Raw genomic sequence first — 72,089 nt, 5'->3', positions numbered from 1 at the left:
ATCTACACTGATTGAAGTGGATTTAACAAGTGACATAAGGGATCATAGCTTTCACCTGGATTTACCCTACACATGTATAGTATAGTATTTCTGCTTACACTGGTAATGGTGAGGAGAAATGTATTCACTGATTATTTTGAAAGTAGTATTGTTTGTGTGGAGCAGTTTAATGGCTTATCACTGTGCAGTACCCCCCCCACTCCCTGAAATGTCACAGAATAACTGTTGCTTTGCTTTGCCTCATGGGTAGCGTTTGTGTTTTTTAATCTAAAACTAATAATATTGTTGGAGGGATGCCCTTGGAGGCTGGTTGTCCTCCCCTTTTTCCTTTTTTCTACAGATCACCATATGTTTTATTCTCTGCACATAAATGCATATTATAGGAACAGCACAGGGAGCCAGCTGTAATTTTGAAATTGATGGCAAATGTAATGTAATGTATTGTAGTCTCTATGTGTGTCAGAATGTATGCTATAAAATAAAACAATTATAAATAAATTGTGGCCAGTGCTTGTAGTTCCTGGCACTGACAGATACACACACACACACACACACACACACACACATACACACACACACACACACACATATATATATATATATATATACACACACATACACACACACACACACACACACACACACACACACACATATATATATATACACACACACACAAACACGGGTTTTGGCCCTCAGGGGGTAGTCTAGTTTTTTCTTTTCTATGTTGGCCTGGTATGGTTCCCAATCAGAGGCAGCTGTCTATTGTTGTCTTTGATTGGGGATCAAATTTAGGCAGCCTTTTCCCACCTGTTGTGGGAAAAAATGATTAACCTACCCCATGCTGCATCTTGGTCCGACCATCCTTCCAACAACGATCGTTATAAGCATTGCTCTCTGTCCACACAGTAACGTGTGTATTTATCGTAATAATTCTTAGGGTTAACGTTAGTATATTGGTATATGGCTCTTCATATACTGTATGGCCACTGGGCCCTCTTACAGGAAATACTCTGAGAATAGAATAGAAGTAGCAATTTTTCATTGTTACAGACATTGATTTTCAATGCATAGTGCACCTACGGGAGAGGTTAAAGTCCAGTTGATATTGTGTTATTGCCACGGCCACTGCAGTCAGCAAAATATCATATGGTGAGAAGTGTGTGAAACGAGAGAATGAATGACAGGTGAAGAAAAGCTGTGGAGGAGACGAGAATAGGATTTGTCCTCACTAGCAAATTCTTACAGATTAGTTAAATAAATAGGCTTCCTTTTCACTATTAAACCTCTATAGATCTCGATCAGGCGTTTCAATATTTTCACTGAATTCCCTATGAAGTGCACTACCCCATAGGGAATAGGGTGCCATTTAGGACTCAAGAATTGTAAAATGTGTAGTGTATTTGAAGTTTAAAAAGGCTACTGAAGTTGGTAATTTCCACATACAAAAAAATGTATTCACCTACATAAATGTCCATTAATTATAATCCACATAATAATTCACATTTTCTGTTGCTGCAGGACTATCTTCCTGCTTTAGAAAACTTGCTCACAATTTAGATCCTACATCTGTATGTGGCACCAAAAGTAATGGGGCCATCTTATAGTATCCCTCAGGAGTCCAGAGCAGAAACACTATATGACTCATTCTTCAGATGGGTACCATAGCCCATAGCCTACCACGCTGCTGTACAAGACTGTGTCATTACTCTTTTATATTGTCATTTAGTTCATTAAAGCCTTATTATTTAAGGCATTAATAACCCTTGATAGTGATCAGAGTTAAATATGATTGATAGTGAGAGTGGAGAATACAGTATGTGTCACTGGTGTTTCTTCTCCAGTCCACTCTGTTGTGTTGAAGTAATGTCACACTGTCAGTATATAGGCTCCAGTAATACCTTACAATAAAATGTTATTTGTCACATGCTTCATAAACAACGCACGTGTGTTTGTGTGTGTGATGTGTCCAAGCGTGTGTTGGTAGAAGCAAGATTGTGTGTCTGTGTGTGTGGGTGTGTGTGTGTGTGTGTGTGTGTGTGTGTGTGTGTGTGTGTGTGTGTGTGTGTGTGTGTGTGTGTGTGTGTGTGTGTGTGTGTGTGTGTGTGTGGTGTGTGTGTGTGTGTGTGTGTGTGTGAGTGAAAGTGGTCCATTGGTGTGTGTGTCTTCATTTAAGCTCCTGCAGCTCTGTGACAGTGAGCCATGGTGAGTCTGTAGGGAGACAGAGGAGAGAGCTTTGGAAAGAGCAGAGCAGTGAGCAGCTCGTCTGTCTTCTTTGTGATAGAGACTGAGACAGACCACAGGGCCATGGCAGATCACTACTAGGAAAAACAATGGAGAGGACAACAACAGAATGCCTCTGACTTACAGTAGCAACCGTTATCCCAAACACTCAGCTTTCTATCTCTTTATTGCTCTCTCACTCTCTGTTAAGTTCTCTCTGTCTCTGTCTGTTGCTTCTTCTGCTGCTGTTCTCACCTTCTCTCACCTTCTTCTTCTCTCACCTTCTTAGCTCACCTTCTTCTTCTCTCTCTATCTTTCTGTTTATCATAAGAATGTAATCAGATTTTTTTTAAAGAAATGTTCTCTGTCGAGCTGTTAAGTTAATGGATCTATGTGCTTTCAGAGAACATAGCTTACCTAATACCACATTAGATACAGTTAGGTGCCACACGACTACTGCTTTAAATAGACAGCAGAATCTGAATCATTTGGAGTGTATGACTGCCTGGCGAGAGAGAAAACATTTAGTTCAATTTAATGGAATGTGGACCTGCTGTATATATGGTTACTCAACATTGAGATGATATGAAACTAGCATGTTTCATTGCTACATTGAATCAGAGTATTTGAATCTCTTCCAGCCTCAGAGGCAGTAGTTTCAGTTTCCAAAACATACTCCTCTTATTATTATTTCACTACATTCAGCAGACACTCTTATCCAGAGCCCCTTACAGTCAGTGCATTCATCTTAAGATAGCTAGGTGGGACAACCACATACAAGGGTGCTGTGGGATTTCTTAAGATACTATTTGAAGAGGTAGGGTTTCAGATGTCTTCAGAAGATGTGCAGGGACTCTGCTGTCCTAGCTTCAGGGGGAGGTTGGTTCCACCATTTGGGTGCCAGAACAGAGAAGAGCTTTGACTGGGCTGGGCATAGGAGTGGGAGGGCCAAGAGACCAGAGGTGGCAGAGCAGAGTACTCGGGTTGGGGTGTAGGGTTTGAACATTGCCTGAAGGTGTGGAGGGGCAGTTCCTCTTGCTGCTCCGTAGGCAAGTACAATGGTCTCCTCCATCTCTACCCCTCTGAAAAGGGAAGAAAAAGGGGGAAATCGAACAACACAACTTACAGGGTTTCTGGAAGAATTACACCTTCAATATTGGAAGCTTCTCGGCCAGTGAGCTGTGAATCGATTGTGATAGGTTCGACTCTCGATTCAGTGATCAAGTAAATGGTCTGTCAGGAGGATGTTGCTCACAACAGACTCAGCAGGAAGTAAGTTTGCTCATAAAGTCTGGCTAAATTAATGTCACACATTGGCATATTTAATCTTGATTTACTGCAAGTGGGAAGGTAGAGAAGGAAGTCTAGCTAAAGACAAGACCATGTTAAATACTTTAGGAAAACTGTACTCTCATAGCAACAGCACCAAATATCATATTACCCCAAATTGGCATAGATCCCAGCAGATATTTGGGGCATAGAATTATTATTATTATTATTATTATGTCGTCACAATTTATAGCACATGAAATCTCACCAGGCACAAGCTGTATACCCTACCATACATACAGCTGGCATAGCCAACACACAGTTTCCCTGGTTCCGAACCAGGAAATTAAGGCCAATTGAGTGGAATTGGAGTGCTGTCAGTTGTTGATGTGAAAACTGTGCACACGTCTCTGTGTCTCGGGGTGTGTGATGGTGTTGTGTTTGTGGCGTCCTCTGTCTCTCTTTCTCCCAGACAATCTGCTTGGTCAATTCCCCTCTCTCGTCTTTATGGATAACAAGACATGCGTTAGGGTTACTAATACAACCGGCTGCATATGCCTGTCAGTGTGGGTTGCTACTGATTGCAGGGTTATTCTTGGAGGCTGTGGTAAGTGTGAGGCATTGAGTTAATGAGTCCCTATGATGGTGTGTGAACTGTATACAACACATTCAACATATCAGCCTTGACCTGTTGTGATCTTTTATAACATACTGTAGGCAGTGAGTTAAAGGGTCTCTGTGATGGTGCCTGTACTGTATATAACACGGTAACAAACAGCTATGTCAGGATGATCTGTCGTTTTCTTGTATAACGTGTTGTTTCTCTCTCTCTCTCGTTTAACACTACTTTGCATTGTAATACTTTCTGTCTCTCAGCAACAACAGCAGTAGGTCAATGTTCTTTTGATTCAATTTGCTTTGAACTTTACCTTGAAGTGTTTGTTCTGGAAGTGTATTTGGGTGACTGCAGTCTGGCCCCTCTGACATTTCCCCCAATAACGGCTAATCCATCGGCTTTCCTGGAAAAGCCTGCAAGCATTTAATGATCTGAAGACAGCAACTCTGTTCCCGCTCCTCACCTCTTTAGATGAAAGTGGAGAATAGAGAAGAAAGGGAGCTGTAGTGGTGCTGGTGGTGATGGTTTAGGGGTTTGGGGGGGGTATGGTGAAGGGGAATGAAGGATAGAGTTGAGGGTTCTGGGAAGGACTCCCTTGGGATGAGAGTTATGGTGAGATCTGAAATTGTCTGGTCTGGGAGACAGCCTGTCCAAGTCCACATGTTGAATGCTTTGAAAAGGTAGCACACAAATGGCTTAAATGTTTGTACATGTTTGCGTGTGTACCTGCGTGTGTGTGTGTATTGTGGGGAGATAGCTAGCTAAAATCACTAAATATTTCAAAGGACCACGAGTGGGAAAAAAAGGAAATATTTGGAATCTGGAGCACCACTCCCGGAGGACTCAGAGAAAGAGGCCCCTTCTTCCCGGAACAACAGAAATAAACCATTTGATCTCCACCACACTCCTTTTCAACAATTTCCTGCTTTGTCCCCCACCCCCTTTGTTTATCACTAGGCTGAGTCTGGTGCTGGGGAGCGTTGCAGCCAGGCAACAGCTAGTACCACATGGAGGTAAACAGCTAGAGTAAACATATTTATTCTGCAAACCCACAAAATGGTGGATCTCTTTCCACAGGAGACCACACTTTGTAGCTGTTTTCTCTCACACCTTCCCACTGTAATTAGCTGTATCATAGCAGAAAACAGAAAACAGCCCCTCTGCGTATTTAAACACCTGATAGCTGTTCATTTAAAACTATTTGTAATCATCATTAAAACCACACCAGACTATGATTGTGCTGTTACAATGGGCATCTAAAGTCCCTCTGGAGAAAAGTGCCATGGGGAGAGTTGATATTTCTCTTACTATGTCAATGGCCCCCTATAACCGCTGGATGGGTACCTCAATAGAGGACGCAGGGCATGACAGAGCTGAGAGAGCCACAGCTGGATTTAAATCTACATCTATCCAACACAAGGCTGTTTTATCGCAATAACACTAGGGCCTGGAAGTTAACCAGATCTGCCCACATGGCCTATGGCTCACAAGGTAAAAGCAGATCAAACACTTGAGCTTCGCTTGATTGATCCAGGCGCTGAAAGTATTTGATTGATCCAGGCACTCAAAGTATTTGATTGATCCAGGCGCTCAAAGTGTATGATTGATCCAGGTGCTCAAAGTATTTGATTGATCCAGGCGCTCACAGTATTTGATTGATCCAGGCACTCAAAGTATTTGATTGATCCAGGCGCTCAAAGTATTTGATTGATCCAGGCACTCAAAGTATTTGATTGATCCAGGCGCTCAAAGTATTTGATTGATCCAGGCACTCAAAGTATTTGATTGATCCACTCAAAGTATTTGATTGATCCAGGCGCTCAAAGTATTTGATTGATCCAGGCACTCAAAGTATTTGATTGATCCAGGCGCTCAAAGTATTTGATTGATCCAGGCGCTCAAAGTATTTGATTGATCCAGGCGCTCAAAGTATTTGATTGATCCAGGCACTCAAAGTATTTGATTGATCCAGGCGCTCAAAGTATTTGATTGATCCAGGCGCTCAAAGTATTTGATTGATCCAGACGCTCAAAGTATTTGATTGATCCAGGCGCTCAAAGTATTTGATTGATCCAGGCACTCAAAGTATTTGATTGATCCAGGCGCTCAAAGTATTTGATTGATCAGGACACCTACACCACCCGATGTCACAGGAAGGCCATAAAGATCATCAAGGACAACAACCACCTGAGCCACTGCCTGTTCACCCCGCTATCATCCAGAAGGCGAGGTCAGTACAGGTGCATCAAAGCTGGGACCGAGAGACTGAGAAACAGCTTCTATCTCAAGGCCATCAGACTGTTAAACAGCCAACACTAACATTGAGTGGCTGCTGCCAACACACTGACTCAACTCCAGCCACTTTAATAATGGGAATTGATGGGAAATTATGTAAAATATATCACTTGCCACTTTAAACAATGCTACCTAATATAATGTTTACATACCCTACATTATTCATCTCATATGTATATGTATATACTGTACTCTATATCATCTACTGCATCATTATGTAATACATGTATCACTAGCCACTTTAACTATGCCACTTTGTTTACATACTCATCTCATATGTATATACTGCACTCAATACCATCTACTGTATCTTGCCTATGCTGCTCTGTACCATCACTCATTCAGATATCTTTATGTACATATTCTTTATCCCCTTACACTTGTGTCTATAAGGTAGTAGTTTTGGAATTGTTAGCTAGATTACTTGTTGGTTATTACTGCATTGTCGGAACTAGAAGCACAAGCATTTCGCTACACTCGCATTAACATCTGCTAACCATGTGTATGTGACAAATAAAATTGGATTTGATTTGATTGATCCAGGCACTCAAAGTATTTGATTGATCCAGGCGCTCAAAGTATTTGATTGATCCAGGCACTCAAAGTATTTGATTGATCCAGGCGCTCAAAGTATTTGATTGATCCAGGCACTCAAAGTATTTGATTGATCCGGGCGCTCAAAGTATTTGATTGATCCAGGCACTCAAAGTATTTGATTGATCCAGGCGCTCAAAGTATTTGATTGATCCAGGCGCTCAAATAATTTGATTGATCCAGGCGCTCAAAGTAATTGATTGATCCAGGCGCTCAAAGAATTTGATTGATCCAGGAGCTCAAAGTATTTGATTGATTCAGGAGCTCAAAGTATTTGATTGATCCAGGAGCTCAAAGTATTTGATTGATCCAGGAGCTCAAATTATTTGAAAGAAAACAAATACAGGTATACCTGTATTAGACCTCAGCTCTGTTGCTTATTGAGTGTTTAGGAACTTCTGTGCATGATAAGGAAGTAGGGAGGACATCTTTAGTGAACATTTTGTCATCAGTCCACTGCTGCTAGGTTCATAATCAATAGCCAAATCTTTAATTGTGACCAGGGCTCAACGGGTCACGTTGTCCATTCTCCTTTCTGGCTACTCGCCTTATCAGTAACTGAGATGGAGTCTCACACACACACACACACACACACACACACACACACACACACACACACACACACACACACACACACACACACACACACACACACACACACACACACACACACACACACACTACACACACACCTCGGCACCTTGCGTTCTCTGAGGGTTGTTTCCTTGTCACCAAGCAGCATGAACAGTCGCAATCATTAGCATTGATTTCCCTTTGAATAACCATTAAAAAAAGCTCCCTCGTCTCTCCCTGCCCTCTTCTCTCTCTCTCTTTCCACTCTATGGGTCGTTCCATGAAAATATTTGCATTTTGCATACCTTTGATATTTTATATAGACATTTTTTTAAAGGCTGTTATATTAAAGGAAGTGGCATTTAATATAGACCACATGAAAAAAATTATATAAATCAGATTTCTTTATATGAATAAAGACTTGCTATAGTGCCAAACCTCAGCATTTTGACATGTCCCTGTGTACACTCTGTGACATCTAGGAAGATTTTATTCCACTTAACTCCTAAATTTAAAGCCCTAGTTATCCGGTTGTTTCAACAAAGTCATTTCTAAAGATGAGTATTTATTTCATGTGATTAGTGTTTCATTTTAAGGAAGAAAAAGGTCAACCCTGTTACGTAAACTGAACTCCCATAATAATATGGTGAAACTATTCCTTTTAAAATATTTCCAAAAGAAAGACTGAACATCTAATAGTCAGGTCATAGTGTAAAAACAGGTAAGCTGGTTAAACTCTTTTTGGCAAATTTCTGGTGTTTTGTGGTGGAAAACTGAGCAGCACCTCCCTGGTCACGCATAACACTTTAACCCTGTTACCCATAGATAGACGCGTTAGATTTTCTTTTACAATTAAATGTTTTGGGTGAAGTGTGCATTCAAGTGCCCCTCTCTGTTGCACACAACAAACTTCCATTCCCCCTGTCACGAGGTGATTTATGGCTGGTTGAGGATGAAATTGTCAACCTTGTTACGGTCAATCCTGTTACTTTATTTAGCACTCAATTGGCACTTACTGTAGTACTTTTGTTTATTTACCACTTGATATGGGCAAACATGCTTTTTATGAAGTTGTGCTCTTCATGACAAAATATAAAAATTTGATGAAATCAAACAGTTTTTTTTCACCAAGTTACACCACCCAAAGGGACTAATTTTGTGGAATGACCGCTCTATTGATCTATCTTCTCAATCTATATTTTTCTCTCCCCTCTCACTCTCCCTCCGTCTCTCCTTTTTATCCCCTCTCTATCTCCTTTATCTCCCCTTCTCTCCCCCATCCTTCTCTCCCTCCTCTCTCTGGTTCTTCATTCTGAGCGGTAGGTGTGCTTGTTTAATTGCTCACAGCGATAGAAGACTCCATCCCAAATGGCACCCTATTCCCTATATAGTGCACTACTTTTGAACAGGGACCATACGGCTCTGGTCAGAATTAGTGCCTTATAAGGGAATAGGGTGCCATTTGGGATAGAGAGGTAGAGGTTATCAGCTCCCTGGCAGAGAGAGGCTGCATAATAAACCACCAGCACAGGGGCCACTTAGGGGACAATTAAAACAGGAAACGGGGCTCGTGTTTGTTTGGGAAGAGGTGGGAGAGGAGGACAAAGAGAGACCGAGGGGAGGAGAGCAGAGAGAGATAAGAAGAGGTGGTCAACGTGTGTTTGGGTGAATGAGGTGAGTCATTGGGTGAGACGTGGGGTGATGAAAGGTAATAGGTAATAGGTTGTTGATCACGTAGAGAGAGGTTTGGCCCCGGGTAAGCCTGAGGCCCCTGGCTTTAATGAAACTCATTTACATCATCTCACTCTCTGACGCATCTAGAGGGGGCACACACATACACATATGTGCGCAAACACACACACAGACTCACACACACATTAGCAGCAGCAACACATGCACCTGCACACACACACACACACACAGATAGACATACACACCACAGTCATGAATATGGCTCAAAGTTGGATTTGAAGGGGACAGTAAGTCAATGAGTGGATTGATTTTCTTTCTGTTCATGACTTTGCTGCAAGGTGTTGTTTTTTTGCCTTGGATAATTTTTAGTGTGCGTCCTGAACCGGACTGACTGACAGATAAAATCTCCATCATCAGTGTGTGTGTGTGTGTGTGTGTGTGTGTGTGTGTGTGTGTGTGTGTGTGTGTGTGTGTGTGTGTGTGTGTGTGTGTGTGTGTGTGTGTGTGTGTGTGTGTGTGTGTGTGTGTGTGTGTGTGTGTGTGTGTGTGTGTGTGTGTGTGTGTGTGTGTGTGTGTGTGTGTGTGTGTGTGTGTGTGTGTGTGTCAGTAACAACAAGCTCTGGCCACAAGATGAACCATCCCTGCCCCACTGTGACACGGATTGGTCTATTTAATCATCTCCAGACCCATGGCCAGCTATATCCACTACCCAGACCTGTGATACCTGGAGGGAAGTCATACTGGACAACAAGAGATCCCAAAGGAAAAAATGTGAGTGCGTGTGCTTGCCTGCCTGCATGCATGCATGCTTGTGTTTGTCTGTGTGTGTGTTTGCGCATGTCCATGTAGGTGCACATGTATGCATGTCTGTCTATCTGTCTGTCTGTCTGTCTGTCTGTCTGTGCCATGAGTCACTTCTCTATGTTCCTTCATTTTTTCTATGGTTGTGTTGTGACACAGCATTGTCTATGTGGATGTGTCAGAGTGGATGTGTTGTGACACAGCATTGTCAAACTGGATGTGTGAGGGTTGTTGTGTTGTGACAGCATTGTCTATGTGGATGTGTCAAGGTGGTTGTGTTGAACAGCGTCAACCCTTCTGTGCTGCTGTCAGATGACTGGAGCTATCCCATAGGCCCAACAGGCTTGACGACCGCAGACCACGTGTAACCACACCAGGCCAGGACCTCCACATCAGGCTTCTTCACCTGCGGAGTCGTCTGAGACCAGCCACCCGGACAGCTGATGACACTAAGGAGTATTTATGGCTGTAATAAAGCCCTTTTGTAGAGAGAATTCTGATTGGCTGGACCTGGCTCCCCAGTTGGTGGGCCTATGCCCTCATGCCCAGTCATGTGAAATCCATATATTAGGGCCTAATGAATTTCAATTGACTGATTTTCTCATATGAACTATAACTCAGTAACCTTACATTTTTTCATGTAATTTATATTTCTGTTCAGTATACATATTGCCAAAGCCTACTTTGAAGATTAAGTGATTAATTTACAAAATTAACATAATTAAAACAATAATAATCAAGATTGTCAACGGGACAATCAGTAACAACAATAACCATGGGTAAAAATAACCATATCATGGACAATAACAATAACAGTCATAGAGGACATATGCAGGTTGGTTGGTCTGTCAGACACTGTCCCTCATTTTATGGCAGGCAGCAATGTAGTGCGCTGCCAACCCACAGCTCTCTGCGTCTTCCCCCAACAGGACGGGTAGCCTATCCTCATCAGAGAGGTCCTTGAAACCTTGAATAAGGGTTTCAAATTTGGTGAAATTACACTCTAAATGGATTTATATTTTTTACATTTTATCAAGAAATGCAGCTCTGTCTCGGGATCTGCTGTGGTGCAGTGGTTACACAGCTTTTCCTCTATAGGGAGCCAGGTTTTCCTGTTTGTACCCTTCGCAATGGCAAGGCTGTACTCACTGAGCCTGTACTTTGTCAAGGTTTTTAAAAGGTTTTGATCAGTAACCATGGTCAAATAGCTTGTCGTGGTGTACAGTCGATTTATGTCACGTTCTGACCTTAGTTCCTTTGTTTTGTCTTTGTTTTAGTATGGTCAGGGCGTGAGTTGGGGTGGGCAGTCTATGTTCTTTTTTCTATGATTTGGTATTTCTGTGTTTGGCCTGGTATGGTTCTCAATCAGAGGCAGCTGTCAATCATTGTCCCTGATTGAGAACCATACTTAGGTAGCCTGGTTTCACCTTTGAGTGGTGGGTTGATTATTAAGTAGCCTGGTTTCACCTTTGAGTGGTGGGTTGATTATTAAGTAGCCTGGTTTCACCTATGAGTGGTGGGTTGATTATTAAGTAGCCTGGTTTCACCTTTGAGTGGTGGGTTGATTATTAAGTAGCCTGGTTTCACCTATGAGTGGTGGGTTGATTATTAAGTAGCCTGGTTTCACCTTTGAGTGGTGGGTTGATTATTAAGTAGCCTGGTTTCACCTTTGAGTGGTGGGTTGATTATTAAGTAGCCTGGTTTCACCTTTGAGTGGTGGGTTGATTATTAAGTAGCCTGGTTTCACCTATGAGTTGTGGTGATTGTTTTCTGTTCAGTGTTTTTGTATTCACCATTCAGGACTGTTTCATTTCGTTCTCATTATTTTGTTTTGTGTTGTGTTCATGATAATCAATTATCAATACGGACATTTACCACGCTGCACATTGGTCCTCCTCTTCTTCCACCAACAACGGCCGTTACAATTTAGGGCCAGATAGCAGTGCATTTTGCTTTTGTGCTTGTGTTTCCCAATATGTAATTTAGTTTTGTTTGGACTGTGTTGTAATTTGGTTTATTCAGAATGATTGGATGTTCTGGTCCTGAGACTTCAGTGTGTTAGTAGAACAGGTTTGTGAACTCAGCCTTAGGCCGCCTGGATGAGGGGACTCTTTTCTTTGCATTGGCATTGCAGGGCTTGGCAATGATATTAGAGGGGGTCAATGTATTTTAGATGTTTCTAAAACTCAAATGCTCTTTTTTAGTTTAGTTTTTGTGGATATTGGCCTAATTCTGCCCTGCATGCCTTGTTTGTAGTTTTATTCTGGACATGTAGGAGAATCTTACAGAAATCTGCATGCAGTATTTCATTTGGATATTTGTCCCATTGGGTGAAAGCTTGTTTCGCAAAAGGACCCTACACCTCGTAGCCATAAAGTGCAATTAGTTCAATGACACATTCAATTAGTTTTAGCCAAATGTTAAAATTTCAATTTGAATACATTTTTTATGGCGTAGAATGCCCTTAATGCTTTCTCTCTGAGTTCATTCACTGCCTCATTTAGGTGTCCAGTCAAGCTTATTTTTAAACCTAAGTAAATGTAGTGTTTGCAGTACTCAATATAAAATCATTATTTTGTCTTTTTGGGATATTCTGCCAGAGCCCAGGTCTGGCAGTACCACTCTAGCAGGTCCAAGCTCTGCTGTTGGCCATGTGCTGTGGGAGACAGCAGGCACAGGTCATCTGCGAAGCGCAGGCATTTAACCTCTGAATTGTGGAGACGAACACCAGAGGCTGAGGATTTTTCTAGAATAGTGGCCAATTTGTTGATGTAAATATTGAAGAGTGCGGGGTTCAGATTGCAACCCTGTTGAAGGCCGCGCCCCAGGGTTAAATAATTCAGCTGTTTTCTTGACAATTTTGATGCTGCATGTATTGCCTGCATTCGAAAAGTATTCATACCTCTTTACTTTTTTCACATTTTGTTACGTTACAGCCTTATACTAAAATGTATATAATTATTTTTTTCCCTCATTCTACACACAATACACCATAATGACAAAGCAAACAGTTTTTTTTTACATTTCTGCAAATGTATAAAATAAAAAAAACTGAAATATCACATTTACATAAGAATTCAGACTCTTTACTCAGTACTTTGTTGAAGCACCTTTTGCAGCGATTACAGTCTTCTTGGGTATAATGCTACAAGCTTGTATTTGGGGAGTTTCTCCCATTCTTCTCTACAGACCTCTGCACAGCTATTTTCAGGTCTCTCCAGATATGTTCGATCGGGTTCAAGTCCGGGTTCTGGCTGGGCCAATCAAGGACAATCGGAGACTTGTCCCAAAGCCACTCCTGCCTTGTCTTGGCTGTGTGCTTAAGGTCATTGTCCTGTTGGAAGGTGAATCTTTTTGCTACCCTTCCCCAGATCTGTGCTTTGACACAACCCTGTCTCTGAGCTCTACAGACAATTCCTTCAACATCATGGCTTGGTTTTTGCTCTGACATTTTGCAAACATTTCTAAAAATCTGTTTTCTCTTTGTCATTATGGGGTATTGTGTGTCGATTGAGGGAAACAATAATGTTATCCATTTTAGAATAAGGCTGTAATGTAACAAAATGTGGAAAAAGTCATGGGGTCTGAATACATTTAGAGGGCACTGTGTGTGTGTGTGTGCGTGGACAGTATATGAATAGGAAAGGTGTGTACAGCACTAGTTACAGTATATAGGATGAGCCATGACTAGAATTAAGCAATATGGCCCGAGGGGTTGTGGTATGTGGCCACTACACCATGGCTAACGATGCAACGCGGATTGCCTGGACACGGCCCTTAGTCGTGATATCTTGGTCATATACCACAACCCCAGAGGTGCCTTATTGCTATTATAAATTGGTTACCAATGCAATTAGAGAAGTAAAAATAAGTGTTTTGTCATACCCGTGGTACATGGTCTGATATACCAAGGCTGTCAGCCAATCAGCATTCAGAGCACGAACCAATCAGTTTATAATACATTATATACACATATGAAGGGAGTAAAACTGTACGTAAACATTATTAACGTGACCAGTGTTCCATGACTATGCACGTAAGACAGCAGTCTCTAATGTGCAGGGCAGAGAACCGGGTGGTAGCCGGCTAGTGACAGTGACTACGTTCAGGGCATGGTACTGGGCTAGTGGCCTGGAGATAAAAGCTGTTTTTCAGTCTCTCGGTCCCAGCTTTGATGCACCTGTACTGTCTCTGCCTTCTACATGGTAGTGGGGTTAAGAGGCCATAGCTCAGGTTGCTAGAGGTCCTTGACAATCTTCTTGGCCTTCCTGTGATGCAGGTGATGTGTTGGGCTGATTGCACCCCCTTCTGGAGAGCCCTGCGGTCGCAGACAGTGCAACTGCCATACCAGGCATTGATGGGCCAAGACAAATTTCCTAAGCATCCTGAGGTTGAAGAGGAGTTGTTGCGCCTTCTTCACCACACTATCTGTGTGGATATGCCATTTCAGGTTGGAACTTGAAGCTGTTTCACCCTCTCCACTGAGGCCCTGTCGATGTGGATGGGGGCGTGCTCTCTTTGCTGTCTCCTTAAGTCCACAATCAGCTCCTTCATTTTGTTGATGTTGAGGGAGAGGTTATTTTCCTGGCACCACTCAACCAAATAGGGGGAGTTTTTATATATATATTTTTGAAAGGTGGCAATTATGGCAGGAAGGATGTGGTTTTTTAAAGGATGGTAGTTGTGGTCACCAAATAGATGACATGACATGAAAATGCACAAATTCAATTGTTGATTATCACAAGAAGAAATGGTCTGCCAAATATATGCAGGGTTGAGGAGGAATGTCATTGAATATGCTGGTGGTCATTGCACAGAGCAGTGGCATTATTGTCACTGTTATTGTCACAGCCAGTCAGTCAGTGGTTGTTGTGGCTGTGGTTGAGTCATCTGCAGCAGTATAGGCAGCAAGGCTGGAACCAACCCACCCCAGGAATAACATGATGGATGGCTCACTCACTCTGTCCAAGAGGAGGATGTTGGTGGTGGTTCAGAGGTGGTTAGAGTCAGAGTATGGGGTCAGAGTAGTGATGAGAAAAACAACTCCCTGCCCTCCATGGGGAGGAGAAGCCTCCTTTTACTTAATCTCTAATCACTACTGGGGAGTCCCTTTGTTAGGTCCCACTTGACCCCCTACCACTCCCCCTTCCAACCCTACCATCCCTTCCTCAACCTACACACAGAGGGAGGAGATTAAATTATTGAAAGATTCTACATCGGTCTTACTATTCACCCTGTCTCCTCTGACTGTTCTTCTGCTCTTTTCATGATTCCTTTCTTTTCCCTCTTCTTTCTCTCTTTCTTTTTCCTCAGCCCTCCTTTGCCTCTTGACTCCCTACTGTCTTTATTTTGCTTCTCTATTCTCCTCTCCTTTGTCAATCCTCTCACTTTTTCCCCTCATCCCTCTTCCCCCTCTTCTTTCTTTAACTTATTCCTCACTTGTATGTTTAGACCTGTGGCCTCATTATCTGCCTCTCCACATTCCACTTTAAGTCTGCTGGTAAAAACATGAAAAACACAAAAACATAAATACAAATGATTTGTTGAATGACACATTTCAAGGGACCATAAACGGAGTGAACATAACCCCTCCCTCCAAGCTACGCCCCAGAACGAGTAGATCAAACGCCTCTCTCCCTAATTCCCTTTTCTCCCTTTCTCTCTTTTTTACCCACCCATCCCTCTATTTCGGTCATCCTCTTTCATGTTGCGGAACACTGGCTTAAGTGGCTGAGCTTTCTGACAGGCCTCTCAAATGAAGCCTGTGAGTCGGCTGAGAGGGAAAGTGAATTGGTTTGTTCTGGGGGCTGTGGCCTTGATGGCGCACCCTGCTGTGAACTCTCTGATCTGCCCCCTAGCAGGATGAGACAGCCAGCCAAACACACATGCATACACAAGCACAGGGGTGGGGAGGGAGATTGAATAGGATGGATGAGTCACACTACTTTCATTCTTGGAACAAGCCTTGTTTCGTTACAATATATTCCGGTTATTGCCTGTTTTGAAATGGGGATTGAGTACCCTGAATGTCAGGTTTTTACGCTGGGAGGCAGGATTAGACTGAAGGACAATATATGTGAGCCCACACCGCCATCTAGTGGCTACTCTGCATTCTGGCACCACAGATTTGACATCAGGCTTTGAGACAGTTTTGTACAGAAGGGATACAACCAATGTAAAAATTAGGTTAAGGTTAGAAAAAGATTTATGATTAGGGTGAGCTAAAATGCAAAAAAAATTATATATTTTAGCCTCAATTTGACAAACTGTATCCCTTCTGGAGACCCTTTGTGACGGGTGTTTGGTTCTGGTTCATTCTCCTGAAAAGCAGAAGTCAGTTGACTGTCTGCTATCAACTATAACTCAACCAGGGGAAATCGTGGAGCTGTTTATTATCCTTTTGCTTGTCATCTTCTCTGCTTTATCGGTTTTGTATCACTGTCATAACGGCTGCATAACACAATAACAATGGCATATAGGCCTAGTCATAGAATTATTGGAGTCAGTTTGTAACAACTGACTGTGCACTATCACCCCACAGACAGTGTTTGATGTAAACCCTTCATCTTCCAGTAGGATCTTAGTTACAATATCTGTTTGTGCAGTAAAAGGGCCCTGTCAAATTCCTCGACCATGCCCTAAATGACCATGCCCTAAATGACCATGCCCTAAATGACCATGCCCGAAATGACCATGCCCTAAATGTGCCTCCTCTCTGAGGGTTATAGGAAGACAGTGTTTGTGTCCTAAATTGCACCCTAGTCTCTTTATGGTGCATAACTTCTGACAAATGCCATTAGGGAATAGGGTGTCATTTGGGACAAAGCCAGTATTGTCTTGATTAATAAAGGAACAACAGTATTGTCTGAAAAGGAAAACATGTTCCTCAAATTAACATTGATGTATTCTCTGTGTGTGACTCTCTTTGTTACAATGATGCAACAGGTGAGTTACTGTATAGCAATATGTTTAGGGCATGTAATTTCTCGTCATAAAACATGTTCTATATTTTATAATGATAAATTGCTTGTTCAATAAACTCAACCATGGTTGTTTCTGAACAGATAAATGGAAATGTCTTATCATAGGTCTATTCATAGATCTACTCAATTGTTCCTTTCAAATGAGCGGGCATAGCTGCGGGAAGTAGGGGTGCTGAGGGTGCTGCAGCACCCCTGTAAAATCTGAATAATAATCAAATAAAGAATAATACTTTTTAAAACTACAGTATATTTTTTCACCAAAGTAATGCACTGGGCCTTTAATAGTCCTGTAATAGCAGACCGATATAGCCATCTGCATCTCGGGCAAAAAGACCACCCCCACAGTATTAACTCACCCACTAAAATAAAACCGTTTATATTTTTAATCTGCACACAACAGAGGCCTTCCTCTCTAGCCTCTACCTCTCATCCAGTGAAAAGCACTTATGTTTATTAGGGAGTGAAAGCCGCTTACGGCCAGGGTTCGGGGGTGGTGCCCTATGTTCAATGCCTGTGTTTGGTTGGACGTTGGTGTATCAGGAAGTGTCAAACGTCCAATGACAAGCACGGATTCCTGTGCTGTCGTTGACCGTCCTATCCGACCTACCTGTCACTGCACTTATCTATCCACAACAATGTGGCTTCACCAGCAGAAAAGTTCACCTTTGCAGATTTAGCACATTAAAAATAGACTATTATTCACAAGAAATGGGCAACGGACTATGAAGCGAGAACTTTATTGGTGAGGGTATAAGCGCATAGCTGCTTATAGATCCTCTCCACCCTCTCCAGTTCAAGTTGAGCGCACAAGACGCCATCTGTTCTCTCCCTCTCAAACCCGGGCCTGACAGTCTGAATAACTCTTGGTCGGAATGACGTTTGTTGCTGGCAGTAAAATGGACTTCCTGTCCCCGCGATATCACAAGCAGTCCCTAGTTCAAACTCTCTGTCGTTTTGGATTGTTCGTGATCTGTATGGTAAGTTCATTATTTTTGTTGAATACAATTATAGAAATGTATCCAGATGGCAAATTAATAACGTTTTGGAATGCACTTTTGTTACAATAATTCACAAATGTCTATATAAGATCAGTTACCTATAACAATACAATATCTGGGGGAAAACCCCTCCCCAAATAGTCAAAGATTTATTTTATTAAAGTGAAATGCTTCTCTCGTACTAAACAATTATTGACAGATGTTTTTTGGGGGAGGGGTCACTTTGTCATTTAGTCAAATGCCAATCACTCCATCTCATGCCATGCTGCTTGCAGAGAGACAGAGAGAGGCTGCAGCGAGAGAAAGAGAGGATTATAAATTGGCCTCTGTCTGTTCCAACTAGCCATTCAGCTGTGGGAGCACAATAATAAGAGGATAGAGAACAGAGAGTCACCAAGATTAAGCCTGGACACAACATTCTGATGGGACAGCAGGGATAATACCTGGCATTGTTCACTGACCAATGAATTACCATCAGGGACCATGTCCTGACTCCTTCCACAACTTGCCCTGAAGTGACCTCAACTCAGAGATGTGATTATAATAGGGGGGATTTATAGCCTAACAACTGATGCAGGGTCAAAGGTAGGGTATCTGATCCTAGATCTGTCTTTTAAGGACAATTTGTTCTACCTGGAGTGATATGTGAAAGCATTACACTTGTTATGTGGCATAAGTGGCATGCCATCAATCAGTACATTGTTACTTTTAAGGCCATTTTAGGAAAACTGCCATTTTACCTATCCTCTCTTCTAGCTCGAAATGAAAACACATACATGCTTAGATCTCAATCTTGTTTCATGCTAACGGTCCCGAACATTAGAACCGAGCATGGAAAAAGGTCCTGTCATTACTCAGCCCCCTGGTCTTGGAATTCCCTAAAACCCCAGGACCTGGTGTCCCTGGAGGAGTTCAAAGGACACATAGATGAATAGGTTTTTGAGACGTAGTTGTTTGTAGTTGTCACCCTATGTCAATGGTTTGTATTGCCTTATGTAAGGAAGCATGTTGTTATACTTCACACAAACATCCACTGTTTGTTTGCTGTTGTATTTGTGCTGTTGCCAGTGTCTTCTGTCTGTGTTGTCCATTTTGTTTGACATTGTTTAAAAAAAAAATATGTATCCCCCGTCCCCACAGGAGGCCTTTTGCCTCTTGTCAGGCCGACATTGAAAATAAGAATTTGTTCTTAATTGACTTGCCTGGTTAAATAAAGGTTAAATACAACAATTCTGATCACAAGGTGGGTGGGAAATGAATTATGTTGCTGTTCCTCCTCCTCCCTCTTCTCCAGGGAATGGTGTTGACCATGTCTATGTATCCCATGCTGAGGTTCCTGGGTGGAAAGCTCCATTCTTCCTTTACAGGGAGCTATCTACCTGGACACCACTCTGTTCTCCTCGTCAACTGCCCCAACGAACAGACAGCCAAGGACATCGGCCGGTAGGCTACAGTCCAGCCTACCATTATCACACTGTAACTAAACAATACTACCCCACCACACACAAACTACACACAGTGGTGAAATGCTTCTAGGCCAATCGATGTGATGGTTGTGTTTACCTAACAACATAATGCACCCAAACAAAATGAGGGGAAAACCCTTGAACACAACTTCGACTGTGTGAAACAGGATCACTCAAACACTATGTCATCTTTTGATGAGGTAGAGTTAGGGTTAGAGCATTTTCTGAGAATGAGCTAGGTTGAAGATAGAGGTTAAAACAAGAAGATTCTAATATCCCATAATGCATTGCATAAATGAGGAAGAATTCTCAACAATGGGACCAGCGATGCTAGTTGGTGCTGGTTCCATGAATCTGTTTATTTTTTATTATTATCTTTATTATCTTGTCCTAACCTGGGTACCTTCACCCTAGATATTGAGTTAGTGGTTAGAGAGGCTGAGCGGCACGGCAGTGTTGAATAAATCTTTTAGGACAGAATCATTTAGATGGGAGGGAAATTATGTTTCGTCTGTGTGTGTCTCACTAAATGTGTGTCTCACTAAATAGAATAAATTAATAAAAATTACTACTTATTTATTAATTATTACAGTCCAACGAAATGCTTCCTTGCAGGTTCCTTCTCAAAAATGCAACAACAATAATAAATTATAAAAGATAAGAATATAAAGTAAATGGCTCAATAGAATATACTAAACATTTTAGCATAAGTATACAGCTATTATTTCAATTCAACCCAGGATTCAACAAAAAAAAGACAATATATATACAGTATATAGTGGGAATGAAAAGTATGTGAACCCTTTCGAATTACCTGGATATCTGCATAAATTGGTCAAAACATTTTATCTGATCTTCATCTAAGTCACAACAATAGACAAACACAGTCTGCTTAAACTAATAACACGCAAACAATTATAATTTTTCATGTCTTTATTGAACACACCATGTAAACATTCACAGTGCAGGTTGGAAAAGTATGTGAACCCTTGGATTTAAAAACATGTTGACCCTCCTTTGGCAGCAATAACCTCAACCAAACGTTTTCTGTAGTTGAGGATCAGACCTGCACAACGGTGAGGAGCAATTTTGGATCATTCCTCTTTACAAAACTATTTCAGTTCCACAATATTCTTGGGATGCCTGGTGTGAACTGCTCTCTTGAGGTCATGCCACAGCATCTCAATTGGGTTGAGGTCAGGACTGACTGGGCCACTCCAGAAGGTCAGGACTGACTGGGCCACTCCAGAAGGTCAGGACTGACTGGGCCACTCCAGAAGGTCAGGACTCTGACTGGGCCACTCCAGAAGGTCAGGACTGACTGGGCCACTCCAGAAGGTCAGGACTCTGACTGAGCCACTCCAGAAGGTCAGGACTCTGACTGGACCACTCCAGAAGGTCAGGACTCTGACTGGGCCACTCCAGAAGGTCAGGACTCTGACTGGGCCACTCCAGAAGGTCAGGACAGACTGGGCCACTCCAGAAGGTCAGGCCTCTGACTGGGCCACTCCAGAAGGTCAGGACTGACTGGGCCACACCAGAAGGTCAGGGACTGGGCCACACCAGAAGTTCAGGACTGACTGGGCCACAGAAGGTGGCCACTCCAGAAGGTCAGGACTCTGACTGGGCCACTCCAGAAGGTCAGGACTCTGACTGGGCCACTCCAGAAGGTCAGGACTCTGACTGGGCCACTCCAGAAGGTCAGGACTGACTGGGCCACTCCAGAAGGTCAGGACTGACTGGGCCACTCCAGAAGGTCAGGGACTGACTCAGGGGCCACTCCAGAAGGTCAGGACTGACTGGGCCACTCCAGAAGGTCAGGACTCTGACTGGGCCACTCCAGAAGGTCAGGACTGGGACTCCAGAAGGTCAGGACTGACTCGGCCATTCCAGAAGGTCAGGACTGACTGGGCCACACCAGAAGGTCAGGGACTCTGCCTGGGCCACTCCAGAAGGTCAGGACTGACTCAGGACAGACTGGGCCATTCCAGACTCCAGGTCAGGACTGACTGGGCCACTCCAGAAGGTCAGGACTCTGACTGGGCCACTCCAGAAGGTCAGGACTGACTGGGCCACTCCAGAAGGTCAGGACTGACTGGGCCACTCCAGAAGGTCAGGACTGACTCGGCCACTCCAGAAGGTCAGGACTGACTGGGCCACACCAGAAGGTCAGGACTGACTGGGCCACTCCAGAAGGTCAGGACTGACTGGGCCACTCCAGAAGGTCAGGACTGACTGGGCCACTCCAGAAGGTCAGGACTGACTGGGCCACTCCAGAAGGCGTATTTTCTTCTGTTCAAGCCATTCTGTTGTTGATTTACTTCTGTCTTTTGGGTTGTTGTCCTGTTGCATCACCTAACTTCTGTTCTTCAGAGATTTGATTTATTTTAGTCCTATTCTTTAACCTTGAGTTTTGGTTGAGATATAGATGCAAATCCAACATGTCCACTATTAATTTGTAGACTAACTGAAATTAATATAACATTTATAGATATATATTTAAAGCTGCAATACATAACTTTCTGGGCGACCCGATCAAATTCACACAAAAATGTTTAGATCTGTCATTCTCATTGAAAGCAAATCTAACAAAGCAGTAGATCTATTCAATGTGTGATTTTTCTTTGTGTCCCATTCTTAAGTTGAGTTTATTTGCATCTTTTACTTTTGATTTTGTACACCAGCTTCAAACAGCTGAAAATGCTATATATATATTTTGTATATATATATATTTCACAGTGGTTTAGATGGTACAAAGATTCTCTACACTATGCTTGCTTGTTTTGACACAAACTGAACATTTCGAATTTTAGCAACCAGGAAATGGCAGAGCGATTCCTGCATAGTGCATCTTTAAAACTTTCAGAGTGAGAGTATCAGAACAACAATTTCTCTCAAGCAGACATTCTCAGCTAAGCTACAACATAATTTCTGACTCATTCTGCCACTCACCAGATACTTATTAAAAAGAAGAAATCTCTCTTTAACAATTATACAATTTCAGAGGAAAGAAATAAGGAAATGGTCAAACGTGAGGGCAGTGAGACACTTTCTGCAGAAGTGATATTAGTTCAAATGTATTTTTAACATTACCAGATTGAAACAAACCTTCCATATTTGGCTAGACTGTAGAAAAGAAATTGATAAATTGTTAAACAAATAATGATGAGGCTGTGTGAAAAGATCTATCCCATAAGAGGTCTCAAATTGGTCTCAAATTGTTGAGAATACAGTATATGGGCTTCATTAAAAAAAATCAGAATAACCTAGGTCACACTTTAAATCAAATCAAATGTATTTATATAGCCCTTCGTACATCAGCTGATATCTCAAAGTGCTGTACAGAAACCCAGCCTCAAACAACAAACAGCAAGCAATGCAGGTATTGAAGCACGTTGGCTAGGAAAAACTCCCTAGAAAGGCCAAAAACCAAGGAAGAAACCTAGAGAGGAACCAGGCTATGAGGGGTGGCCAGTCCTCTTCTGGCTGTGCCGGGTGGAGATTACAACAGAACATGGCCAAGATGTTCAAATGTTCATAAATGACCAGCATGGTCAAATAATAGGTCTGGGACAGGTAGCAAGTCCGGTGAACAGGTCAGGATTCCATAGCCGCAGGCAGAACAGCTGAAACTGGAGCAGCAGCATAGCCAGGTGGACTGGGGACAGCAAGGAGTCATCATGCCAGGTAGTCCTGAGGCATGGTCCTAGGCCTCAGGTCCTCAGAGAGAGAAAGAAAGAGAGAAGGAGAGAATTAGAGAGAGCATACTTAAATTCACACAGGACACCGGATAAGACAGGAGAAGTACTCCAGATATAACAAACTGACCCTAGCCCCCCGACACAAACTATGGCAGCATAAATACAGGAGGGGTCAGGAGACACTGTGGCCCCATCCGATGATACCCCCAGACAGGACCAAACAGGAAGGATATAACCCCACCCACTTTGCCAAAGCACAGCTCCCACACCACTAGAGGGATATCTTCAACCACCAACTTACCATCCTGAAACAAGGCCGAGTATAGCCCACAAAGATCTCCGCCATGGCACAACCCAAGGGGGGGGCGCCAACCCAGACAGGAAGATCACATCAGTGACTCAACCCAGTCAAGTGACGCACCCCTCCTAGAGACAGCATGAAAGAGTACCAGTGACTCAGCCCCCGTAATAGGGTAAGAGGCAGAGAATCCTAGTGGAAAGAGGGGAACCGGCCAAGCAGAGACAGCAAGGGCGGTTCGTTGCTCCAGAGCCTTTCCGTTCACCTTCACACTCCTGTGCCAGACTACACTCAATCATATGACCCACTGAAGAGATGAGTCTTCAGTAAAGACTTAAAGGTTGAGACTGAGTTTGCGTCTCTCACATGGTTAGGCAGACCATTCCATAAAAATTGAGCTCTATAGGAAAAAGCCCTGCCTCCAACTGTTTGCTTAGAAATTCTAGGGACAATTAGGAGGCCTGCGTATGTGTAGGTATGTACGGCAGGACCAAATCAGAGAGATAAGTAGGAGCAAGCCCATGTAATGCTTTGTAGGTTAGCAGTAAAACCTTGAAATCAGCCTTTGCCTTGACAGGAAGCCAGTGTAGGGAGGCTAGCACTGGAATAATATGATCAATTTCTTTGGTTCTAGTCAGGATTCTAGCAGCCGTATTTAACATTAACTGAAGTTTATTTAGTGCTTTATCCGGGTAGCCGGAAAGTAGAGCATTGCAGTAGTCTAACCTAGAAGTAACAAAAGCATGGATTAATTTTTCTGCATCATTTTTGGACAGAAAGTTTCAGATTTTTGCATTGTTACGTAGATGGAAAAAAGCTGTCCTTGAAACAGTCTTGATATGTTCGTCAAAAGAGAGCTCAGGGTCCAGAGTAACGCCGAGGTCCTTCACAGTTTTATTTGAAATGACTGTACAACCATTAAGATTATTTGTCAGATTCAGCAGAAGATCTCTTTGTTTCTTGGGACCTAGAACAAGCATCTCTGTTTTGTCTGAGTTTAAAAGTAGAACGTTTGCAGCCATCCACTTCCACACAGGCTTCTTAGCGAGGACAATTTTGGGGATTCACCATGTTTCATTGAAATGTACAGCTGTGTGTCATCCACATAGCAGTGAAAGTTAACATTATGTTTTCGAATGACAATCCCAAGAGGTAAAACATATAGTGAAAACAATAGTGGTCCTAAAACGGAACCTTGAAGAACACCAAAAATGTACAGTTGATTTGTTAGAGGACAAACCATTCACAGAGACAAACAGATATCTTTCCGACAGATAATATCTAAACCAGGCCAGAACTTGTCCATGTAGACCAATTTGGGTTTCCAATCTCTCCAAAAGAATGTGGTGATCGATGGTATCAAAAGCAGCACTAAGGTCTAGGAGCACAAGGACAGATGCAGAGCCTCGGTCTGATGCCATTAAAAGGTAATTTACCACCTTCACAAGTCCAGTCTCAGTCTGGTTTTACACCCCATCATAGCACTGAAGCATTTCGTATACATTGTTTGTCTTCAGGAAGGCAGTGAGTTGCTGTGCAACATCCTTTTCTAAAAATGTTGAGAGGAATGGAAGATTCGATACAGGCCGATAGTTTTAAAAATATTTTCTGGGTCAAGGTTTGGCTTTTTCAAGAGAGGCTTTATTACTGCCACTTTTAGTGAGTTTGGTACACATCCGGTGGATAGAGAGCCGTTTATTATGTTCAACATAGGAGGGCCAAGCACAGGAAGAAGCTCTTTCAGTAGTTTGGTTGTAATAGGGTCCAGTATGCAGCTTGAAGATTTAGAGGCCATGATTATTTTCATCATTGTGTCAAGAGATATAGTACTAAAACACTTGAGTGTTATGTTGCACTGATATGTCAACAGGAAATGCTAAACTGAATTGCTATGTAAATAAATCTGTCTCTCGCCGCAGAAGTTTGATTTGATTTGATTTAGTCTTATTATTTAACTTTAAAAATATGTTATGTTAAAACATACAATTCAACTGCAGTGAAGCAGCTCAACATTACATTCAGTCGTCTAACAGACTCCCATCCAGAATGACCCACAGAAGAAACCAGGGTCAACGTCCTGCTCAAGGGCACGTCGACAGATCTCCAACAAGGTCAAAAAAAGGGGACCTGAACCAGTGACTTATCAGCCACCAGCCCAAGCTCCCAACCCCCAGGCGACCAGCCCTCTAAAATCCCCCCCAAAGTTTCCTTTGAGAGCTGCCCCTCAACCATCCGAGACCCCCCAGTCCCAAACCCCGAGATAAAGAAAAGTCATAATAGAATAGAATAAAATCATTCCAATCCCTTCCCTCCAAGCACCCATCCCCCTGTCCCCAATGCACAAACAACCATCAAAAGGAACAAAAGAGAAAAAAGAGAAAAACTAACGAACACAGAAAACATCAATGCAAAAAAACAAAAAACATCAAGTACAACAAAAATCCTAACAGCATGGCACCCTGAATACGTTTGATTGCATGTATGGCACTATTTACATACAGTGGGTAGGTACACTTCAACTATAACAGACAAAATGAGAATTTTTTTTTTTTTAATCACATTGTAGGATTTTTAATTAATCTATTTGCAAATTATGGTGGAAAATAAGTATTTGGTCAATAACAAAAGTTTATCTCAATACTTTGTTATATAACCTTTCTTAGCAATGACAGAGGTCAAATGTTTTCTGTAAGTCTATACAAGGTTTTCACACACTGTTGCTGGTATTTTGGCCCATTCCTCCATGCAGATCTCCTCTAGAGCAGTGATGTTTTGGGGCTGTTGCTGGGCAACACGGACTTTCAACTCCCTCCAAAGATTTTCTATGGGGTTGAGATCTGGAGACTGGCTAGGCCACTCCAGGACCTTGAAATGCTTCTTACGAAGCCACTCCTTCGTTGCCCGGGCGGTGTGTTTGGGATCATTGTCATGCTGAAAGACCCAGCCACGTTTCATCTTCAATGCCCTTTCTGATGGTAGGCTTTGTTACTTTGGTCCCAGCTCTCTGCAGGTCATTCACTAGGTCCCCCTGTGTGGTTCTGGGATTTTTGCTCACCGTTCTTGTGATCATTTTGACCCCACGTGGTGAGATCTTGCATGGAGCACCAGATCGAGGGATTATCAGTGGTCTTGTATGTCTTCTATTTCCTAATAATTGCTCCCACAGTTGATTTCTTCAAACCAAGCTGCTTACCTATTGCAGATTCAGTCTTCCCAGCCTGGTACAGGTCTACAATTTTGTTTCTGGTGTCCTTTGACAGCTCTTTGGTCTTGGCCATAGTGGATTTTGGAGTGTGACTGTTTGAGGTTCTGGACAGGTGTCTTTTATACTGATAACAAGTTCAAACAGGTGCCATTAATACAGGTAACGAGTGGAGGACAGAGGAGCCTCTTAAAGAAGAAGTTACAGGTCTGTGAGAGCCAGAAATCATGCTTGTTTGTAGGTCACCAAATACTTATTTTCCACCATAATTTGCAAATAAATTCATTAAAAATCCTACAATGTGATTTTCTGGATTTTTTTCCCCTCATTGTGTCTGTTATAGTTGAAGTGTACCTATGATGAAAATGACAGGCCTCTCTCATCTTTTTAAGTGGGAGAACTTGCACAATTTTGGTGGCTGACTACATACTTTTTTGCCCCACTGTATATGTGTGTGTGTGTGTGTGTGTGTGTGTGTGTGTGTGTGTGTGTGTGTGTGTGTGTGTGTGTGTGTGTGTGTGTGTGTGTCCGTGTATGTGCACGTGTGTGCGTTTGAATGTGAGTGTGTGTATATGCATGTGTACACGCCTACAAACACCTGCGTGGCATCATCCTCAGGTAAACAGGCATTAGATGTAACAACATTGCCCCTATTCTTTACATTTTTGCCTGAGATGGAGATGTGAATCCAACATATTTGTAGACAAACTGGAAATAAAGCCAGATTAAGTCAGAGGCACAGATGGAACTATCCAAGCAGAAGGTACATCTCCTTCAAATGTTGATATTTGGTTGCATTGACAATAAAAACAGAGTTTAATATAACTCTTGCAATAGACTAAATTTGAATAAAAAATATTAACGTAAATAGATGATCTTTTTCAGGTCATTGAGAAGTCATTAAAAATAGATGCCCCTTGAAGGAACTTGTTTTAGGAAAGTAGGCATGTGTCACACGTTAATACTTCTCAGGAGAGCCATTTGAACGTATACGTATTTTTGGGCAGGAATGCCTACTGGAACATGTGACCTTTCATATACCTTAATAACAAACTTGTATGCCATCTGTAACTACGAATAAAACTGTTAAATTAGGAGTCTAGTTGATTTAGCCACGGAAAGAGACAGGAACTTTCCCGCAAGCTGATTGGCTGAGATAATGGATTGGCTGGACATGTCGAGAGATGAGTTCATGTTGGTCTGCCATGTAGCATGCTTATGTCTATAACATGAGCTGTTCAGCATGTGTAGGTAATCCTTTCCTGGTTGGTTAGCTATCTGCAGATTCAGGGTAGTAATGTTATGAGTTGGGATTATGGTTCATTGTTTAGCTAGCTAGCTACATGTCCAAACAAAATACTCCACTATGCAAGTAACCATTTCACTACACCTTCTGTATCCTTTAATATACACTTTAATTTGATTTTATATAGTATGTGTTTATGAGAGATGGTAATGTGAAGAACATCACAACAAAGTCAAATTAGTATATAATGTTAGGCCAACGAGACAGTGTCCAAGTTCTAATATTCTCAGGTAGAATGCCCTGCTTTTATTTTGTCACACTCACAACCATAAGCAATTTTCTGTAATTGGCTCGCCATTAACTTGTAAATAATGATCTTGTTGTAAGCAAATTTTCCTGTAATATTGAAGACAAATGAGCTAAAGTGAAGATGTTGTCAGCTACAGGATATGATCATTATTTGAATTGGCTAGCCAGTTTGCTTAACATTAGCTATCTAGCTAACAAGCTAGAAACTAACCAAAACATTGTTAAGAAAGTTACTTTTAGTTGTCTGGTTTGCTAGATTGACATATACTAAATTCATTTTTAAACGGGTGGGTTTATTGGTGTTAAAATACACTAGTTAAGCTATTTTGGACCACCAAGCTGCTGATGTCATGCAGCCTGTAGTTTGTGTTTGCACTTTTTTATAACGACAACGACGTTAACGAAGTTTGATTTTGGAAGACAGTATACTATTCATGATGTCACTGAGACAACTGTCGATAGACGTAGTATAAACCAGCATTTAGACTTGAAACTTTGTTTGTTTAGTAAATGGCCTCACGTGAATCCTTAAGGAGATGGGTGGGGCTAAGGTTCAAGAGGGTGTGAAATACGCTGAATGGGTGTAAACAAAGAGTGCTCCAGTAGGTTTACCAAAACATTCAAGGGGCATTTTCTCAAAGGTGAGGTTATAAGTTTATCAACTTTAAAAGCAGAATTACTTTCTCATTGTTCCTTAACTGTACTGTATGACATACAATTTTCTAGCTCTGAGTATCTACTTTTATCCAATGTATAAAAAAAAACACAGGTGACTCCAGGATGCTGGTCTTCTAGGCAGAGTTGCAAAGATTAAGCCATATCTCAGACTGGCAAATAAAATACAAATATTACAATGGGCAAAAGAACACAGACACTGGACAGAGAAATGCCTAGAAGACCAGCATCCTGGAGTCGCCTCTTCACTGTTGACGTTGAGAATGGTGTTTTGCGGGTACTATTTATTGAATCTGCCAGTTGAAGCTTGATTAGGGCTTCATCAGCGCTTGTGAATTCCATCCTTTTCGTTCCCTTCCATACCCACACCATTGTCAGGAAGCAGAGTTGAGATTTGATTCCTTTTCCCTCCAATGACTGTCTGATCGGAATGTATTGCTTGCGTTGTTTTTCATAAGCCTAGCAGACAGGTCCTGGACGAGTTGAATGGACTGGCCGTGGATTTTGATCTCCTTTCCCCCCTGTGCCTTCAGAATGTTGGTCAGATGTCTGAGATATGGCTTTTTCTTAGCAACTCTGCCTAGAAGGCCAGCACTGTTGACGTTGAGACTGGTGTTTTGCGGGTACTACTTAATGAAGCTGTCAGTTGATGACTTCTGAGGTATCTGTTTCTCAAACTAGACACTTTAATGTACTTGTCCTCTTGCTCAATTGTGCACTGGGCCTCCCACTCCTCTGTCCATTCCGCTTAGAGCCAGTTTGCGCTGTTCTGTGAAGGTGAGTAGTATACAGCGTTGTACGAGATCTTCAGTTTCTTGGCAATTTCTCACAGAGAATAGACTTAATTTCTCAGAACAAGAATAGACTGAAGAAGAAAGATTTTGTTTCAGAAGAAAGACTTTGTTTCTGGTCATTTTGAGCCTGTAATCGAACCCACAAATGCTGATGCTCCAGATACTCAACTAGTCTAAAGGCCCGTTTTATTGCTTCTTTAATTAGAAGAACAGTTTACAGCTGTGCTAACATAATTACAAAATGGTTTTCTAATGACCAATTTGACCTTTAAAATGATCAACTTGGATTAGCTAACACAACGTGGCATTGGAACACAGGAGTGATGATTGCTGATAATGGGCCTCTGTACGCCTATGTAGATATTCAGTTTCCAGCTACAACAGTCATTTACAGTACATCATTTAACAATGTATTTCTGATCAATTTGATGTTATTTTAATGGACAAAAACAAGGACATTTCGAAGTGACCCCAAACTTTTGAACGGTAGTTTACATGTACAGTTGACATACACTTAGGTTGGAGTCATTAAAACTCATTTTTCAACAACTCCACAAATTTCTTGTTAACAAACTATAGTTTTGGCAAGTCGGTTAGGACATCTACTTTGTGCATGATACAAGCAATTTTTCCAACAATTGTTACAAACAGATTATTTCACTTATAATTCACTGTATCACAATTCCAGTGGGTCAGAAGTTTACATACACTAAATTGACTGTGCCTTTAAACAGCTTGGAAAATGCCCAAAAATTATGTCATGGCTTTAGAAGCTTGACATAATTTCAGTCAATTGGAGGTGTACCTGTGGATGTATTTCAAGGCCTGCCTTCAAACTCAGTGCCTCTTTGCTTGACATCATGGGAAAATCTAAATAAATCAACCAAGACCTCAGAAAAACAATTGTAGACCTCCACAAGTCTGGTTCATCCTTGGGAGCAATTTCCAAATGCCAGAAGGTACCACGTTCATCTGTACAAACAATATTACGCAAGCATAAACACCATGGGACCATGCAGTCGTCATACTGTTCAGGAAGGAAACACATTCTGTCTCCTAGAGATTAACGTACTTTGGGGCGAAAAGTGCAAATCAATACCAGAATACAAGCAAAGGACCTTGTGAATATGCAGGAGGAAACAGGTACAAAAGTATCTATATCCACAGTAAAACGAGTCCTATATCGACATAACCTGAAAGGCCACTCAGCAAGGAAGAAGCCACTGCTCCAAAACCACCATAAAAAAGCCAGACTACAGTTTGCAACTGCACATGGGGATAAAGATCGTACTTTTTGGAGAAATGTCCTCTGGTCTGATGAAACAAAAATAGAATTGTTTGGCCATAATGACCATCATTATGTTTGGAGGAAAAATGGGGAGGCTTGCAAGCGGAAGAACACCATCCCAACCGTGAAGCCCGGAGGTGGCAGCATCATGTTGTGGGGGTGCTATGCTGCAGAAGGGACTGGTGCACTTCACAAAATAGATGGCAACATGAGGGAGGAACATTATGTGAGTATATTGAAGCAACATCTCAAGATATCAGTCAGGAAGTTAAAGCTTGGTCGCAAATGGACAATGACCCAAAGCATACTTCCAAAGTTGTGGCAAATGGTTTAAGGACAACAAAGTCAAGGTATTAGAGTGGCCATTACAAAGCCCTGACCTAAATCCTATAGAACATTTGTGGGCAGAAGTGAAAAAGCGTGTGCGAGCAAGGAGGCCTACAAACCTGATTCAGTTACATCTGCTCTGTCAGAAGGAATGGGACAAAATTCCCCCAACTTACTGTGGGAAGCTTGTGGAAGGCTACCCGAAATGTTTGACCCACGTTAAACAATTTAAAGGCAATACTACCAAATACTAATTAAGTGTATGTAAACTACTGACCCACTGGGAATGTGATAAAAGAAATAAAAGCTGAAATAAATCATTCTCCCTACTATTATTCTGACATTTCACATTCTTAAAATAAAGTGGTGATCCTAACTGACCTAAGCCAGGGAATTCTTACTAGGATTAAATGTCAGGAATTGTGAAAAACTGAGTTTAAATGTACTTGGCGAAAGTTCAAACCCCCGAGCTGACAAGGTACAAATCTGTCGTTCTGCCCCTGAACAGGCAGTTAACCCACTGTTCCTAGGCCCTCATTGAAAATAAGAATTTGGTTTCACTTTTGAGTTGTGGGGGATTATTTTCCGTTTCGGTTTTGTTTTTTCACGTTGTTGTTTATTGTTTTGTTCAGTGTTCTTATTAAAAACCAAGATGAACACTTACCATGTTGCGTATTCGTCCGATCCTTGCTACTCCTCATCAGAAGAGGAAGAGGAAAGCCGTTACACCGATGTCAATCATGTCTTTATGAGGCTCTGTAACTAGCTTGCTTACAATTTGTGATGAGTGAGTGTGCTGTTGCAGAATTAAAAAGGCCTATTCTCAAAAATGGTAACATTTTTGCTACAGAAGCAGTTGTTGGTATGCTGTGAATTTCGAGATATTCATTTGTACAGTTTCAGCACGTGTCTCCTGAAAGCTCTGTGCACGGCCCTGGGCCATACACTAAATAGGCCAAATATTCTTTAAAATAACAACACATCTGCAAAATGACTGAATGATATCATAATTGTTGCTGTCTCTCTCCTCTCCTCCCTTCCGTCTTCTTCTCTCCAACAGAGCCATTATGGAGAGGAGGATGGCAGCATGCATCAATATTCTGCCCAGGACCTCCACCATGTAAGTACTGCCAGTGTCAGTCTGGTTCACACAAAGTTTTCAATTTTAGCAGATACTCTTATCCAGAGCGACTTACAGTAGTGACTACATACATTTTCCGTACTGGTTGCCCCAAGGGAAGCTAATACTGGCATTGCAAGCACCATTCTCTACCAACTGAGCCACACAGGACACACACACACACACACACACACACACATACACACACACACACACACACACACACACACACACACACACACACACACACACAACCTTAACCCATAACCCTAAACCTAACCACTAACCCAGGGTTTTCCAAACTCGTTCCTCAGGACCACAAAGGGGAAACGCTGCACTAACCCCTTACCTTTACTCTAACCCAAACTGTAACACTAACCCTAACCCCTTACCTTTACCCTAACCCCTTACATTTATCCTAACCCAAACTGTAACCCTAACCCTAATTAGCCCCTTACCTTTACCCTAACCCAAACTGTAACCCTAAACCTAACCCCTTACCTTTACCCAAACTGTAACCCTCACCCTAAACCTAACCCCTTACCCTAACCCAAACTGTAACACTAACCCTAAACCTTACCCTAACCCAAACTGTAACACTAACCCTAAACCTTACCCTAACCCAAACTGTAACACTAACCCTAAACCTAACCCCTTACCTTTACTCTAACCCAGACTGTAACCCTAACCCTAAACCTAACCCCTTACCTTTACACTAACCCAAACTGTAACCCTAACCCCTTACCTTTACCTTAAACCAGACTGTAACCCTAACCATAACCCCTTACCTTTACCTTAACCCAAACTGTAACCCTAACCCTAACCCCTTACCTTTACACTAACCCAAACTGTAACCCTAACCCCTTACCTTTACCTTAACCCAGACTGTAACCCTAACCCTAACCCCTTACCTTTACCTTAACCCAAACTGTAACCCTAACCCCTTACCTTTACTCTAACCCAGACTGTAACCCTAACCCTAACCCCTTACCTTTACACTAACCCAAACTGTAACCCTAACCCCTTACCTTTACCTTAACCCAGACTGTAACCCTAACCCTAACCCCTTACCTTTACCTTAACCCAAACTGTAACCCTAACCCTAACCCCTTACCTTTACCTTAACCCAGACTGTAACCCTAACCCTAACCCCTTACTTTTACCTTAACCCAAACTGTAACCCTAACCCTAACCCCTTACCTTTACCTTAACCCAGACTGTAACCCTAACCCTAACCCCTTACCTTTACCTTAACCCAAACTGTAACCCTAACCCTAACCCCTTACCTTTACCTTAACCCAAACTGTAACCCTAACCCTAACCCTTTACCTTTACCTTAACCCAAACTGTAACCCTAACCCTAACCCCTTACCTTTACCTTAACCCAAACTGTAACCCTAACCCTAAACCTAACCCATAAGCTTAAAATAGCCTTTGTCCACTTGGGATGTGGGAATTTTCCCCACATGGGAGAATTTACTATCCTTGTCTTTACTATCCTTGTGAGGACTTTTGGGGATTTTAGGTCCCCACAAGGATAGAAGAACCAACCCCCACACACTCACACAAACACACACACACACACCCTTCCTGAGTGTGGATATCCATTGCTAAGGAAACTACTGAGACTTGGAATTGTATCAACTCGCCACCCAAGACTTATTGTTAAGTGCACTAAAGAGATACACATGCTCACCGACTGAATCTTTACACGTGTCTATTTTCAAAGGATAAAGCTAAGAACATTTACGTCTTCATAGTTAAGAACACTATAACAATATGGAAGAAAACCGATTCTACAAGAACCAATATCTCTCAAAAAAATCTAATCAAATAACATCACAGTTTATTTGTCACGTGCGCCAAATACAACAGGTGTAGACCTTACAGTGAAATGCTTACTTACAGGCTCTAACCAATAGTGCAAAAAAGATGTCAGGTAAGTAAAGAATTAAAACAGTAAAAATACAGGCTATATACAGTAGTGAGGCTATAAAAGTAGCGATGTTACATACAGACACAGGTTAGTCAGGCTAATTGAGGTAGTATGTACATGTAGATATGGTTAAAGTGACTATGCATATATGATGAACAGAGAGTAGCAGTAGTGTAAAAAGAGGGGTTGGCGGGTGGTGGGACACAATGCAGATAGTCCGGTTAGCTAATGTGCGGGAGCACTGGTTGGTCGGCCCAATTGAGGTAGTATGTACATGAATGTATAGTTAAAGTGACTATGCATATATGATAAACAGAGAGTAGCAGCAGCGTAAAAAGAGGGTTTGGGGCATTTAATTACCTGTTCAGGAGTCTTATGGCATGGGGGTAAAAACTATTGAGAAGCCTTTTTGTCCTAGACTTGGCACTCCGGTAGCGCTTTCCATGCGTAGTAGAGAGAACAGTCTATGACTGGGGTGGCTGGGGTCTTTGACAATTTTTAGGGCCTTCCTCTGGCACTGCCTGGTGTAGAGGTCCTGGATGGCAGGCAGCTTAGTCCCAGTGATGTACTGGGCCATACGCACTACCCTCTGTAGTGTTCCTTGCGGTCGGAGGCCGAGCAGTTGCCATACCAGGCAGTGATGCATCCAGTCAGGATGCTCTCGATGTTGCAGCTGTGGAACCTTTTGAGGATCTCAGGACCCATGCCAAATCCTTTTAGCTTCCTGAGGGGGAATAGGCTTTGTTGTGCCCTCTTCGCGACTGTCTTGGTGTGTTTGGACCATTCTAGTTTGTTGTTGATGTGGACACCAAGGAACTTGAAGCTCTCAACCTGCTCCACTACAGCCCCGTCGATGAGAATGGGGGCGTGCTCGGTCCTCCTTTTCCTGTAGTCCACAATCATCTCCTTAGTCTTGGTTACGTTGAGGGATAGGTTGTTATTCTGGCACCACCCGGCCAGGTCTCTGACCTCCTCCCTATAGGTTGTCTCATTGTTGTCTGTGATCAGGCCTACCACTGTTGTGTCACTGTTGCGGTGTGCAAATTGGAGTGGGTCTAGGGTTTCTGGGATAATGGTGTTGATGTGAGGCATTACCAACCTTTCAAGCACTTCATGGCTATGGATGTGAGCGCTACAGGTCTGTAGTCATTTTGGCAGGTTGACAGGTGGATCTGGGCAGGTGTGATGTCATTGATGTTTGTGTGCGTCGGTCTGTATGTTGTTTTTGTATGTATATGGTTGTTTTTTTTGTAAAAAGAAATGTGTACAGCCCCCACTGTTGTGGTTACTTGAATGTAAATTACTCTCACCATTAATAGCCTAAGGGAGTGGGAACGTTTCTGTCTAAATTGTGCAAACACTGTTTTGGTTTAGTTGTCTGAATGTAAATTACTCTCACCACTAGTAGGAGAGTGGGAAAGTTTCTCTCTAAAGTCTATAAGCCTGTAAATGCATAATCACATAGTGATTGAGTCAACAAAAGAAGGTGAGAGTCAGATAAGGAAAGTTTGTCGAACGGTAATGAAACACTTGTAAAACAGACCAACAGTCATTTGAATGCTAATAGTCTTCTGGAGCTCTTGCTTTAACTGATTGATAAGTAACTATTTTAGTAGCAGGGCACTGCTGTTCTGTTTCCTGAAGGTGAAAATCCAGTAGCACCTTGTTGAGTAGCTGGTTAACCATTGACAAGCATACAAGAAACAACACACATTCTTCTTCTTATTGACCTAAGAGAAAGATAGAGAAAGATGGATTAAGATACAGCAACAGCCACCAGGCCAGAAACAGGTGACGAACCCTCACATTAACAGGCCATTGTGTGACTTTGGCACTGTAGAGAAACTGTGAATATCGGACAGCTGTCAATCAAAGTGTATGTGTACACTGATAGGCTTGCTTGTCTTGAGACGAACTTCCTGGTAGAGATTAATGTTGGAGAAAAACTATTCTATCATTGAAGAGCATTATTTAGCCTATCACACTACACAGAAGTATACCGTTTACTACATCTGCATATGTGGATCGTTCCACCAAATAGGTGCCTTTTGAATAGTGTAAATTAGTTAATTTATTTTATTTCACCTCATTTTAACATTGTCATAAAAAGCACGTTCAACTTCATAAAAAAAACTATTTTCCCATCTCAAATGTTAAATAAAAAAAGACTATAGTATGTGCCTATTAAGTGCCAAATAAAGTAACATGGTTTACCATAACAGGGTTGAAGACATCACCATAATACATCCATAAATCCAATTGTGATAGGAGGATTGGAAGCTTGTTGTGTGTAACAGGGAGTGGTAATTAAATGCAAACTTCACAAAACTGGACATTAAATTGTTCAAACATTTCTAGCCTGTCTATCTGGGTGTAATAATGTGTTATGCTTGACCTGCTCATTTTCCCACCAGAAAATGGTCAAAAAGAGTAGAACCAGCTCAGCTGCTTTACACTATGATTTCGCATAACAGTTCACATAGCAGGGTCGACCTTAAAATGAGGGAACATTTTTTTTTTTTTTTTTTACCTTAATATGAATAATAATCTTCAGAAATGACTTTGTCAAAGGAACAAAATAACTACAATGATGGTGTAAACTTGGATAAATGTTGGGGTTAAGTGAGTTAAAATCCTCCTAGAAGTCACAGAGGATGTACAAAGGGACATGTCAAAATACTGCATTTTACTGAATGTTCCATGTGGTCTATATTAAAGGGCACATCATTTAATATAACAAGCTTTTAAAATTCAATATTTGCGCTCAATATCTACTTAAAATATCAAAGGCACTCGTTTCATTGAACAACCCATGTACAGTTTACTACTGTGAATGTCCCAAAGGTTTTTATTTTTGTCCCATAGGTATTACTGGAAAGGGGAGATTCAAGATGCGACGGAAATTCTGATGGTAAAGTTATTTAGTAGAGCTATGTTTTCATGTCTCTGGCCGGTCGTTCAGTATTACACTGGTTGTTGAAACCAACTTTCCAGAGTAATAGCTAGGATTTTTCTGCATTGTAGTTGGTGAAGACGAGGACCTCGAAGACCCAAAGGCTCATAGACTATGTCAAGTAAGTTACATTTGTTTTTTTTATAGAAATTATCCCAAGCAATTGGGTCTGGGGAAACAGAACTTCAGGTCTCAGGAAGGCAGTAGCAAAGCTAACTTAGGCACCTGCTACATAATGTATGTGTTGTTGCTCCTCCCCAGGTCTGTGCATCCCTATGAGACTCCAGAGGTGCTTAGTTTCCCTGTGGAGGACGGGAGCCTGCCCTATTTGAAGTGGGTGGATGAGGCGGTTCCTGACGACTGACCAATGAGGGAGAATATTCTCAATGACGTGTGATATTATTGGACGTGAATCTCCAATCTATTGGTTAACTGGAGAGTAAGGCAACAGCGATTGGCTGGGAACCAGCAACCTTTGGATTGGCTTGAAGGGTTCCAAGTTCAAACTCTTGCTTTTGAACTTGATCCACAGATACTAAATGTTTAGCTCCTCCCACCATGACATTGATATTGACTCAGAGTTGTTTTGGCTCTGTTTTATACAGGTCCTGTTGTTGCCATTGAAATTCCGAGCTTGACATGACCTCTGTAACGTTCAATGTCAGTTTGTCAGAAAAGAAAGAGTTTGTAGCTCCAGATCTGCAGATAATTCTCGAAAAAACATTCAACATTAAATAATAATATTCAGTGTTGATTCAAGGTATTAGTTACATTAGACTGTTTATTTCAAATAATTTATATTGCATTGTATTCCTAAAACATCAGATTCATGTTAGATTAAATCACATTCCTTTTACTTATCTGGTTTCTCTCTAGATGACAGAGCACCCCTGTTTACCGTTTCACTGTGAACCAAAGAGTTGATTGCACTGCATTTTGAGAGGGAATCTTGAACACTGTTTGAGATTTGTGTTCTACGGATAACTTTTTGTAATATATGATGGCACAAATGCGTTCCTTATTCCTTAAGGTGATACATACAGTTTAAGTCGGAAGTTTACATACACCTTTAACCAAATACATTTAAACTCTGTTTTTCACAATTCCTGACATTTAATCCAAGTAAAAATGCTCTGTCTTAGGTCAGTTAGGATCACCACTTTATTTTAAGAATGTGAAATGTCAGAATAATAGTAGAGAGAATTATTTATTTCAGCTTTTATTTCTTTCATCACAATCCCAGTGGGTCAGTAGTTTACATAAACTCAATTAGTATTTGGTAGCATCGCCTTTAAATTTTGCTTCGATATTTCCACAAAATTTTCCCGCCTCATGATGCCATCTATTTTGTGAAGTGAACCAATCCCTCCTGCAGCAGGAAAGTACGATCTTTGTCCTCATGTGCAGTTGCAAACCATAGTCTGTTTTTTTTGGGCAGTGGCTTCTTCCTTTCTGAGGGGCCTTTCAGTTAATGTGATATAGGACTCGTTTTACTGTGGAAATAGAAACTTTTGTACCTGTTTCCTCCAGCATCTTCACAAGGCCATTTGCTGTTGTTCTGGGATTGATCTGCACTTTGACACCAAAGTACGTTCATCTCTAGGAGACAGAATGTGTCTCCTTCCTGAGTGGTATGACGGCTGCATGGTCCCATGGTGTTTAAACTTGCGTACTATTGTTTGTACAGATAAACGTGGTACCTTCAGGCATTTGGACATTGCTCCCAAGGATGAACCAGACTTGTGGAGGTCTACAATTTTTTTTCTGACGTCTTGGTTGATTTCTTTTGATTTTCCCATGATGTCAAGCAAAGAGTGTCGTGGAGGATCATTACAAAATATAACACTTACAAGAACCTGTGAATTCAATATAGGCTTTTAATACAAACATATCAGAAGCTTAGATGGTCCGCGGAACACACACCTTCCCAGAGCACTGGCTCTGTATTGATACACACACAGTATATGAGTCCATTCCATATGTTAATGGAGTTACTTCCCTCAGGTCATCGGTCACCATTATCTTTCAGTCCAGGCTTCCTCCATGTTCATGCCTAATAACGCCTGTATCCGCTCTTGATTAGATTACAATGGTGGCAGGACCCTCTCGTGTCCTAAAATTAATATATGTCTATCTTACCCTAAGCACTTATGGCCTTTACCCTAAGCACTTATGGCCTTTACCCTAAGCACTTATGGCCTTTAACCTAAGCACTTATGTCCTTTACCCTAAGCACTTATGTCCTTTACCCTAAGCACTTATGGCCTTTACCCTAAGCACTTATGTTTGTTCCTCTCTATCTAATCTTTATAATGGTGTCCTGCTCTTTCCATAATAGATAATGTATTTAAGGGTCACCTCCTCCTCTTTGCCCTAAGCCCTTATGCACTTTAAGGCACGTATGGCTTCGGCTATTACACTTATGTCTGTTTAATCTTTGGTTTCCTGTCCGCTTTCTGTTTGTGGTCTATGTATACCTATCTTTGCTCAATAGTGTCATATCCCCCCCGTTCAGCTGAAACCGTGGCGCAGGCAATGCAAACATTTTCTTAGAAATATTTAACCTCCACACATTAACAAGTCCAATACCTCAAATGAAAGATAAACACCTTGTTCATCTACCCGGCATGTCAGATCTTTTAAATGTTTTACGGCGAAAACACACCACATATTTATATTAGACCACCACCGAAACAAAGCCATTTTGTCCCAGAAAATATAAAATTATAAAAGCAGGATTAAAAAATAAATCATTCACTAACCTTTTGAAAATCTTCATCAGATGACAGTAATAGGACATGTTACACAGTACATTTATGTTTTTTTCAATAATATGCCATTTATATCCATAAATCTCCATTTACATTGACTTCATGTTCAGAAAATACTCAAAAATGTCCGGAGAAATTATAGATAGTGCCGCCAGATAACATAAATAGACATCATAAACTTTGACTAAATATACATGTTCTTCATATAGTTAGAAAGATACACTGCTTCTTAATGCAACCGCTGTGTTACATTTATTTTTAACGTTACAGAATTAGTTCACTATGTAATAATCTGAGACGGCGCTCAGACGTAAGCAATATTTCTCCGCTATGTTGGAGTCAACAGAAATACAAAATTACAACATAAATATTCCCTTACCTTTGATGGTCTTCGATCAGAATGTAGTGGGAGGAGTCATACTTACCCAATACATCGTTTTGTTTCACTTCGTGTGCCTTTATAGTAGCATATGCTATGAGTTCCAGCTGAAATGCATCCAAAATTACTTCTGGTCCCGAACAGTTCCGCATTAAAACTTCAAAATTACATATTATATGTCGACTAAACTGGTCAAACTAAGTGCAGAATCAAGCTTTAGGATGTTCTAAACGTACAAAACAATTCTCAAATCTATCGGACATTCTTGCTTCTTCTCAGGCATTCTGGAACAAAGGAAGGTCTATCCAAAAAGCGCGCTCTCGTCACCTTGTATTTTCTCGCAACACTCAGTCTTTTGCCTACCAAAGGGTCAAAACTCGCGGGATTTGCACAATTAAACGCTGTACTGAATGAGGACATCTAGTGGAAGACATAGAAAGTGTCTCCAGATCCATAGCTGGTTGGGAAGGGTGGGGGAGATGATGTCAAAGTTGCCCCAAGTTTCAGGCTCCCAAAAATAGTTTGGGAGATTGCCTGCCCTGTGAGTTCTGCTATACTTACAGACATAATTCAAACGGTTTTAGAAGCTTTAGAGTGTTTTCTATCCAATAATAATTATTATATGCATATATTAGCAATTTTGGACAGATTTTTTTTCAGTTTACTATGGGCACGCAATTCATCCAAAGGGGGCAGTATTCTGCCTAGCCCTAACAAGTTTTAATGACTCCAACCTAAGTGTATGTAAACTTCTGACTTCAACTGTATACGTTGTACGTACCACGTACAAGTCTGAATTTGATGGTGGGGTGGGAGCTTTTACAGTTCATATTTTTTTAAAGAGAATGTTTATTGAAAGACAAATATTCAATCTATTTCCACATTCATATACCCTATCCATATTTTCAGTTTTTTTTTGCCTTACGTGAAGAAGAGATTAGGAGCATGCACTACCACTCAAATTCAATGTATACTGTAGTTTGTTGTGTTTATGCATCTTTAGCCAGTGATCCGTGGCTCTTAGATCCAGAGAGGAAGCTGTGTCCACATTAAACACATCCCCCTGGGTACACAGAGCACAGAGAATAAAGGTCCAGCTGTTCAGGTCCCAGACGGACCCGGGCCTGGTGAAAGCAGGGACTGAGTAACACACATTAAAGCAGTCTGGTCACTGTTTACATTGGATACTGTACTGAGCTCTGGTTTATAGACACACACACAGTGAACATAGTGTACACTGACTGACTGAACATTTTTCTCAAACAGGCCCAGTCTGAGGGGATTGACTTATCATGGTACAATTGTCAGAGGAAGTTTTGTTTGCTTCCTCTGAGACTTGCATACCAATGCTGGTTAAACCATTCTATAATTTGATGCAGCCATACTCGCTTACCTCGCTGAAGTTAGAATGGGGGTTAAGTCCCCAATTCTGGCATCAAGGCCTCACAAAGGAAATGCCGACATTGCTAAGCAAGGTTTTGTTCCTGTGGATTTACCAATAATCCACTTTACCCCAAAGGTCAGCAGATGGATGTGGAAGGGGTCAGTATGTCCTAACTGATTTATGTCCGTGAATGAGTGACTGACTGGGTTTTGTAGGTTAGATGGGGACACTACAGTCACTATTTTGAAATTGTCAAGTGCTGCAGTAATATTGCAATGCCATTAGAGGGCACTGCTACTGTAGGGTACTCATCACACACATCCAATAACTTTGGACTTCTAACACTTCACATATTATTCTAGTTTAAGTGGTATATTGCCTAAGAGATTTTTACATTTGTTGTCATTTAGCAGATGGTCTTATCCAGAGCAACTTACAATAGTAGAATACATTTCTGTGTTTTTTCATAGTGGTCACCCCCGGAAATTGAGCTCAACCCTGAGCTGTGTTCGAATAACTGTACTAACATATTGTATACTACATACTTAATGAGTATATACTACATACTATATACTATTAGTTCCTTTTAGTGTACTGTAAATGGAACAGTATCCTTTCAGCTCTTCTCCGGACTACCGGAAGTTGATGCTGTTGCTATGCAGCCTCTTGCTAGCTAGTTAGCATAAACAGATGACTAGTTAGACATTTTATGACTGTGTTGCCAGAGTGCGCTCATACATTCAGAGCATTGTCAGATTGTCCGTTTGTAAAGAGCGTTACGCTCTCGGAGAACACACTGGACGCTCGGGCAGAGGAGTAGGGTTGATTTGAGCATTCTGACCTTACAACGTCAGTCAAGCACCCAAGCTAACGTTGCTAGCTACTTCCAGACACAAATGAGAGTGATCACTCTGACCATTTTACTTGCCCTAGCAGAGCAGGGTAGGCAGTTTTCATCTTATCTAGAGCGTTGGTTATTAACTGTGTTACTGGCAACAATTTAAAAACTATTTTTTACTGACTATCGGACACCGGCCAAATGCATTATTCTGTGCATTATTCTGTGCTCACATGAGTGCAGTGATGCCAACTTAGCAATTTTGTTGCTAGATTTAGCAACTTTTCAGACTACCCTCGCAAAAAAAAAATTCAAACAGCACCTAGCAACAAATGTAGCTACTTTTAAAAATGTATTTTGAACTTTTAGCAACTTTTGAAAAGTGGCTAAAATGCACGCATGACACAAAAACGATTTTCTCTGTCACACACTCAGTCACAACACACGTGCCTGGCTCCAAAAGTGCATTGTGAGTGACGTCAGCAGCAGGCGCTCAGCACGTGCACAGGCAGCAGCAGGCGAGCAGCAATTTCAGCAAATTGTAAATCATTGTTGGCTGACTGCAGCAGCAGTAGTACAGGTTCGACGAGACAAACCCAATGAATATAGTTTGTCACGAATGTTTGATCTTGAACAGAACTTACAACATGTCTCAATCAAATGTGTACAGCCAGAAGAACAGAAAAGAGTGGGAGTCTGTACCTGAACAAATGTATTTTTCGTTGAGATGGCCAGTCAATTTGAGTAACGTTATTGTGTATTCTACATAATGATGCAGTTTTACGTTATCACGCAATGACATCACAACGTAATTTAGCAACAAATCAATCTGCCTCTAGAAATTGACCCTGAAAATTAGTTGGCAACACTGCGAGGGCTCTGAAATCAAAATCGGAGTAGGTAGCCAGAGCAAATTTATGAAAGCTTCCGAACGCACAATTACTATATCATTTAGCTAAGCTAAGAATGACTGGAATAATCAATAAACGTTGGGTAGTTAGTTAGATAGCCCATACATAATATACTGGTAAGTTTGATGTATAAGTAGCCAACTAACGTAAGGTGATTAGCCAACATACCGGTACATACTGCTGTAATGATATGCCATAAGGACAGAGTAGCTAACAAATTGTCAGCCAACATAACGTGTACGGTAATTTATTTGAAAAGTAATTACTTTATTACATTGCTCAACATTTTGTTAACATTTGTCATAATTTGTCATAATAATAAAGTTAATACTTCCGGCGCCGACAGAGATGGCCGCCTCGCTTTGTTGCTAGATTTAGCAACTTTTCAGACTACCCTAGTTCCTAGGAAACTATGCAGTTTTTTGTTTTTTTACGTGTTATTTCTTACACTAGTACCCCAGGTCATCTTAGGTTTCATTACATACAGCCGAGAAGAACTACTGAATATAAGATCAGCGTCAACTCACCATCAGTATGACCAAGAATATGTTTTTCGCGATGCGGATCCTGTGTTCTGCCTTACAACCAGTGTAACGGAGTGGATTACATGAAGCGACCCAAAAAAACGACTCAGAAAAAGAGGGAAACGAAGCGGTCTTCTGGTCAGACTCCGGAGACGGGCACATCGTGCACCACTCCCTAGCATTCTTCTCGCCAATGTCCAGTCTCTTGACAACAAGGTTGATGAAATCCGAGCAAGGGTAGCATTCCAGAGGGACATCAGAGACTGCAACGTTCTCTGCTTCACGGAAACATGGCTAACCGGAGAGATGCTATCCGAAGCGGTGCAGCCAGCGGGTTTCTCCACGCATCGTGCCGACAGAAACAAACATCTTTCTGGTAAGAAGAGGGGCGGGGGCGTATGCCTTATGACTAACGTGACATGGTGTGATGACAGAAACATACAGGAACTCAAATCCTTCTGTTCACGTGATTTAGAATTCCTCACAATCAAATGTAGACCGCATTATCTACCAAGAGAATTCTCTTCGATTATAATCACAGCCGTATATATCCCCCCCCAAGCAGACACATCAATGGCTCTGAATGAACTTTATTTAACTCTCTGCAAACTGGAAATGATTTATCCGGAGGCTGCATTCATTGTAGCTGGGGATTTTAACAAGGCTAATCTGAAAACAAGACTCCCTAAATTTTATCAGCATATCGATTGCGCAACCAGGGGTGGAAAGACCCTGGATCATTGTTACTCTAACTTCCGCGACGCATATAAGGCCCTGCCCCGCCCCCCTTTCGGAAAAGCTGACCACGACTCCATTTTGTTGATCCCTGCCTACAGACAGAAACTAAAACAAGAGGCTCCCACGCTGAGGTCTGTCCAACACTGGTCCGACCAAGCTGACTCCACACTCCAAGACTGCTTCCATCACGTGGACTGGGAGATGTTTCGTATTGCGTCAGACAACAACATTGACGAATACGCTGATTCGGTGTGCGAGTTCATTAGAACGTGCGTTGAAGATGTCGTTCCCATAGCAACGATTAAAACATTCCCTAACCAGAAACCTTGGATTGATGGCAGCATTCGTGTGAAACTGAAGGCGCGAACCATTGCTTTTAATCAGGGCAAGGTGTCTGGTAACATGACTGAATACAAACAGTGCAGCTATTCCCTCCGCAAGGCTATCAAACAAGCTAAGCGCCAGTACAGAGACAAAGTAGAATCTCAATTCAACGGCTCAGACACAAGAGGCATGTGGCAGGGTCTACAGTCAATCACGGACTACAGGAAGAAACCCAGCCCAGTCACGGACCAGGATGTCTTGCTCCCAGGCAGACTAAATAACTTTTTGCCCACTTTGAGGACAATACAGTGCCACTGACACGGCCTGCAATGAAAACATGCGGTCTCTCCTTCACTGCAGCCGAAGTGAGTAAGACCTTTAAACGTGTTAACCCTCGCAAGGCTGCAGGCCCAGACGGCATCCCCAGCCGCGCCCTCAGAGCATGCGCAGACCAGCTGGCCGGTGTGTTTACGGACATATTCAATCAATCCCTATACCAGTCTGCTGTTCCCACATGCTTCAAGAGGGCCACCATTGTTCCTGTTCCCAAGAAAGCTAAGGTAACTGAGCTAAACGACTACCGCCCGTAGCACTCACATCCGTCATCATGAAGTGCTTTGAGAGACTAGTCAAGGACCATATCACCTCCACCCTACCTGACACCCTAGACCCACTCCAATTTGCTTACCGCCCAAATAGGTCCACAGACGATGCAATCTCAACCACACTGCACACTGCCCTAACCCATCTGGACAAGAGGAATACCTATGTGAGAATGCTGTTCATCGACTACAGCTCGGCATTCAACACCATAGTACCCTCCAAGCTCGTCATCAAGCTCGAGACCCTGGGTCTCGACCCCGCCCTGTGCAACTGGGTTCTGGACTTCCTGACGGGCCGCCCCCAGGTGGTGAGGGTAGGCAACAACATCTCCTCCCCGCTGATCCTCAACACTGGGGCCCCACAAGGGTGCGTTCTGAACCCTCTCCTGTACTCCCTGTTCACCCACGACTGCGTGGCCATGCACGCCTCCAACTCAATCATCAAGTTTGCGGACGACACAACAGTGGTAGGCTTGATTACCAACAACGACGAGACGGCCAACAGGGAGGAGGTCAGGGCCCTCGGAGTGTGGTGTCAGGAAAATAACCTCACACTCAACGTCAACAAAACTAAGGAGATGATTGTGGACTTCAGGAAACAGCAGGAACACCCCCAACACATGGAACAGTAGTGGAGAGGGTAGCAAGTTTTAAGTTCCTCGGCATACACATCACAGACAAACTGAATTGGTCCACTCACACAGACAGCATCGTGAGGAAGGCGCAGCAGCGCCTCTTCAACCTCAGGAGGCTGAAGAAATTCGGCTTGTCACCAAAAGCACTCACAAACTTCTACAGATGCACAATCGAGAGCATCCTGGCGGGCTGTATCACCGCCTGGTATGGCAACTGCACCGCCCTCAACCGTAAGGCTCTCCAGAGGGTAGTGAGGTCTGCACAACGCATCACCGGGGGCAAACTACCTGCCCTCCAGGACAGCTACACCACCCGATGCTACAGGAAGGCCATAAAGATCATCAAGGACATCAACCACCCGAGCCACTGCCTGTTCACCCCGCTGTCATCCAGAAGGCGAGGTCAGTACAGGTGCATCAAAGCTGGGACCGAGAGACTGAAAAACAGCTTCTATCTCAAGGCCATCAGACTGTTAAACAGCCACCACTAACATTGAGTGGCTACTGCCAACACACTGTCAATGACACTGACTCTACTCCAGCCACTTTAATAATGGGAATTGATGGGAAATTATGTAAATATATCACTAGCCACTTTAGACAATGCTACCTTATATAATGTTACTTACCCTACATTATTCATCTCATATGCATACCTAGATACTGTACTCTATATCATCGACTGCATCCTTATGTAATACATGTATCACTAGCCACTTTAACTATGCCACTTGGTTTACATACTCATCTCATATGTATATACTGTACTCGATATCATCTACTGTATCTTGCCTATGCTGCTCTGTACCATCACTCATTCATATATCCTTATGTACATATTCTTTATCCCCTTACACTGTGTATAAGACAGTAGTTTTTTTGGAATTGTTAGTTAGATTACTTGTTCGTTATTACTGCATTGTCGGAACTAGAAGCACAAGCATTTCGCTACACTCGCATTAACATCTGCTAACCATGTGTATGTGACAAATAAAATTTGATTTGATTTGATTTGATTTAAATAGTTAAAGCAATGAATTTGTATCAGCTATCGTTGGACTTCAGTTGCATATTTTTCTTCAAATCTGAAAACGATGTGACACCAAGCCCAATTCCTGAAGAATTGCATTATGGGCCCTAAAGTACGGAAATAGTGTCCTCCTCGTGTATACTTCATATTTTGGCAAATTTAGCACGACATCTGGGAATTTTTGGCATACTAACTATATCAATACTATGACCAATAAGCATACTATATACTAAATTCACGTCACAAATAGTACGGTTAGTGTGGATAGTATGAGTATTTGAACACAGCTCTGGTGTTGCACGTGCCATGCTCTACCAACTGAGCCACATGGGACCACAATAGAGAGCAATAGTAATGGCTTATTTTGGTAGGCACTAATGGCGGCTAACTCCGCCTTGGCATGTTGGCCATAGCCTATGGGTATTTTTTATATTTTTTAGAGGTTTTGGATAAATGGCGAAAATAAGATATATAATAAACACAGGCTTAGGAGATCTTATTATACATTTTGTTCTATCTTCATCAACTAATGTCTCCTACTGGGAATTTCTAAGCATTTATGTAAATCAAAACAAGCACATAAATCACACTAAAGCTTCAAAATTCATAAAGGTCACGTTAACTGACTGATATTATCTCATAGAACAAAACATACAAGATTTCCCAAGCCGGTTTTAACCTCAGACCTTATTTTCTGAGTTTATTCCAAAATCCTATTCTTTCTCCTTTTACTAACTAGATGTATAAAATGCTAACTAATTTCCATTATTTAGGACTACAAGCTGGCAAGCTCTATATGAACATCAAGTCTAAGCTTGTGAGAAAAGCTTTTGTAAAGAAGTAAGGTTGGGTTTGAAAATGTTTTTAGTTTTGTTGTAGATTTAAAAAATTGGCAGATGATACAATTGGCATGACTATGCTTTTATTCTAATAACTGAATACATAGGCTAATACAATATAGCTTTTTCCTCACAGAAACATACACAGGGTATATAAAACATTATGAACACCTGTTCTTTCCATGACAGACCAGGTGAAATCTATGATCCCTTATTGATGTCACTTGTTAAATACACTTCAATAAGTGTAGATGAAGGGGAGAATACAGGTTAACAAAGGATTTTTAAGCCTTGAGACAGTTGAGACATGGATTGTGATTATGTGCCATTCACAGGGTGAATGAGGAAGACAAAAGATTTCAGTGCCTTTGAACAGGGTATGGTAGTAGGTGCTAAGCTCACCGGTTTGAGTGTGTCAAAAACTGCAATACTGCTGGGTTTTTCATGCTCAACAGTTTCCCATGTGTATCAAGAATGGTCCACCACCCAAAGGACATCCCGACAACTTCACACAATTGTGGGAAGCATTGGAGTCAACATGGACCAACCTCCCTGTGCAATATTGAGGCTGTTCTGGTTGCAAAAGGTGGTGCAACTCAATATTAGGAAGGTATTCCTAACTCAGTGTATTATTTATCCTCCAAATAAATACATTGAGTGAAATCAATATTTACAGGACATATAGAGCCACTATATTAAACCAGTAACAGTATGGTGACCAATGACATTGACAATAACAAAGAACATGATATTGATACTGGTGATAGTAGTTTTTCAAGTCACAACTCCAGTAAGCTCTCTGTTCTCAACATGACCTCAAAAACTCACTGCTATATTTGATGACAACTCCCTGGCAATCTCATTCCAGCTCCTCATTTCTCTCTCTCCCACTCCTAAATGTTTCTACTCCTATATCTCACTCCTGTACTCTGACCCCATTGAAGATTGTCCACCGTCCAAGTGGTGATCTGCCTGCTGTTTTCTCCGGTTTGGCCTTCTGATGTCCTTCTGAGGAGGCTGGAGTATCTCCGTCCACTGAAAAGCGAATCATAGACAAATCATAGTGTTTAAAAACTATAGTACAAAAGAGTATATGTAAAGTATAAAGTACTTAGTTGAGTATACAAATTAATAATTAGTAGGGAAATATCTTACTGTTTTTTAAATGTGAAATACTGGAGTGTCTATGGTTATTTATCTTCAAATAATGTTCGTGGTGAAAAAAGATAATGGCCACGTCCGAATACCCATACTTGCATTCTAAATAGTAAGCATTTTAGGTATGCAAAAATTGAATGTTTTATAGCATGTGAAATTTAGAACATCGAGTATGCTTTAAATGCCAGGACGTTACACTCATTTTGGCTTTTCATCTTTTAGAATTCGCTGCACACTCATCCTTCTGCTTTCACCAAGTGCCCAGAACTGATCACATCAGAGATAGAGAGAAGTGTGTCTCTGTGGCCCTGGGCCCCACACATTCCTTATTGTTGTTGACTTAAGAAGTCCTGTCACAGAGACACAAAGAGCTGCAATAGAGGAGCAACTTGCCTGCCTCGCAGAGAAGGTGTGGATAAACAACATAGTTCTCTTCACCAGCGGGGATCAGCTGGGAGACAAAACTATAGAGGAGCACATTGAAAACGGGTGAAGACCTCTAATGGCTTGTTGGTAGATGTGGAGACAGGTACCATGTTTTCAGCAAGAAGATGTTGGAAGACTACTCCCAAGTCAAAGAGCTGCTGGAGAAGATAGACAGTCTAACATTGTGGGAGAAAAGAGAGGAGGCAGAATATTTCAATGTTTTCAGGGCCATCTTCTCGATATCCTCCAGTAGCTCTTTGACCTGAGAGCTATTCCCCCTGTTCCCATAGTTGAAAATGTGATATCTGTTCCCACAATTTCTTAAAAGATTTTGAATGCTTTTTTCTTTTACTCTATGACTGTGCCCTGCAGTATGTCTGCTCCAGTGAACAGCACCATGGTCTTCCCTAGTAGCCCCGTTCGTCGCTCCACAGACCTCCACTGGGGGTCTGTGAATGATGAGCACGTTAATGACCAGGAGGAGAGCATGAGGTTTGGGGAACACTGACAAACCCAGTCCACAATATCTTGCTCGGGTGAGAAAGCTGTGGAATTCTTCTGTCAGCCAGAAGTGTCTACCACCACCACTCTCCTTCCTACCACCTCAGCCTGTGCCTTCTGGTGCTTGGAGGTCCACTGCCCAAATGCATTTATGTCCAGGATGGTGTTTCCTGTAGAGCTCTTGACAGCATTCCACCCCCCTCCTCCCCCAGAAGCACCATCTTCAACTCTGAGAGCAGCTGAGCTGCACCTGTAATGAGAATGTGTCTTTTCAGTCTAAAATGTTGTATCAATGTCAACATTTTAGGACATTCCTCTTTGTTAGTGATGAACAGTTTGCTGAGACCTGCCTATAAGAGTTCTGATAAATTTATCTTGTAAAAATATAAATATTTCACTTAAAAAGTGCAACAGTAGTGTGTCCGAAAATGTAAGCATTGCGTAAGGCCGGTGGACACTAACCACAAGGCCACTGAGTTGGTGAGGACTCGGACTGTATCCCCCAGTAGACCAAGGTGTTGGTCCACTGAGCGCAGGTACTAGGTCTGCAGGGACCACCAGCAACACAGCGTCTGGGGCAAGCTCAGCACATCTGATCTCCTGCTGCTCAGTGTCTTGCACAGAAAAATCACTCCAGCCAACAGTGTCCACAACAGTCACCTGCCTAATGATAACAACAGTAACAATAAATCAACATCAGATTTTTCGAAATAATCAGACAGCAACATCATCAATAATTACGTCCACAACAGTCACCTGCCAAATGATTTTAAAAAAAGTCAAAGTAATCAACATCAGATTTTTCATCATCAGACAGTAACAACATCATCAACATCATCAATAATTATGATTTTATTTAGTGTTATTTTTCTTGCCCCCTCAAGGTACTTTTCATACATATAGGTGATGGGATTCAGGAAGCTGGGTGTTTGGTGCTAGTTCCTACTGTTGTCTATTGGGGTTGTGTCACAAAGCATCATGGAGTTTTGCATGTGTTAAGATGAGCATGTTCCAGATAAATGGTTGAACTGATTAATTTCTCCTGTCTCATCATTATTCCATTGTTATAAAGACGTGATTATGAAACCCACAAGATATGACAAAATATTAGTGACGAGTAAGTCTTCAACCTACAGGAACTTTTCTTTCCAGAAGAAGTCAGGTTTTTACAGTGCCTTGCTAAAGTAATCATCCCCTTGGCATTTTTCCTATTTTGTTGCATTGCAACCTGTAATTTAAATGGATTTTTATTTGGATTTCATGTAATGGACATAGACAAAATAGTCCAAATTGGTGAAGTGAAATGGAAAAAAAAACTAGACTGAAAAAACTGTGTGCGTATGTATTCACCCCCTTTGCTATGAACCCCCTAAATAAGATCTGGTGTAACCAGTTACCTTCAGAAGTCACATAATTAGTTAAATAAAGTCAATCTAAGTGTCACATGATCTGTCAATTGATCTCAGTACATATACACCTGTTCTGAAAGGCCCCAGAGTCTGCAACACCCCTAAGCAAGGGGCACCACCAAGCAAGTGGCACCATGAAGACCAAAGAGCTCTCCTAACAGGTCAGGGACAAAGTTGTGGAGAAGTAGAGATCAGGGTTGGGTTATAAAAAAATATCTGAAACTTTGAACATCCCACAGAGCACCATTTAATTCATTATTAAAAATGAAAAGAATATGGCACCACAACAAACCTGCCAAGAGAGCGCCGCCCGCTATGACTGGCGCAAATCCAACACCTTTCATCACCCCGAGAATCTCATCCCCACAGTGAAGCATGGTGGTGGCAGCATGTTTTTCATCGGCAGGGACTGGGAACCTGGTCAGAATTGAAGGAACAATAGATGGCGCTACATGCAGGGAAATTCTTAAGGGAAACCTGTTTCAGTCTTCCAGAGATTTGAGACTGGAACGGAGTTTCACCTTCCAGCAGGACAATGACCCTAAACATACTGCTAAAGCAACACTCAAGTAGTTTAAGGGGAAACATGAAAATGTCTTGGAATGGCCTAGTCAAAGCCCAGACCTCAATCCAATTGAGAATCTGTGGTATGACTTAAAGATTGCTGTACACCAGCGGAACCCATCCAACTTGAAGGAACTGGAGCAGTTTTGCCTTGAAGAATGGGCAAAACTCCCAGTGGCTAGATGTGCCAAATTTATAGAGACATACCCCAAGAGACTTGCAGCTGTAATTGCTGCAAAAGATGGCTCTACAAAGTATTGACTTTGGGGGGTGAAAAGTTATGCATGCTCAAGTTCAGTTCTTTTGTCTTATATCTTGTTTGTTTCACAATAAAAAATATTTTGCATCTTCAAAGTGGTAGGCATGAGGTAAATAAAATAAAATGATACAAACCCCCCAAAAAGCAATTTTAATTCCAGGTTGTAAGGCAACAAAATAGTAAAAATGCCAAGAGGGTGAATATTTTCGCAAGCCACTGTCAAGTTGAAAACTGTTATTTTCTGTGTTACAGTCTAGGCTAATGATAGCATAGTGTATTGCAGAGGCAAGTGTCAAGCTATCTAGGAGAGAGAGTTAGCATTGTCATGGACAGCAGAAAAGGATTTCAGACTGATGTCAGAGCAGAAAACAACATGATTAAAAAGGGAGGAATATACAGTGATTAAAGGAAAGGATATTTATTCAACTGTACGATGAATTTTAGAATTAAAAAAACTGCACAATGAGCGAACTTGAGGATAAAACGTCAGCGTGTGAAATTAATCAAGATCACTTGACTGAGGAAAACATTGCAGTGCTTGAGGACAATATTGAAGTGAGTGCCAATCATGAGCCTATTGAGAAATGAAAAATGGCTGGAATTGTTGGAAACATTGGAAGGTTTTGATGAAAGTATTGAGCAGTGGTGCTCATATATGGTGAATTCAGAAAGAGTTGGACATCATGTGAACTGGGACAGCTTAATCCTAACGTGTTTACTTCTTGGTCTGACAAGAGAAAGTTTAAACTATTGTTATGGGCTAGGGGTCCCGCTAGCGGGACACCTGTCGACAACTTCCTGTGAAATAGGAGGGCCCGCAATTCAAATCAATAATCATAAATATCATTGATATTAAACATTTAGGTACATACAAGAGTGTTAAACTGGTTAAACTCTTAAATTATTGTTAATCTAACTGCACTGTCCGATTTACAATAGGCGTTTACAATGAAAGCATGCCATGCGATTGTTTGAGGATGGCGCCCCACATCAAAATATTTATCCACCAGCACAGGTTCCATAAATTCACAAACAGCAATTAAATATGAACTTACTTTTTGAAAATCTTCCTCTGATGTCATCTAAAGGGTCCAAGCTACAAAATGTAGTGCCATTTTGTTGGATAAAATCCTTCTTTATATCCCAAAAAGTCAGTTTAGTTGGAGCCATCAATTTGAGAAATCCACTCGTTCAACATGCAGAGAAAGGAATCCAAAAAGCTACCTCTAAACTTTGCTGAAACAAGTCAAAATATGTTTCTATTTTATCCTCACATACGCTAAAATGTAATTAAACTATAATATTTCATACAGAAAGAAGTATTTTCAATAGGAAAGCGATATTTGCAGGTGTGCGTCCTCTTCGTCCCACGTGTGCGCATTCAAGAATTTCTAAGTCTGTATCACAGTACTAAAACTCCTTATTCTTCTTCATTTTGGAAGAAACAAGCCTGAAACCTTGAACAAAGACTTCCACATCTAGTGGAAGCCATAGGAATTGCAATCTGGGAGCTGGATTTGGATATGCCCCTATACTTTCCATTGTAAGAGCATGGGCTCTCAAAACAAAAATCTGGTTGGTCTCCACATGATGAAAATCAAATCACTTCATTGTTGAGATATCATAAAGGGGAGCAGAGCAAGCCTCAAACAAGATGCTCACCCCCCGAACAACACAGCTTTTTTTTAAAGTTTTGATGTTAAGGTAATAAAACTGTCAAATAATGCACTGTGACAAATTGCTATATGCACACTATATACTTGTGCATCAAAATACATAAAAAGGTTGTCAACATTGTCTAAATTGTGTAATTCAGAAATGTTTTGTTGTTGTCCCACTTTACCAACCAAAGCTACCTAAAGTGATAAAGTAGGACAGCATGTAGTAGCTAAAGTGGGACAGTCTTATAGACTTTTCCAATGGAGGAAAGAGATCCAGTTTACATTAGGGACCCCTGTACTTATGTTATGCAGGGCTCTGGTTAATGTAATACTATATCCTGTACATTTTTTCCTTGTAGTACTGTTATTAGTACTGTTATTTGAGTGAATTCAGAAAAAGTGGGAGACCTTTTGCATTTTTGTCTTCTGTAACCTCTTCAGACATCAACCAACATATTGGCCCAACACATGATACATTTCCAAAATCCACAGATGTTCCCTAATCCCACATTTTCATTGTCATCGGGGTACAATTGGGTCTATAATAAAGATGTGTCAGTTCATCTAACCTGCTGTCCCACTCTACCAAATGCCAACAAAAATATGGTTTTGACTCCTGTGAATATGATGTAAAAATGTGTTTTGTGTGTGATTAGGAAACAACTTGAGGATTTCAGAAATGTATCATGTGTTGGGCTAGTATGTTGGTAGATGTCTAAAGAGGTTACAGAAGATGGAAACAGTTTGAAAATGTTGTTCTTGCAAATGACATGAGGACTAAAGTGTGCCTACATTTTGTTGTGTAATGGGGCTAAAGACATTTAATTTACTACGCAGCCTTCTACAGACAGACAGGCCAGGTAATAAGATGTATGGGGATATTGTGGAAATACTGCAAGGACACTTTTCACCAAAACCACTAGTTATTGCTTATTGTTTAGGTTTCACAGAGGAAATCAGGAAGAGGGAGAATCAGTGACAATGTTTGAAACTGCATTAAATAAACTATCAGAGCACTGGGAGTTTCATGATGTTCTAAATGACACCATTAGAGACAGTCTAGTATGTGGGCTATGGAGTGAAGCTACACAAAAAAAAAGACTATTGACTGAAAGTAATCTGACCTTAGCAGAGGCTATTGAAGTCAGTATGTCCATGGAACTAGCTGCTAAAGAGGCTCAGCAGTTTGGTTCGTCAGGACGAGTGCAGAGTTGCAACTGAAAATCAGAGACGGGGAAATCGAGGCACATGCTTCCGCTGTGGCAAAGCGGGACATTAGGTATCTACATGCTGGTATAAGGACATGGATTGCTGAGCCCGTGGTAATAGGGCCACATCAAACAAGCCTGCAGAAACAAAAATAGCTCAGAGAAAAGGTAAATGACTCAAAACCAGAGACATTCCAATGAAAGGAAAAGGGACATGTTCATGCTCTTGAGCAGGAGAACACAGATGTGAGTCACTCAGACGAGGAAGTCACACTGGATATACTGACTGTAGCTGGGGGGCTGCACCTTGCTAGGGGGCAGCCGGTGCGTATGGAGTTTGACATAGGGCAGCTGTATCTCTTATGTCAGACACAGTCTACATAAAGACATTGAAACTCCTTCCACTTCAGCCAGCACATATCATGTTGAAGACTTATCCAGGTGATTCTGTAGCTGGGAGACATCACTGAGGTCAGAGTTCCGTTGAACGGGCAAACTGAAAAGCTGCCACTCTACGTGTGAAAGGAGACTATCCATCACTACTGGGACATTCGTGGCTGGAGAAAATCACACGGGGCATCAGTGCATACAATCACACATGGAGACACAGATCTACCTGCCATCTTAAAGATAAGTCTTTAATCGAGAGCTGGGTAGTATGAAAGACATTACATTAATATTAAGTCAGACAGTTAACCAATGTTTCTGAAATGCTATCAGACCAAAAGTCAAGGCTGACTAGGACGCTCTAGTCAAGAACAAAGTGCTGGAGCTGGTTAGCGTGAATGAATGGGCTACACCCATCGTACCATTCCTTAAGAAGTATGGTGGAACCAGGGATATGTGGAGACTTTAAAAAGTCACAGTTCACCCTGTGTTATCTGCTGAGCAGTGTCCGCTACCACACAGACTACCTTTTCGCGGGTTGTTTAGCTGGGGGACAAAAGTTCAGAAAAATCAACCTCTGCCAAGCCTACTTGCAGATGCACATGGATGAATATTCAAAGGATCCACTGACCGTTGTGACACACAAGGAGCTCTTCAGGTACTCTCGTCTACCGTTTGGAATCACAAGTACGCCAGCGCTGTTCCAGATCTTGAATGGATTGCCAGGAGAACAACACTACCTGCATGACATCCTCATTACTGGAAAAGATCAAGAGGACCACCTCCAGAACCTGGATGTGAACTTACAGATATTGAAGGACTATAGACTGCGAGTTCGCAACGACAAAATGTCCATTCTTCCAATCATTGGTTGAATACCTCGGCCATATCATCGATGCCACAGGCTTTCACAGAGCTCTGTCCAAGGTCAAGGCTATCTTGGATGCCCCAGCTCCTCAGAACCTCAGCCAATTACGTTATTTCATGGGGTTACTGAATAACTAAAGACGTTTCATTCCGAGTTTAGCAACGAAACTGCTATATCTATATTGTGCCAAATAAAGTAACAGGGTTGATGATTTCATTTTAAATCAGACATAAATACTCTTGTGACAGTGGGATTGGAAACGTGAGTGTATCAGGGAGTGCCAAATGAATGCAAGTTAATAAATACATGTAAAAAACAATTCCAGCCTGTCTACCTATGGGTAACGTTGATGCTACGCTGTGATGCTTGATGTGTTAGCGACACACTCAGTTTTCCAGCACAAAACACCAGAAAATAGCCAAAAAGGGTAGAACTAGCTCACCTGATTTACGCTATGATTTGGATATTAGTTAAATGTTTTTACATTTTTGTTTTTAAAAGGAAATAGTTTCACTGTAACGGCAGATCTCCTCTTCGTCTGAAGAGGAGTAAGGATCGGAGCAAGATGCAGCGTGGTAAGTGTCCATAACTTTAATCAAAGAAAGCACTGAACACTGAATACAAAAATAACAAAAGAACCGTGAAGAAACGAAACCGAAACAGTACCGTATGGCGACAAACACTGACACGGAAACAAACAACCACAAACCAACAGTGAAACCCAGGCGGCCTAAGTATGATTCTCAATCAGAGACAACTAACGACACCTGCCTCTGATTGAGAACCATACTAGGCCGAAACAGAAACCAAACATAGAAAAACAAACATAGACTGCCCACCCCAAATCACGCCATGACCATACTAAATAAAGACAAAACAAAGGAAATAAAGGTCAGAATGTGACATTCACCATTTTAAAATCACAGTTCAGATCACAGAACAGGGTTGACCTTAAAATGAGGTACATGTTATTTGTATTTTTTTATGAATCACTAATTACATGAAATAAATAATGCTCCTCAGAAATTACTTTGTCAAAGCAAAATAACTAGTGTTTTACAATGATGGTGAATCTTGCATATATTTTGGGGTTAAATGAGTTTAAAGTACATGTTATATTGTATATGTATTTTATTTGTTGTGTTTTGTTTCCTGTTTGGAACCCAGAAAGACGTGGCAAATTGCGGATCCTAATAAAATACAAAAATCTTCCTAGAATTCACAGAGTGCGCACTGAGAGACATTTCAAAATACTGAGTTTCTGCACTTTAGCTAGTCTTTATTGGTATAAAATATGATTTCTGGAATTATCCATGTTGTCTATATTAAAAGGGCGCTTTGCTGAATGTAACAGGCTTTAAAAAGCAATAATAGTGCACAATTACTTCTTAAAATATCAAAGGGATGCAAAGGGACACTCATTTCGTAGAATGACCCAGCTAGCAAACAACTAGTTCAAATAAATATGGCGCACCGGAAAGTTCCCTATTTTTTTGCTGTCATTGTTTCTTTATTCCACGCTCCTCTCAAAGAAGTGTCCGCGTGGTCCATGCTCTCTTATTGGCTCAGATTAGAAATGTCTCTAGCCAATGAGGAAACCCCGTCATCTACAAACGCTAGCAAATGTTGGCAGTCAGGCACTATTGGCGGGTTGTCCCCAAAACACACCACACAGTCAGCAAGCGAACAAATGTCAGATGTGTATGGTCCTTGAGTGGTTTTACAAGTTTATCAACTTTCAAAGCAGCATAACTTTCTCATGTTTCCTCCAACTACAGTGTACGTACCATACCATTTTTATGCTGTCAGTTCGTACGTTATATAAACCAAATTAGACTTAAGCTCACACAGAGCTGTGCCATCACTTTATTAGCGCAAGAGTACAATCAGAAAACTGTTAAGACATACACAAGAGCACAATATCAGACAGATAAAATAACAAACCTTCCAGCCACCTGGACATGTCCCCTCACAGATGTATGAGTTATCCTACACTGTACTTATTTTCCACCATAATTTGCAAATAAATTCATTAAAAATCCTACAATGTGATTTTCTGGATTTTTTTTCTCTTTGTCTGTCATAGTTGAAGTGTACCTATGATGAAAATTAAAGGCCTCTCATCTTTTTAAGTGGGAGAACTTGCACAATTGGTGGCTGACTAAATACCTTTTTGCCCCACTGTAAATAGTTTGTAAAAGACTGAGCTGTAAAAGGAAAGTTTTGTTGGGTTCTAACTTAAATATCCTTGTTCATGTTAACATATTAGAACTGAGTGTATGGAAATACTGAGTGAGAAAGTACAGAACGTTTACATTCTGTTAGAAAATGTGATGGTTAAATGTATCCTATGGAGAGGAGAAGGGCAACAGTCTGGTTTCAGTCACTGATAAGGGAGGACAGCGGTTTGTTAGGGAGGAGTGAGGAATGCGGGCAGAGGTCAGGTCAGATGAAGTGAGAAGGAACAGTTGCCACTTGAGTTCCTGCCTAGCAACATATGTATTTGCTGTCCAGATGTGCAAGGAGGAGCACCTGCCTAGAAAGAGGGTATAAATATATGGGCTTGTGTAAACATGTCTTTCTCTTATGCAGTGGTTTGACCCAGTGGGTGAATAAAGTTGTTCCTTTTTGTCAGAACGTAAGTTTCAAACAGAAGCTTTGAGTTTTTTCAGCAACCCTGACAAATATGACAATGGTCACCAGTAGTTACATGTATAGTGGTCACCACCACTACAAATTGTATTAAAGACAGATGTAGACACAACGTGACATGTTGATAAATAGTAAAAGCCAATGGAACTCCTCCCTCCTTGGTTAGATGGTTTTCCACCCAGTGGGTTCCCTCTTTCTCTGCAGAGATTGTAATTGCTGTTAGTTAATTTTTATCCTCTTTTTATTAACATACTCAGCGGGAGCGCACTACAGGCGACGTGTTGTAGCCATTACTTAATTACCATGTTATCTAGTTGGTTCCCTGAAGAGAGTTTAATTACACAAAGGCAAAAAACATTGAGCCATATGTCATATGGTTTTATTATTGACCATTGGGTGTGAATGATATCTCAGAGATTTGAGCATGACAGAGTAAGAGCATTTGTCTAATTATTTCAAGTTTAATTATAAGAGTTTATTCAACATTACCGACTTTTTAAAATACTGTCACGGATTTCCTCCTCGTCTGAAGAGGTGTATCAAGGATCGGACCAATACGCAGCGTGGTAAGTGTCCACGTTTTAATAGAAAAGACTGAACATGACACAAATACAAAATAACAAAGTTAAATGGAAATGAAACAGTCCATGGACGTCAGTGTCGGACGGTGCTCACTTGGAGTAGGAATGATCAGTCAGCAACCTGTCACTACAATACGCTGAAATAAGGCTAATAATGTGATTTAGTCTCATAGGAACCCAACCCCCTATTCATGAGGCTGACAGTGATATCAAATAAATAGTGATGACATATAAATCATAGCTGTACATTAAAGTGATGCTCCAGAGCTTTTGAATTATTTCAGCCAGGAGTTTTGAAAGTAGTGCTCACGAGCCAAAATGTTTCCTCAAAAAATGTGCAGAATTGTGTACTACGTCATCCATTTTGTATGATATGTTACGAACTGCATCTTATTTTTTGCAATTTGTATGATATGATATGAATTCCAATTCATACAATATGTTACGAATTTGTAAGTGCTTAAAGTAACTGCCCAGCGTTTCCAGATTTCTATGAAATATGACCTACTGTACAAGTGATTACAATATGAGTGAAATAGTTTTCCTTACAAAAAAATGTAAATGAAGTATGTTAAAAGGCAGCTTTTCTGTGTTGGAATGCTGTGAGCGTACCCCAACAACAAAATGGTGTGGACGTACACCAGTCATTAAAAATATGAATGCAAATAGACAGCTGATTGTCCAACTCGTCCTCTTTATGAGTATGACAGCAAACAGTCTATTTCAGATACATGTTTGAGGTGGGGGGTTTTTTGTGTTTTTTTTTCTCGATTTTATGCTTTGGCCACTAAGCCGGGCCTCCACCCAGTACCCTGCCCTGAACTTAGTCGCTGTCTCTAGCCGGCTACCACCCAGTTACTCATCCCTGCACTTTAGAGGCTGCTGCCCTATGTACAGAGACATGGAGCACTGGTCACTTTAATAATGTTTACCTACTGTTTAACTGATATCATATGTATATACTGTATGCTAGTCAAGGCCACCCTATTCAACTATTGCTGTACATACACTGTTCTATACTACATATTCTTCAGATATATTACATACTGTCCATAATGTCTATACATCCCATCATATTCCAGTGCCTTTTATATATCATCAACTGGCAATGCATCATCTTATTTTACTAGAGCATTAGTGGCCGTTGATTGGCTGCCCAGGACCCAGGGTGGTTGGAATTGAATGACCACTACTGCACATGCTGCCACTCTTTTCAACAGATTTGATTATAATACTTAGAACGAGCAGCCAGCTCACGAGCTAACGAGTGCACCAGGGAAAATGCAACAAGCATGCAGATGAAATAAGTGAAAACACATTATCTAACAGGAGACAGCTAGCTAACATAATGTCACAAAGCATGGTGTGCTTGCCAGTTAACTTTAATTCTGAAATAACTTCATATGTTCCGAGTTAGTCAGATTAGTTCAGAAAGACGTGAAATTGTCATGGGAGCGAACTAGCTACCAAAGAACCACCTAGCTATAGCTAACTGCTTAGCAAAAAGGTAGATAACTGGTTAATTTGACCCCCCTCCCAAAAAAATGTTTACAACTATTTATCAATGTTTCTCAAAATCACTGTAGCTGGCTAATTCATTTCATTGTGCTTTGTGATACAACCGTTTTTATGCTGTTTTAGTCCACTGGTTTAGTCCAGACCATGGGAAACAAATTTGCCAGCCACAGTCATGCTTTTTTGTCCTACCAGACCCACGATGACAAGGTTGTAGCTAGTGTAGCCCTCTGTCCTTCGACTCTTGTTGGATGTAGATATCTGGTTAATCAGGTCTGAGGCTCCTATAGCCATTATTTATTTACAAGTTAATCACAATTAGCTTTTTGCTTTCGCATCATCTGTACTGGATAGAGCAGATTTCGTCTCATGTGGGGGAGTAAGCCATATGGCGCGAGAGACTCATTAAGAGGGAGATTAGAGCAGACCCAGAAGTTCTGACTGAATGCACATTTGAGCGCCCCAGGACGGTCTATTTACTTTGTGCTGTTATAATCTATGCTATGAAATCCTGTGAACCCTGCAATTTCATTGGGGCAGTTCCCCCTTATAGCAAATAGCTGGCAAAACAACCCAAGCAATGTTTTACGGCCTATGCGCCTGTGGAGCTGATGTTAGCAGAGTCACTGAGGAGCAGCTTAGAATGTAACTGAACAGCTTGTTATGAACAATATATTTTTGAAACAGGAAAATGATTACCTCAACATTGTGAGCATTTAAAACATAATCCATTATATATACAGTACCAGTCAAAAGTTTGTACACACCTACTCATTTCAGGGGTTTTCTTTATTTTTGACTATTTTTTACATTGTAGAATAATAGTGAAGACATTAAAACGATGAAATAACACATATGGAACCAAAAGTGTTAGACTTTTTTTATTTTTATATTTGATATTCTTCAAAGTGGCCACCCTTTGTCTTGATGACAGCTTTGGCATTCTCTCAACCAGCTTCACCTGGAATGCTTTTCCAACAGTCTTGAAGGAGTTCCCACATATGCTGAGTACTTGTTGGCTGCGTTTCCTTCACTCTGCGGTCCAAGTCATCCCAAACCATCTCAATTGGGTTGAGGTCAGGTGATTGTTGAGGCCACGTCTTCTGATGCAGCACTCCATCACTCTCCTTCTTGGTCAAATAGCCCTTACACAGCCTAAAGGTGTGTTGGGGCATTGTCCTGTTGAAAAACAAATGATTGTCCCACTAAGCGCAAACCAGAGGGGATGTCATATCGCTGCAGAATGCTGTGGTGGCCATGCTGGTTAAGTGTGCCTTGCATATCCCCCGGCATAGGCTACAGCATACCGCTGACTGGACAGTTTAATCTGCCATGTCAGTCAGGGTACTAGCACAGTGTTGGCGCTGCTGTCATTGGTCTCTGTGGAGGGAACAAAGAACGGGGGGAATATCTCTTCAGCTTTACAGAGAAAACTGGCAATGTCACTGGAGCAGCTGTCAACAATCACATTACCCGCACACATGCTCTCTCTCTCTCTCTCTCTCTCTGTCTCTCTCTCTCTCTCTCTCTCTCTCTCTCTCTCTCTCTCTGTCTCTGTCTCTCTCTCTCTGTCTCTGTCTCTGTCTCTGTCTCTGTCTCTGTCTCTGTCTCTGTCTCTCTCTCTCTCTAGCTTTCTCTCTCTCTCTCTCTCTCTCTCTCTCTCTCTCTCTCTCTCTCTCTCTCTCTCTCTCTCTCTCTCTCTCTCTCTCTCTCTCTCTCTATGGTGAGATGTGTGTCTGACAACTAGCCTACTGTAGGCTATATGCTTCCGCTGCAGTAAAATATAGGAGAATGAACACATAGGACATAGGGGAAATTTTAACATGGGATATTGCATTCATGAGAACCCAGTGAGCGCATGGTTTCACATTTAGGTAGCTTAACCCATCCCCTGCAAGTTAATTGTACATGAGCTGAAGTGTTTGGTAAACGAGATTAGACAATTTGGTAACTTAACATTTGTTAGAGTGTGTGCTGCATGTTTTTAAAGCATTTAACAACACTGTATGTTGTTCTTGATGATTTCTAGTGTAATTAGGAGCAAGGACTGGATGGAGACGGATAACTATTTAGCAGCTTTAATGGTTAAACCACATTGAACACCATCAGCAACCATACCCGACTGTCCATCACTTCCTGTTTCAATTATGCTTATCCCCACATAATTAAAGCATTGACAAATAGGAACAAATATAATTAGTCAGGATTAGATTAACAGTTTCCTAAAACACAGATTCACCACATGTTAGCAATGTGTATAAATGCCATATAAAACAGTTCAGTTTAGTTTAACAAAATATGAAATGCTCCTAAAAGTAGCCTAAACAGCCCGCCAATTTGCCTCAAGTGATCTACGTTAATGCTCAGAATCAGAGCTCTCTTTATCTTGAGAACAAGCCAATAACAACATCCAAGGCAAGTGCATGCTGCTCAGCTCTGCTGTGAAATCTGTGGTGTGCTTTATGGTGTGGAACACAGTGAAAATCAGTCCAGCGATCACATGCACTGCAGTCCTGTACCAGAGCGCGCATGCACAGTAGTAAAACCGGGACACAGAGCAGATAACTGGAGTGTCATACCATACTGTTGGGGAGTGTCATACCATTCTGTTGGGAATAACTATTGGTAGTAAAGAGGTTTCGTTATGGATTTGAGAAGGGATACCGTGGACAACAATCCTGTGTTTCAGATGTCCCTCAGTCGCCATCAAGGATGGATCAAAGTGTCAGGTAAGCAACTTATAACCTTGCCAATTTAGAAGTTATTGAGTCATCATTGGAATTGACAAAAGCTGCATTTGCACAGGCAGACCAATTCTGATATTTTTTTATTAATTCGTCTTTTGACCAATCAGATCAGCTATAAAAAAAAAGATCTGATGTGAAAAGATCTGATGTTATTGGTCAAAAGACCAATAAGTGGATTCCAGCCACCCTAGACATTGACTGTTCTCCATGCTCCTGTCTAGCACGTGGTACTGTTGCATCAAGGCTCAGACCAACAGACTCCTAATTAGCTTCTATCCCCTGGCCCTAAGGTTGTAAATGGCTAACTACTTCTACTCCCCCTCACACCTATACTGCTGCTAAAATTATTATTGATGTCACGCCCTGACCATAGAGAGCCTTTTATTCTCTATGGTGGTTAGGTCGGGGTGTGACTAGGGTGGGTTATCTTGGTTATTGTAAGTCTATGTTGGCCTGGTATGGTTCAGAATCAGAGACAGCTGTTTATCGTTGTCTCTGATTGGGGATCATATTTAGGCAGCCATTTCCCCCATTGTGTTTTGTGGGATCTTGTTTTTGTGTAGTTGCCTGGGAGCACTGCATTTGCTGCACGTTTCATTTTCTGTTTATTGTTTTGTGAGTTTCCTTTATTAAACATGTGGAACCCAAATCACACTGCACATTGGTCTGAGTATATTTCCACTTCGTATGACGAATGTGACAATTGATAATTTATTACTACCCAGTAGCGGTGCGTTGGTAAAATCACTGGGGGAAGCCAATAAAGAAAGTTATATTCCAACCTGTGTTGTGATAACTGCGTTGTTTGCTCAATAACCTGTTAGTTCATAAGCCTTGACACCGTGATATGTAGGCCTAAAGGCCGAGACAAGAAGACAGTGGCAGAATAAATTCAACCACACATTTGTTTCATCACAGAACCAGAGAGCAACCTCTGTCAGGTGAAGTCCACAAAGCATATTGCATGTAACAAGACAGTTGTTACATAACCTACAGCATCGTCAAGCAAGGTAAAGTTTCCAATATTTTCAGACTACTAAACTGCTATTGATTTAGAACCACCGAGAGTTACTTCAAGTCGCTAAGAAAACAGATCTGCCGCCACTATTCTAGCACCATTTCAACTTCTACATTTCAACATCTAATCACCTATGCTTAGTCTAATACAGTGAAAATAGACCAAATACTAATTAGTCTTATCAACATAAGCTAAATAGGATGTGACTGTCAATGGTACTGATTTGTGTGTGTGTGTGTGCGCGCATGTGTGCGCGTGTGTGCGTGTCTCACGCCCTGGCCTTAATATTTAGTGTTTTCTTTATTATTTTGGTCAGGCCAGGGTGTGACATGGGTGAATTATGTGTTTGTCTTGTCTAGGGGTTTTGTAGATTGATGGGGTTGTGTTTAGTATAGTAGTCTAGGTAAGTCTATGGTTGCCTAGAGTGGTTCTCAATCAGAGGCAGGTGTTTATCGTTGTCTCTGATTGGGAACCATATTTAGGCAGCCATATTCTTTGGGAATTTCGTGGGTGATTGTTCCTGTCTCTGTGTTTTGCACCAGTTAGGACTGTTGTCGGTTTTCACGGTACGTTTATTGTTTTTGAAAATTGTTCGTATTTTCATCTTTCATTAAAGATGTTTATGAATAACCACGCTGCATTTTGGTCCTCCTCTCTTTCACCAGAAGAAAACCGTAACAGCGTGCGCGCAAGTAGAAAAACATATTGACCCTACCTGTAGAGAAATGCCTATGCCATCCTCTTTCATGTTGCATTAACAGTCTGACTCATTCATACAGTACAAGCTTTTAGTTTGTTGTCCTAGGCTACCTGGCTAAAATACTTACTCGCTAGCCTTAATTCCTTTCATGGGCAAAGACGCCAGGCCACCTAGTTAACATTAGCATACCACATTTAGCTACATGTTGAACTTCCATCCTCTCAGGCCAGTGGCACAATGTATGAATTAATGGTAGTATCAGAATCGCCATTACAATTATTGGCCAGTAAGGAGAATGAAGTAAAACTACAAGTCCAAATTCCTATCTCCATCAATGGCTTATTTAGGAAAGGTTTGATTTTAGCTAGCTAGCCACCGAACAACAACACAGGATGCAATAAGAAATCAATTCTGTCAATGTTTGGCCTGTAATGTGATTGGTTTGAAGCCAAACTCAAACTGACTTCCCATTACACTTTTTTTGGTGTGCCAGGACCATTCACAGCTGAGCTCACTCAGTTTAGATCAACGCTGACTGGCTATTATTTCAAAAAATATAATCAAGGGAGGCCAAATGCTCACTGGCTTCCCTTGCATTCAATGCTATGGTCGGCAACAATATCATACTCCTTCTGATCAGATCGGCAACAATATCATACTCCTTCTGACCAGACAGCATCAGATAGAGACGCTACACACACTGAGACAGAGGGGTGCTGTTTCGTTTGCTTTCGCCGCTGACATACAGTACATTCAGCCTCTTGCGAAATTAAGGCACTTTATGAAACAAATAAAGATTAAATAAATGATTAACTAGCCTACTGTAGGCTATATGCTTCCCCTGCAGTAAAATATAGGGGAATGAACACATAGTATACAGGCAAATTTTAACATGGGGTATTGCACGTGTGAGAACCCAGTTTGTCCATTTTTTTGTCCATTTTTTGGGGAAGCCTGGCTTCCCTTGGCATCTATGAAAACACACCACTGTTACTACCACTACACTGCTGTTAATTGATTGCTATTACATTACCATTACTATCTACACTGTTAAAATAGTGTTTTTTAACACTAAAACTAGTGATAACTGAGCTGCCACCAACATTGAGACAAAACCTTAACTCTCATGGAGTTTTAAAACACATGGGTGTAAGTGTTTATGAGACAGATTTAAGGTGTTCTGAAACATGACATGGTGTGCTGTAACACCACAGTGTTAGGAGTTGTGCAACACCTTGCAAAGTTTGAAAACACTATAAAGGTGTTTAGAGTCCTGTTTCATGCAGAATTAGATCCCTTCTCTTTTGGTGTCATTTCCTTTCTCTAAAGCTCCTAAACACTGATGGTGTTTCACATCCTTTCTAGTGCAGAATAACAGCCCTTCTTCTGGAGTTTCCAAATACTGTAGATGGTAGTCCTTCAACTTTTTTTATATTTCCTGGTATTATGCTCAAACAAAGGATACAATACAATATTTTGTTTTGTGAAAACAAGTTAATGCTTTTGTCCATGTTCATAATTAATGAGTATAAAATACATTTTTTAAGACATGATTATAAATCTTCAAATTTTCTTTAGAAATTATCAAATATTCAGATGATGGTACATGGATGGTTGTTCAGATGGCTTGAATCACAGTACAGTTAAGTTAGATTATATGATTGACAGTTGACAGTTTATTTGGCATTAGTCTGTGATCCTTGTGTTTATTGGCTTTGGTTAAGATTGGCCTGCCGGTGGGTAACGTAGTGTGTTTGTATGTTTTTCTGCAGGGGGACATGAATAGCCAATAATAACGATAGTACGTGAATGCATAATTCAGTTATTAACTGCTTTAATATTAACAAATTGCAACATGAATATACAAGTATTAAACATATTGTATCAATAGCATGAATGGAACTATGTCAATAGAAACCAGATAAGAATATGAATCAAGAAAACGAATCAATGAATCAAAATGGTTGTTTGACAATAAGCATAGAGTGACCATTAGCAGCCAAAATGCTACTCAAACCATTGTTCTTATTGAGTGAATTCCTTTTCTGTTTCAATGTAATAAAATGTTGCTCTCACGTTGTCATAGACGCATACCTTCTTGGATTGTTTTGTAGAGTTTCACCTGAGCGTTTGGTGTCCTCTTTCCTGTCTGAGTTTGTGAAGGACCTGAACACAGCGGAGGCGCCCGCGAACTTGCTTGTGTTTATATTTGACCATGGAGTTTTGTCAAACTCCTGCAAACCTGACACGAATGCCCTCTCTCCACCTCACTATTACTCCTGTTTACCTGCATATATTACCATCCTGCTACCAGTTACTTTTCAGCCCTCTTTCCTTGCATATTTGGTACTGGCCCTGTACATAGCTTCCTCTTATTCCATTGTTGTTTCTATTAGTTATACTGTTTTGATATGGAATACTGCACTGTTGTGTAGGACTTGCAATTTTTAAGCATTTTTCTATCCGTGACAAATAAAACTTGAAGATTAGAATTGTGCTGCCTGTGTAAACACAGCCTAACTGACTAAACTGGAAATCCGGTCTAAACTTGAGGACACAGTCTAATCCAGTTGATTACAATCCTAGCATGCACTCTTTCACTTGATAATTGTTTTTCCTAAATATTTAATTTCCCACCAATGGATCTTTGAAGACTATTGTACTATAGGAGGATCATAAACATTTTTTTGTGTAGTGAATCTTGTTTATTTCAGTTTGCAAGGATCAGCACTAACATAATATTTGTCTGTCTCTGTGTGTCTGTGTGTGCACACTTAAATGTGCATGCGCCAGCAATTAGAATAGGGTAAAGGCATATTAATTCAATCACTTTTTTGACAGCATCCCCCATGGAAGAAGTGGTCAGAAACTGACTTTTCAGACCTAAATGCCAAAACATTTAGGAGATAAAAATGATCAAAGTTGCCCCATTTGGCATATCCTATCTGTGACATGGACACTGGGAGTCGGGAAGCAAGTGGTGAGATTAATACGAACTGGACCATAACAAGATACACAAGTAGCATACAGACATGAAACACATAGTCAATACTACCTGGGGAATGGAACTAAGGGAGTGACAGATACAGGTGAGGTAATCAGTGAAGTGATGGAGTCCAGGTGTGCCTAATGATGATGTGCATGTAATGATGAATGCCAGGTGTGTGTAATGATGAATGCCAGGTGTGTGTAATGATGAATGCCAGGTGCGCGTAATGATGAATGCCAGGTGCGCGTAATGATGAATGCCAGGACCGGTGGTTAGTAAACCGGTGAAGTCGAATGCTGGAGGGGAGGAGCGGAAGTAGACATGACACTACCATACAATATCATGAGACCATCCATGTCTTCATCACTGGAAAGATAAACAGTTGAGTTTGATATAATTTAAAAGCTTACAAACAGTTTTGTTTTTAAATAAACATTTGCATATTTAACCTTATATGTCAATAATCTAAAAATGCATATTCTCTGATTTGTTTCATATTCGCATATGTTGTAGCTTATGTCGCTTTCAAAACAAATGGGAACTCGGAAAAATCAGACTTCCGACTGGGTAAAATCGTTTTGCATGGCCATCCAATTTGGAATTCCAAGTCGGAAACTCGGGCATCTTTCTAGAGGATCGACTTTCCGACCTGAAGATCACTGACATCATGATTTGACCTCATTTTTGTTCCCAGTTGTCTTGAAAGCACCATCAAACCCTACTTTATGTGTTCCTGCCTTCGGTTGAGACACCTCATGCTCTTGAATACAGGGTGGGTGTCATTTCAATCATAGAAATAGACTTCATAGAATGGACCTGTCCCTTCAGACCACTGCAATTTTGCCGGTATATCATTTAAATTTGTATTAAATTTACATTTTTACATCTAATTATTACCACAAAGATGGCCACCAGTCCACCCACCGTCGAATGTCAACTTAAATGGTCATATCTATTCTATGATTTCAATAGGTTTCCAATGGAGGACAGACAGTTTAGATATTACCATTCAAGTCAACATTCTTTGATGTGTGGACCTCAAAATATTTGTGGTACCATTTGAATGTCAAAATGTTTCAATTGTATTGCAAATTTAGTACATTTATTGGACAAAACATGACACCCACCAAGATGTAAGAGCATTTTGTGTTTCAACCTATGGCGGGCACAACACAAAATCCTCAGATTATGTAAAATAGGGTCTAAGCTACAACATATGTGAATATGTTAAACATCTGAGTTTACGCGTTTTTAGGTCATTTATGTTTTTTTATATATACACACAGTGCATTCGGAATGTATTCAGACCCCTTGACTTTTTCAACATTTTGTTACGCTACAGCCTACTTCTAATATGTATTAAAAAAATATTTTTTTCTCCTCAATCTACACACACATAATGACAAAGCAAAAACAGTTTTTTGGAAATTGTATTAATTTATCAAATAAGTACCACGTTTTGTTGAAGCTTTTTCCCCATTCTTCACTGCAGATCCTCTCGAGCTCTGTCAGGTTATTATTATTTTTACCTTTATTTAACTAGGCAAGTCAGTTAAGAACAAATTCTTGTTTACAATGATGGCTTCCCAGGGAATAGTAGGTTAACTGCCTTGTTCAGGGGAAGAATGACAGATTTCTTTACCTTATCAGCTCAGGGATTTGATCCAGCAACCTTTTGGTTACTGGCCCAGCGTTCTAACAACTAGGCTACCTGCTGCCCCAGCAGGTTGGATGGGGAGCATCTTTGCACAGCTATTTTCAAGTCTCTCAAGAGTTGTTAGATCGGGTTCAAGTCCGGGCTCTGGCTGGGCCACTCAATGACATTCAGAGACTTGTCCCAAACTTTTGCTGCGTTGTCTTGGATGTGTGCTTAGGGTCATTGTCCTGTTGAAGGTGAACCATCACCCCAGTCTCAGGTCCTGAGCGCTCTGGAGCAGGGTTTCATCAAGGATCTCCCTCTGTACTTTTCTCCATTCATCTTTCCCTCGATCCTGATTAGTCGCCCTGTCTCTGCCGCTGAAAAACATCCCCACCGCATGATGCTGCAACCACCATGCTTCACCGTGACCCTTGGCATTCAGGACATTCTTGGTTTCATCAGACCAGAGAATCTTGTTTCTCATGGTCTGCCAAAAGGCACCTAAAGGACTCTCAAACTCCAAGCAGGCTGTCATGTGCCTTTTACTGAGGAGTGGTTTCTGTCTGGCCACTCGACCATAAAGGCCTGATTGGTGGAGTGCTGCTGAGATGGTTGTCCTTCTGGAAGTTTCTCCCATCTCTACAGAGGAACTCTGGAGCTCTGTCATAGTGACCATCGGGTTCTTGGTCACCTCCCTGACCAAGGCCCTTCTCCCCTGATTGCTCAGTTTGGCCGGGCGGCCAGCTTTAGGGAGAGTCTTGGTGGTTCCAAACTTCCTCCATTTAAGAATGGAGGCCCCTGTGTTCTCGGGGAACTTCAATGCTGTAGACATTTTTGTTACCCTTCCCTAGATCTGTGCCTCAACACAATCCTGTCTCGGAGCTCTAAGGACAATTCCTTCGATCTCATGGCTTGGTTTTTTCTACAACTGTGGGACCTTATATAGACAGGTGTGTCTCTTCCCAAATCAAGTCCAATCAATTGAATTTACCACAGGTGGACTCCAATACAGTTGTAGAAACATCTCAAGGATGATCAATGGAAACAGGATGCACCTGAGCTCAATGTCTAGTCTTATAGCAAAGGGTTTGAATACTTATGTAGATAAGGTATTTCTGTTTTTCCTTTTTAATACATTTGCAAACATTTATAAAAACCTTGCGTTGTCATTATAAGGTATTATGTGTAGATTGATGAGGAACATTTAAAATGTTATCCATTTTAAAATAAGGTTGTAAAGTAGCAAAATGTGGAGAAAGGTAAGTGGTCCGAATACTTCCCGAATGCACTGTATATAAAAACAGAAATTATAAAACAGTCTGACAACCCTGTTTGTAAACTTTTAAATTATATTCATCTCAAATGTTTATCTTTTCATTGATGAAGACATGATGTCTCATGGTATGGTAGGGAATGGAATATAGGTCAACTTTGAGCACCTTTATCTCTTGAATGTTTTGTCATTCAGATCCA

General features: G+C 41.3%; 1 protein-coding gene across 1 annotated transcript; it reads left to right on the top strand.

The window, feature by feature from the left end:
* Positions 1–17,643: 17,643 nt before the first annotated feature.
* Positions 17,644–38,209, top strand: LOC112219803 (protein CutA homolog). Its single transcript, XM_024381313.1, has 6 exons — positions 17,644–18,023; positions 19,339–19,487; positions 32,411–32,470; positions 37,272–37,317; positions 37,431–37,480; positions 37,621–38,209. The coding sequence occupies exons 1-6, from the start codon at positions 17,919–17,921 to the stop codon at positions 37,721–37,723; spliced, it is 513 nt and encodes a 170-aa protein (XP_024237081.1). The 5' UTR covers positions 17,644–17,918; the 3' UTR covers positions 37,724–38,209.
* The last annotated feature ends 33,880 nt before the right edge of the window (positions 38,210–72,089 follow it).

This window comes from Oncorhynchus tshawytscha, linkage group LG20 (genome assembly GCF_018296145.1).
Source record: "Oncorhynchus tshawytscha isolate Ot180627B linkage group LG20, Otsh_v2.0, whole genome shotgun sequence".
NCBI classification, from domain to species: Eukaryota; Metazoa; Chordata; class Actinopteri; order Salmoniformes; family Salmonidae; genus Oncorhynchus; species Oncorhynchus tshawytscha.
This window is presented reverse-complemented; position numbering and strand designations above follow the sequence as displayed.

What these genes read in the sequence shown, in the direction of transcription:
- LOC112219803 (XM_024381313.1), top strand. Translation starts at nt 17,919, where the DNA reads ATGACGTTTGTTGCTGGCAGTAAAATGGACTTCCTGTCCCCGCGATAT. An exon ending in CTGCCCAGGACCTCCACCAT is followed by an intron (nt 32,471 to 37,271) that starts GTAAGTACTGCC and finishes TTTGTCCCATAG; the next exon opens with GTATTACTGGAAAGGGGAGA. An exon ending in ATGCGACGGAAATTCTGATG is followed by an intron (nt 37,318 to 37,430) that starts GTAAAGTTATTT and finishes TCTGCATTGTAG; the next exon opens with TTGGTGAAGACGAGGACCTC.